General features: G+C 44.2%; 1 protein-coding gene across 1 annotated transcript; it reads left to right on the forward strand.

The window, feature by feature from the left end:
* Window positions 1-1,326: 1,326 nt before the first annotated feature.
* On the forward strand, window positions 1,327-52,410 carry gli1 (GLI family zinc finger 1). The gene is made up of 13 exons (XM_053445973.1): window positions 1,327-1,680; window positions 39,049-39,159; window positions 42,573-42,805; window positions 43,054-43,155; window positions 43,246-43,444; window positions 44,056-44,224; window positions 44,350-44,457; window positions 44,836-44,976; window positions 45,105-45,254; window positions 45,532-45,696; window positions 45,987-46,229; window positions 46,379-46,685; window positions 47,216-52,410. The coding sequence occupies exons 2-13, from the start codon at window positions 39,089-39,091 to the stop codon at window positions 49,771-49,773; spliced, it is 4,446 nt and encodes a 1,481-aa protein (XP_053301948.1). The 5' UTR covers window positions 1,327-1,680; window positions 39,049-39,088; the 3' UTR covers window positions 49,774-52,410.
* The last annotated feature ends 1,999 nt before the right edge of the window (window positions 52,411-54,409 follow it).

The following is a 54,409-nucleotide window of genomic DNA, read 5'->3' on the forward strand; positions in this document are numbered from 1 at the left end:
GGAGGCAACAACAGAGCGTGGCATGTGCCATCATTTGGACTGTGGCTCCAACACAACACACACAACAGCAAACAGCAGGAGGGAAAACAACATCAGAGCCGCGGCTGTTATTGATCACAGTAAATGAAAGAAGGCTTTTTTCAGAGCAGACATTTAGATTCTAAAACGTAGATGTTACTTATAGCATGAACGGCTGTCTCTTTTCAAATCATAACAATAGACCCATTTACACAAATGCCAATATTCTGATATGCAGCCCCTTAAGAGGATAGTCTGAATGATGCACTGATATGTCATCTGCACTTTTTGATCACCTTAACCTGAATAAGGTCATGCTTGGAATAAGTAATTTTTAGAATTAAAAACATTTGGAGTATAGTAGCATCATGTAGACATATAGACATCTTAGTCTTATTATAATGTCCTATAGTTTTCACAGCATTTTGTAGTATCGACACACAGCAGTTGCCTTGATGACCCATGCACTGGGTTAGTGTGTAAACAATAAAAAGCGGTTTTAACTTTGGCAAAATTAGAAAGGACACAATCAAAAGTGTACGTGGAAGCGTCGTGCATTAAACTTTTTCTATTTGTGTTTTTAAAATCCCTGTGGGAATGTCAGACATTTGACGCAAGTCCTCATCAGAAACAGAAAATCTGAAAATGTCAACAGGAATATGACTGAAATATTCTATTAATGAATGAAGAACACGCAGTACTGTTGTTGTGTGTACATTCTCTGGCCCGTGACATCCTAATGACGACCACACAGTTGTGTTGGACCCTCCTGAGACTGAGATCCGGTCCTGGTTTTGTGGAGGACCGAGGCGCAGCAATCCGCAGCATCCACACACACACACACGCACGCATACTCACGCACACACACACCGAGCTGCTGCTGCCGCCACACACACACTCCGAGCTGCTGCTGCCACACACGCTGTCCCACAGGCTGCTATGAAGTTACACCATTCAAGTAAACAAAAACATTTATAGATACATTATCCCAATGACTAGATAACGGCGATCTTTATATATAGTCACAGCCATGTCCCTACGAGTGTTTTATTCACACATGCATGTCTTTAAATAACTCATCCGCGGCGCAAGAAATGTTCTCACAATTACGCACAAAGAGAAACAAGTAAGAAACCTATCTATCCGAGGGGAGAACGTGAGGCGTGTTGGGTTTGAGGGGAAAATTGCAGCAGCGTGGAGCTTCTTCTTAAGAAAAACAAAAAGTGAACTTCCTGTTTCGGGGTGGTCCACAGACTGTGGAGAAAGGGAGGGAGGGGGAGGGAGGGAGGAGAAGGGGGTGCGCATTCCCGCATTGGCTGTGCAGCCAAACTCCAGGGCGCTTTGCGGGACTCCACGGCCGAACATGGGGTTCAGTTTTGTCACCGTCCGTCTGCGTGAAGTGAATGTGAGTGGAAACGCCATGGAGAAGCGATTCTGAAACAGGATAACAGCGCCTGCGAGGAAGAAGCCGGACCATCTCCATCCGAGTGCGTGTGCCAGAAAGAAAAGAGGGGAGAAAGAGGGGAGAGAGAGAGGGGAGGCTTTACTGGAAACCCAGTCTCTCCCAGTCCTGGGACCCGCTGAGCTCCTCCAGCCCGGGACTGTGCGTGTGTGGGACCACGTCTCAAAGTTTAATGCTGAATAACCCCGCGTCAACCTGAGGTAAGAAGCGCTGATGATGATTTGTGTTCGCTCCTGAAATCACGACCGATCCCCGAGAAAGTATCGAGTCTCCAGCCTGTCTGTGGAGCTGGGTGTCAATGCTCGGGTTTCTATGAATTACTTGTCTACTTTCTGAAGCAGAGAAAACTTTCTAATGTGTTCTTGAAGTGCTCCGTTGGCTGCATCTCCTCAGGTGATGGTGCGTAACTTTTTACGCATTGACTAATTGGGCTTTTCATTTCCTCCAAACACTCCAAAATCCACTCATTCTGTAGCGTAACCTTTCCACTAACTTCAGCCTTTCTGATTTCGTGGACTCATTTGATTCCTCCTCAGTGCAAATCGTCCACTTACTTCTGTCCACGTGGAAGTTAAGTTAATCAGACTTTACAGCTCATAAAATGCAAGTCTGTCCACCTCCACCTCCTCCATGTCTTCAGGTTTGAGTCTTTCATTTTTGGGGGTCTGACTCCCAGCACATTTTAAAAGCCTCTGGCACACATAATGGTGGCAAGGCCGCCCCAAGAACAGCTGTTTCTTGTAACCTGGAATGCCTGAGGTGCCAATATCTTTTCCTAATGTGAGTTTCTGTCAGGACACCCACCAAACAACAACAACAGCGCCACAGAGGACTGTGGGGTCGAGGCTCCAGGAGTGAAAAGCTCCTGTAAATAACCCACAAACTGCACAATCAATGTTTGACCCTATTGAAATGTTTTGGCTGATTATTTTTTGAAAGTCTTTCTTTCCGTAATCTGCCTCTAATCTGTGACAGATTATTGGGTCTAATTGTCTGAGTAAGAGGTGACTGTAGCTGTTAATGTGCAAAGATTAGGCTGCTGCAGGCTTCATGTAGTGGCCCTGGACTGAAGAGCGTCAACACTGGATTCAATGGAGAAGCCAAACACTTATTTATTCCAAAGTGACATTGAGAAGTGCTAAGCACACAGACCTACAACTTTCCTAAACAGTATTTGCACAGACGCGCACACACACACACACACACACACGTACACACACACACACACACACACACACACACACACACACACATGCACACATTGAAAGAGTGTAATTACAAGGGTCTTAAGTAGATCTCCAAAAAACATGAAGGAGGGAAAGACAACAATGTAATTAAACTATCACATTATATTTATCTTTGAAATTTTAATGCATCGGAAATTGAAGAAATAAATAAAGTCTGAGGTGATGCTATTTTCTGAAAGTTGGTTATAGCTCGTTTATGTCACTTAACTTGGTGAGTTATGCATAAAGAATGACTTTATGTGGATGTGAAAACCAGTTTGCAACGTTTTGTCCCGTTATATAATCAAGCTGCAATTTAAAGTGCTTAATAGATTTGGCTTCTTGAATGTAATCAATTGCAGAGAGACTCCTCTCAAGGTGAAAACATGTGGGGCAGAGCGAGGAGCGTGCACTTGTCCTCTGGCCACACGTGAAAGGCTCTGCAGGGGAGCTTCCTCGCCCTCCCTGCTCTTTATCAAGTGTGTTAAGGCCAAAAGGCTCCTTAATGGGAATGCCCTTAAACAAATAGACCATACAGGAAGCAACTGTCCCTCCTAACAGCCAGTCACAACAGAGGACTGATCTGCCTTATCACGGCCATATCAGAGCAGTGATAAGTCCCTATCAGGCCGAATACAGTTCAATCCGGTGTGATGGATTCCTCCGTCTTTGAGGTCGGTAAAAACAGGGACAATTTGGATTGTGTGTTTAATTGGTGCTCTTCTGTTAATCTGATGAGAGCCGTTAGCTGAATGCATGAATGTGGGAACATCTGAACACGGACTCCTCCTCTGGCATTAATTATCTGGACGGCGTGTTTAATTTCTGTGCTGGCACCGCAGCCCGCCGGTCACGTGACGCACACGTCCTCAGAGGCAGGCAGCAACAAGTGGTGTGTTTTTGTCCAGATTCCATTTTGGTCTGCTCAGCAAGAAACACGCGTCACGTGATGCCTGCAACCCCCCCCCCCCCCACCCCACAAAACACTCCTCCCCCTCCTCCTAAACACCCTCCTCCCACCTTCCAGAAAGAGGGAGGCTAGGGGGGAGGGAGAAAGGGAGGGGGGGGGGGAGAGAAAGACCACCCTCACTGGGATCACAGCCCCTCAATCAGGCCCTTTCACACCCTGTGAACCTGAAACAATCAGGGTTTAATAGCAGCTGTCTGTCTGTGCCGGCCCCGGCTAAAACCACGTAGGCTCCCAGCGCCGGGCCGATCGGCAGCTCCGGCCGCAGAGAAGAGGCCTGGGGATGCTCCAAAGGACACATGAGCGAAGACACACACACACACACAGACACACTCACTCCTTCTCCGTCTTTATCCCCTGCTAGTCTTCTCTCCCTTTATCTCCCAGTTCCCCCCCCGTACTTCAAGGCACACGGAGAGACCTCATCTTGCTCATGTCAGGGTCTCTGGTATTTGAAGGTTATTTTGGTTCAGCGAGTGAGTTTGCGTCGCCACAAAGCTTTATTCACTTTGTGTGTGTGTGTGTGTGTGTTGTCGTTCATTGAACTGGTGATTGTTCCCGGAGACCAGAGTGAATTGATTTTGGTCACGGTTGTTTTGGTTATTACTGGGCCAAACTTCATCCCATTGGAGTCGTCTGAATGTCCCCACGAGAAGCCACAATCAACATGTATGCAAAATAGTCTTTATTCAGTGCTCAGTCACACCACACCGATGATTTCACGCGATCCCATGTGGAGGAACCCCATCTCCATTGAACAACATTTCAAACATGAAATGATGCTGAAACGAAGCGGAGGAATTGAGGAAGGGGGCGTTATTAAGAAGTGCGCTGACACAAGAGGGCAAAGGCATTAGACACTTGAATTGCATTAGCCAAAGGGCACACATAATAGAAAAGGCTAATGTTGTAGTCAGGGGAAATATGATTGTTCGTGGTCACTTGGCGTTTTCCCACCAGTTGTATCGGACAACAGGTTTCTATTTCCACCGTTACACTTTTTTTCCATCAGAGCAAAACGCTGGATCGATGAATCAATTTGCAAGTTGCAGCTGTTATCTAATTTTGGAAATGCACGTGTCTCAGTAAGTTGTATTTTCATTGTGCCGCAGGGTCTCTCAGCTGTTCCCTCATTAGAACGTGTAAAGTTTATTAGGTCGGCTCTCAACTTGAAGTTTCTCCATCCGAGGACGTCTCACTTTACCTCAGTGTACGTCTGGCTTTGATGCGATGAGACGGAGGGTTGACTTCAGTCAGGACATCGCACCTTACCACTGTACTGGAAAATGCATGCAAATGGAAATGCGTGGTGTGGTTTGGTGGAATTCAGGAGGAACCACTCTCCCCACTTCTCTGCACCAAGACTCCACAAAGTCCCTGAGTTCTTTTCTTAATTTTTCAACTATATTGTCTCATCTGTTTGGGCTAGGTGCCGGAGGGAGGGGGGTGGGGGGTTGGTGTCTGTTCTGTGTTATGTTAAAATTACATCTGTAATTTTTACTGTATGGAACACTATTGTTTGTTTGTTAATTATGTAAAATTCAATAAAGAGATTGTAAAAAAAAAAAGAAAAGCTCCTGAGTTCATGGCTGGGGCTGCATCCACACTTCTACAATTTAGATTTGAAACCCATCAGTGTTGCTGCGTGGACACCTGGAGTCCACACTCATCTGGGCTTTTTGAACGGCGAAAACTGAGAAGTTTGGCAAACTTGGAAAACTCCAGGGCTGCGTTGAAGTATGGACTGGAAAAAGCCTTCTCTGCTATCTGACTGGTTCACCAGCGGCAAATGCAACATGTCTCTAACAATAAGTTTACACCAGTAACAGTTCCAGCTCGTCGTCAGTCCCTAACGTACGGATGGAGATAATTTCAGACATGGACTTAAAACACCCGTCTGGATGGAGATATATTTTTACTATGTTAATATGCCGTTTAAACCTAAAACATACACAGGCTACTGTATGGATGCATGGGTGTAAAGCCTGAGCCCACAGTGGTTCAACCCCCTGCAATAACACCAGATGAGAAGGTCGTGTGTGGCACAACAGGCAGCACAAAGGGAGCTGGAGGTTGTACTTGACAGTAAATGCAGTGTTTCAGTGTTAGCCGCTGCCTGAGGGAACATATGTGTGTGTGTGTGTGTGATGTAGGTTTAAGCACGTCGCTGACAGTGAGAGGCATAAAAGGCCGAGCTGATCCGTTACCCATTGTCCCTCCTCCTTCTTTGAATGAGGGTGGCAGTTTTTGATACATTTGCGCGCGTGTGTGTATGTGTCTGTGTGTGTGTGTGTGTGTGTGTCTTTGTGTGTGTGTCTTTGTGTGTGTAGCAGTAAGGCATGCTTACTGTTAGCGATCGTTTCATGTGGTTGACATTAGAAATCAGACTGGTGCTAATAGGAACCAGGTGAGACTGTGAGCAGTGTTCTTATTCACAAACAACCCACACTGTTACTTTTTTATATTTCCCACTGTTACACGACAACGTAGCAACAGCCTGTCTCATATATTGTGGCAGTTTGGTGTTTATCTTCGGCTTAATCCTTCTTTAATGGGACTCAAAACTTATCTACATTTTGTATTAGAGATGTTGTGGATCAGGGCGAAACATTAGTAGCAGAAAACAGATGAACGTGGTTCTGGAAACTCAGATATCAAGTTGAAAAGATGACTGCTGCACTACTGCAGTTCTAATATGGGCGTGAATGATGACTGGATCAATTTGTTGTACAGGATTGAAATCCCCTGCTGACTGAATAGTTGATTTATTTGCAAGTGTGCGTTTGTGTGTGTTTATGCCTGCAGGTTAATTCACTGAATGTTTATATTCTTGCAAGATTCTTTCAGCTGTCTCTATGGAGGTACATGTGTGCAGGAGTGAGTGTGTGTGTGTGTGTGTGTGTGTGTGTGTGTGTGTGTGTGTGTTTGGCCGTGTGTTTGTTTCAATGTGTGTGTTCTCAGCCACCGGTGAGTCACGGCGTGCCGTCCTGGCGGGCAGAAAGCGAAGAGGAGGCGGTGTTTATTATTTCACCAGGTTGCCATAGGCACGGTGCGTTCGGGTGCTGCCATCCTCGGTGTAGTTGAAACACGGTGTCTGGACGTCTCCCTCCTCCTGTGACGTCTCCCTGGTGGACGTCACAGGAGGGAGACAACTCAAAGCTGTCGGCCTGAGGGTTCTCTGATGCTGAGCAGGGGAGAGATCTCCGTGACAGGTGATCTAATGTGGCTGTGATGCAATGAGGTTTTGCAACACACCGAAGGGAATGAAACATCTGGGTGAAACGTTGCTCCGGATTAAATAACTCCTTCTTCTCTCTTCCCTCTCCAGCAGCACCGCAATCTCTTATTTTAATATCCGCCTGTGAAGAAGCGGGTGTGCGCCTGTTTAGCAGTGTGCACGTCAGTCACACAATTTCCGGCGCCATTTTATGTAATAAGCCGTTACATCTTCCTGCTGGAATGATGATTTCTGACGTCCATGGAGCGAGAGAGAGGGAGAGAGAGAGAGAGAGAGAGAGGGAGAGAGAGAGAGAGAGACAGAGGGAGAGTTGAGAGACATTTTCATGTTGCGTGTGTTTATGATGAGGCTTCTGGACAACAACGCTCTTATCTGAGATGAGATAGCAGCCTGAACATCTTGGCTTGGCAGATGTTCACTGGCTACTCTCAGCTTCACATACCACACTATCCTTAATACATACACAGGCAGTATAGATGTTTATCAGAATGACATTTATGAACCAATCATGCAGCAGTCATCAACATGTAACTGCACATGAAGGCTCATAGCAGGAGTTTTGGTATCGACTCAGGTTTACCAAAATCGGTTTTCAGACTTGTCTCCAGCAAATGTTTCTGGAGTTTATCTCTCACCTATTGGGAACTACTTTCTTCTCATCATCTTTCCAAGTTGACTTCTTTGCCTGCGTCTTCTAATCCTCTGAGTTAATGGCTCCTCTTTGTCATCCTGAGATATTTGAATTCCTCCAGTTGCGCATCTGTCGCGTTTCAGAAACATCATCAACCCGCCCACTTGCTTGTGTTCTCACATGCTGCTGGAAAATGTCAGGAGATTGTGCAGGGCTCTGTGCATGTCCGAAAGCAGCATTACTTTGTCCTATATTAACAAGTTTATCCCTTTTTTCTTCCTGCTTTAACGATAGACTGTTAAGAATAAATAACTATAGTTGAACAAAATATATTTTTAACAATATAAGTTCGATTTGGATCAGAAAATATCTGGTCAAAGAAAAGGTGACAGGACTTTGTCCGTGCATTTGAGAACAAGTTTGGATTTCTGAAAATGTTCACTATTCAAAAGGAACTCAAAAGGTATTGAGTTTTTAAACCCAGACTTAGAACATAACTGAATTAATGGTAACCATGTGACCATGTTGAGATCTAGTCAAGGTCAAAAAGAGTAAAAGAGCACAGGCAAATGATCACGATCATAAACTCTCTAAAAACTAATCAGGACTAGAAAAGGGAGTAAACGGAATCAAGCTCAGCTCAACCATAGATGTGTTGATGTCTGAGTGAGGACGTCAATGTGTTACAAAAACAACATTTTAAACAAAGGATGACCCAAACCACAGTTATATTGTTGCTTCATTCTGTATATTTATGAAAAAGGAGCTGTGTTTTCTTCTAGACCCACAAAGAAAGATGAAATTTATTTCTCTTTGTCTCCTTTTGTTACTTCTCTTCCAGGTCTCTATAAATATCCCTCCTTCGTTTTCTCTCAGCTCTGTCATTCTTTCTCCTCCCGCTCCTCCTCTTCGTCTTCCTTCTATTCTGGTTCCCCTGCTCTGTGAGGTAAGGGACAGTGGTGAGAAGCTGTCTTGCTGGCTTGCTGGTGCCACGTTAACCAGATCGGATGCCCCGACAGGAAGTTGGTCTGCATGCATGGACGTAGCAGCGTGGCATGACTTACTACGGTTGCAGGCCAAATGCAGGCCGAGCCGTCACCGATACACTGACATCAATCTGCTCTGGGTCAAAGGTCACGGCGCCCTCAGTCAAACAGACTCATATTTACTACAGCGGAACCGACATGACGTTCAGTCCACACGCCGCTTCCATCAGGCTCGTCACGGACTCGCTGGTGATTCAGAGAAAACTGCACCTTTGTCTGTTGAGTTTCTTTCCGAGCAGAAACAAACAAATAAATCCTCGACTCAAAAACCAAACTCTGCAGGACGTGATTAACAGAAGTGATGAGGTTTGCTTGTTTAGTCGGTTTTTGTGATCGCCCAAACTGAAGTGAACCAACTGGACGTTTTTCTTCTGCAGCATCAAATATTGTTTACAGCTGTTCTCCCGGTGGTCCGCTGCAATAAAACATACACGGAAACTAGCAAGTCGTCTTTGTATCGAAGTTGTTATCGAGAAAATAATTCCCCTCGGCAAACTATTGGAAGATGTAAGATATAATTAACTTTGCCTCGACAAAGCCCTGCTGCCTGATTTACGGTGGCGAGCACGGGGGAATCCTTTAGGAACAGTACTGTACAGTTACACAGAAAAAGTGCAGTTCCACTGCATTTGCTGCATATTTGCAAACTTAATTAAGCTGTTAGAAAAATAACATTGCTGGCAGAGTATGAGAAAGAACTTTCCATTTTCATTAACAGTGGAATTTGGTGGAAAGTCAAACAGAGCAAAAGAGAGTAAAAGGGTGAATGAGAGAAACATTTCATAGTGTATGTGGAGGAGTGAGTAAGAGAGAGAGAGAGAGAGAGAGAGAGAGAGAGAGAGGGAGGGAGGGAGAGAGAGATCCAGATTGTTTTAAATCCGCAGCGAGTCAGGCTCTCAAATTTATGCCCATGGGCTGCTTCTTGGGTGGGCTGCAGGGAGGGCGGTGCGCTAGCTGGAGCAGGGGAAAGTTGCCGACTCCAGACTGCTCGCCTCGCTGTGCAGCTTGGCTTTTCCTGCTGGAACACATTTACAACTCAAATCGACTGCCTGCCCCTGGCCTGGCCGACTGAACCTCGCCTGTTGAGCAACCCCGGCGCTCGTGTTAGATAGTGTTTCTCACTTTAATGACGCCTTTCTTGTTTTTTAGCACTGGAATGTGGCTGGAAGCTGCAACACACAGAAGTTCTCATAAGCAGAAATAAGCAGAAATTATCATGGTATTTTCCAGTTTTCTTTTTTTTTCTTTCTCCAAATATGACACTTTATATTAAGTTTGATGAAATTCCAGGGTTAAACTGATTTCCTCTCAGAAGTAGTTTGTACTTGAGGAGCGACAAAGCCAATTCACGTCTCAACCCAAGAAACTTGGATCAGATAAGACGTAATTCTGGCTCCTCTGTATTTCGTGCCAGCAATGACTGTTTGTTTTGCTCAGCATGAGAAAGATCCGGGCCCACATCTAGCCTTCGAATAGATTCCCTGATGTTTAGGATGAAGGAGAGCAGCTCACTCACCAGGCAGCCATCGAGACATGTTTTTTCCACGGCGGAGATTCAGGCCTCGATATATAAGCTGCTCAGGGTGGAGAGGCCCAGCTAATGTAAAAAATCCTTTTCAGGGTTTAGTATCGTTTGGGTTTTTACCGATATCAGTGCTAAATTGATGCTTTCATATGGTACCGGTGCCTAAATGGTGCCAGAACCTTTTCCTTAAAAAAAAGATGTTTGACGATAACAACGTCTTTTTTATCGATGCAAGTTGAAATTTAACAAACTAACAGTTTATAGTTGAAAGTATACATAACTATAAAAATATAAAACACACAAAACTCTGCAAACAAATTTACGCAACAAATATAATATAATTTTCGGACATATGCAGCCGGTCCCGGTGTCTGAATCCTTTCACTTGACACAGCCACATTGTCGAGGCATTTTGTTTGAGGTAGCTACTAACTTACTGCAGGCTAACATTACATGCTGCCTGAGCCATGTATGAATGTGTAAACTAGACACGTAGGGGATGTTTGTGTTGCCTGTAAGCAGGACAACTATTTCAGCACATAGCTCAGGAACTAAAATCACTGCGATTGAGTCCAGTAGATACCGGCTGTGTAGGAACCAGTGTTCGATTGGCAGCAGATTTTGGCAAATAAACTCCAATCTTCTTCCTTCCTCGACTGTTCTTAAATAAAGTCTGAATTAGCCTTGTTTAATTAAACAATTTACATCTGTTTGAGTTCTTCCCCCTGTCGCCTCCTGCTGCAGTGAAGGACCTGTGTAGTGTTGAGTTTCTCAAACTTCTGAAGACAGGGAGGTTTTTTCTGCCTCAGCAGCGGCAGCACAGGCCCGACTGCACAGAGAGCGATGACATCAGCAGCATGTAAATCAGCTTTCAGCAGAGCAGTAATCTTAACTTGAAATTTAGAGTTTGGTTCACCATGATTATGTGCTGACACATCCCCACACACACACACACACACTCACACACACACACACACACACACACACACACACACCACATACACTACAACAAGAAGAGGGAAGTAAACAAGTAATTGCATGAAAACGGCTTTAATCACAAGAAATGTGTATCTTTAAAAAAAAAACTCAGGACGAAAAAATCCTCTACTTATGTAAAGAAGAGAATTGCGTGTGGGTGTGTTTCTTCTTCCTCTTCTTCTTCCTCTTCCTCTTCCTCTTCTTCCCAGCAGCCTTGGTTCCTTCCAGCCCATGTGTCTGGCGGCTCTGCGAGCTAATTCCCTCTGAAGGTATTACGGTTATTGGAAGGCTTGTAAACCATTAAGTCTTTATTTACAAGAGAAAGAAAAGAGGGTCTGGGTAACAGCGCGGGGGCGAGTCGGGTCTTGGTACGGGCGCTGACCCCGCTGTAAGTGATCAGGACTACGGAGGTCCTCGACTGGCAGGCCTCGTGGGACATCTGGTCCTATTTGCAGCGAACTGCAGACCACTCGTCAATTACATAATTGTGCCCATTAATTACACGAGGAGGGGCGACATTTCCTGTTTGCCATTAACTAACAAAAAGAGAACCAGTAAAAGAAGGACTCTGAGACACGCATGATTACAGCGTGTGGAGTGAAACATGAAACATGGCCTCCTGTGTATAGGAGAGGACCAAGGTGAAAAAGCCACTTAGCGTTTTGTATTTCCACGAACGTGTGATTGTCCTTTGAGTAAATGTTCTTCTCGAAGTGACGGTGCAGAGCAGCTGTCAGTCAAACACTGAGGACAGTTTGTTGTCACGTCACTTGTCAGCATAGCCACTGTTTTGGGCCACACACAGAGCTCCCTGCAGGTCATTTCCCCTGGAGAGAGGAGCAGGAGTTGGGCTCACCTACGTGTTGTGACTGGACGGCTGCAGGTGCGATGGCCGTGGTGAGTTTCACACCACGCGGGCTCTGCTGAGGGGAGCTTCTGTTCCTGTGGAATGTGTGGTCACCACTGGGTCCCAGCACCATAGGAGAGAAAGTCAACACATTTAAAATGCCTATTAGCCAGACTGGATACACCAAATGATCGGATCGCAGTTTTTTTAGTCGTAGAGTTCAGATAGGTCCACGTTTACTGAAGTTGCTTCCAGACATGCACTGAACTCCTAATATTATGCTATTATTATCAAGAGGGGCTGTATGGTAGAAGGGAAATGTCTGAGTCAAGCGAGTTGGAGCTTATCTAACATGCGGAAAAAACAATAAAAATATTAAATATGAAAAAGACGTGAAGAAGTCAACTTGGAAAGGCAAGAGAATTCGGTGTTGAGAGCTGTCACTGGTGTAAACATATCAAACATGTGACTTCTGCAGCTGAGTACATATCATGTCCGGCCGCCTCCTGCTCTACCCAGTTGCCACCCCTCACCTCAACTCTCTGGAGATTTCTTCTTAAGTGAAGTCTAGAGAACATCAGGACCCAAATGTGTGGAACATTGTTGGAGATACTCCAAATCTAAAATCAAGTTGATGTGATTGTGATTGTTACCTCTCCTAAAATACAGTGACCCAAAAATAGTGAAATACATCATAATTTCCCACAGTGACACCTTCAATTCTCTTTCTGTCTAACCAAGAGTCCAAAGATATTCACTTTACAAACATTTAACTCATTTATCAATCATTAAATTTAAGAGGCTGAAAGGAGCTGGAAAAAAGTAAACCGTGATTCGATTATTGTAATGGCGGCTGCTTATCTTTCTGCACGCTGACTCTGTTGAATAATCTAATAATAGTGGCAGCGCTGCAAAATAAACACTCCTCTAAATAACATTTTACTCATGCTGAACGTTGTGGATGCAATATGGTGGAAGCGAGGATGCAGAACGGGATTAGTTCTGCGGTTCCCATGCCGTGAACTGACCTGCTGCTGCACTCAGCATGAAGCAAATGTTGGAATGACAATGCGTCTGTCGCAGCTGTTGTTTTTTCAGGTCCGGAGTTGTCCTCCTCCTCCTCCTCCTCCTCCTCCTGTACTTCTTTCTTCTGATGCTCCTCTTGTCCATGTCGCTGTCTTCATGAACTCGGGGGCTGTGGGACAGGAGCTCTGACAGTAGTGCACCTGCTCCCAGAAGTTTGGGCAGAGCGTGAGACAACGGAAGAGTAAGTGGCGGGGGAGAGACAGTGTGTTTCTGCGGGTGAGAGAGGCCAGGGTACAGTGAAAGGAGTGAGGCTGTGAGAGGGAGCCGCTCGCTCTCTGGACCACGGGGAGCATGGAGGTACCACGCTGGGCATTGATGCCAGGCTTATGGGACCAGACTGGGCTGAATACACAGAGGGTCAACAGGGATCCACGCTCACTCTTCTTTTCACACAGAGCCGCCAACGCTGTGTGTTCGCTCTGTGACGGACTGGCGACCTATGCAGGGTGGTTCCCTGCCTTTTGCCACAGTGCATCATGGGAAAAAGCCCCAGTTCCACCACAAGAAAAGGGAAACTGTAAGAATGAATGGATGAGAAACTCTGCCAGGGTGTATAGTACTTTCTTTACTACCTCCGCCAAAGAGGGTTAGTTTTTGTCTGCGTTTTTAATTGTCAGTTAGCAGTGTGACGCAAAAACTCCTCAGGGGCCAAAGGAAGAACCCATGAAGATCCTATATTGTTTTCTTTCCCTTGATTTCTCACAGATTATTTAGGGGACTGATATTTATGAGTGTTTGCAATTTGGTGCAGATACAAATTCATATTCAGATCTTGTGAATTTTCATGTGGTCTCATAAGGGGAGGTATGAACTCTACTGATTGTAGTTCATACTTGATTTATCACGATCTCTATACATCACACAAACTGGGTGATTATACTTTTATAAACCCCTTTAAAATGTACAATGATTAAAACACACATTAAAAGAGACTTTACAGTGGGTCCCTAGATAAAACTGCCGTAATTAAGTGATTAGGAAATTACACAAATGCACATTTCTTGTTGTAAAAGCACAAAAACCAATACAGACCATTACACGTACACTGCGGTATCTTACCTCTACTTTTTAAGGATATGATAATAATTTTATGATGACATTTGATGTGCTTTAAGGCAGAAGATGTGGAAATTACAATTACTAACTTCAAGAGTGTTTGCAGTACAGTTGATTTACATTGTTGTACAAATGATACATGAAACGTTCAATATATACCTTTGTACAAATATTGACAGCCACTCAGAATTTAAATTTTTCTCTTGCATATGGTCACATATTGGTTACAGTGGGCTAAGATTAGGTTATAATTTGTGTTTCATTTTATCAGTAGATTGATGTTTAAATTAGTGCTTGGCAAATATGTAACTCTGAGTTTATGGTCGGACCTTGTACTCTGTTCTCATGCATTGATCTAACCCCGATCCTCAATGTGATGGAGCCTTTCCATGAACACAAAACCACTCCGTCTCCCGATGTGACGACTCTGCAGCAGGTTGTGACTTTGTTGGACTTTTCCCGGCAACTGATTATTTCCCCAGCAGTTCCACCTTCTCTTGTCCATCACTCTGCTCTTGCAATTCCCATTCAGACCGGGACAGGCAGTTGCTCTGCACCTCTTTATTGGCCCTCGGTAGCTGGCACCTGTAGTCCATTAAGGAGCCCTGGTGTGCTGACAGGTGGACAGATTCGTACTGTCTCTGAGTCCTCAGTGTGGTCAGAGCAGCACTTCATTTTGGAAAAGAACGGACATTTTTTATGCTGTGGGAAACAATCGCTGGATGTTCAAAGTTTCAAACTCTGCAAACCCACAGGATCCCAGAGGAGTTATTTATCGACGCTTGTCTTCTCGAGCAGCTGTGGAGCAGAAATGTGGTGAGCACTTGTGCGTTTAGTGCATGTCAATGTGTCTGTGTGAATGTTAAGTGTTGTGTGCATGTGCTCGGGCTGACAGTGGGCGAACGGCCCCGGATGAGGGAAGCTGAGCAAGGAAGTAAGTTGTTGATGATAACCAAAAGTTTTAGGTCCCTTGTTATGCTGCATGTGTCAGAGTTCTGTGATGTGATTGGTGTAAATGTGAATTGTTGGGCTTGAAGAAGTTTGAGCGAGCAAGTTCATTGAGCCTTATTTTAACAGAAGCCCCTCCGGCCAAAAAGGACTAAGAAGGGACTCGGAGAGCGGAACAATCCTGCCAAAGTTCTGAATTCCTTTGTTTATACCTACAAAGAATTTCATGAAACTCGGTCAAGCAGTTTTTGAGTAATCCTGCTAACAGACAAACAAATAGCAATGGAAACATTACCTCATTGGTAAGTCTCTAAATGTCTATACATTTTAAGTATATATTGTTATTAGGCAAGGTTTCATTTTATTAACTCCATTACACTATGTTGCGAATCCGAAACAGGGGACGGTTCTTGATGACAAACGTCTTATTTAGAGAACCAATATATATATATGAGGATGTGCAATTTCGTGCTGATCCAAGTAAGAATGTGAATCCATTAGCTGCTTAATTTGCAACACCAAGAATTCATTCTTTCAATTGTTAAATGCACGTCTCAATGTGATTTGGCCCTTGGGGCAAACGTAAGGAATCCATTGGTTTTCAGATTATGTAAGATTCAAGATTCAAGATTTTCAGTGGAGAAAATTTAAAAAAAAGTCTAGATAGTGTGACCTACATGTCAGATGCCCGTCTCATGCATTTTTTGCACATCTATTTCTTATAATCAGTATTTAAGTAACTCGAAAACATGAGCATAACAGTTACAGCTGATGGCGATCCGAGGCCCACCCCTCCACCCCTCCACCCCTCCACCCCCCTCCCACCAGCCCCACCATGTCTTGTGTGTCCCAGCTCACACTCCAGCTTCCTGTGGGATAGAGCCAAGCCTCGGGGCACAGGGATGTCTGCTTCCACCCAATGAGCTCTGTCACACATGTTCCGGCTTGTCAGACTGAGTTTGTGCGAGGATGACTGGGTGTCAGAGTGAGTGCACGCATGTAAGGGCCCATGTGTCTATTGGTCGTCTTCCTGTGTGTGTGTGTGTGTGTGTGTGTGTGTGTGTGTGTGTGTGTGTGTGTTTAGATGTGCAGAGATACAAGTGCTTTCTCTCTGTGGGTGGAGGTAGCTGTCTAGGACGTGGTGAAAAATTCAATTAGCAGGAGTTCACCGCCGACCAGGTTCACCTCAGGATGCCTAAACACAACTTTGCCTCTGAGCTTTATCTCGGGGATGGCAGCGGAAAGTCTCCGAAATGTAAAAGGCTCTGCAAAACATTCACCATCTCGTGTTGCAAAGGACAAATAAACAGTACGTAAACGCGATACTTGCAAATCACCGGTGCTATTTATTAGTGTCAAACTGTTCATTCAGCTCGAGATAAACACAGGAAAAGTGTGCGTGTGTTCTCTCGAAAAAAGAAGACAACAGATCACAGATGGAGTTTTCTGGAGACGAAGAGGAAATGAAATTGGGGATTTTATATTTGCTAAGACTTAACATTCTGAAGAGGCAGTTTTCCCATCAGATAATATTTATTAGAGCTGTTTTCTCTCTGTGCAGTCACGTGCTCCTCGGAGGGTCCGATTCCCAGAGTTGTGAAGTCATTGTTCTGCCTTTGATGTGTTCATGTGCTTTGAAATCCTAATGTGGAAAAACATGGACCTTGTAAACACAATGTGTTAAATTCATGTGTTGAGATCGTTTAAACTACATCCTGACACGTCTTTGATCAAAATGAAGAGCAAAACAAAGGATCCGGTGTAACAGGCATAGAAATGATATAAAATAAATATGTAGATGAATCATAAAAATTTCTTTTGGCCCCAACATTTTTTTGTTAGAGGTTGACAAACAATATTTAGAGCTGATAGTAAAATGATGGTAGTTGGTTTCTAAGTGACGTTACACAACTTAATCTCCCAATTCCTGATGAACTAATAAATGTTAAAAATGTGCTCTGGCTTTTCACATGTTTGTTCCACAGTTTGTGGTATAAAAAAATGATCTATGTTTTTCCGTGTGTCTTCACTTTGAAGTGTTTACACATACAGCGGCTCAGTTTCACCTGAGCACGTCTTCCCCTGCTGGTCGGTCATCAGAGTAGACTGGTGGTGCGTCTGAGGTGTGTGGTTTACCACCATGTCGATGCCTGGAGGCCTCTCTGTGTCTGTTGTCACCATGTGCACACAGACACATGTTGTGTTTCCCCCCGATTGAACGTTTGCTGTATTTAACATTTATTTTACACCTGCTAGAAGCATTTTAACAGATATTCATGAGATTCATAAATTGATCCATGTGGTAAAGAGATATGGCAGAAGCTGATTTTGCTCAACATCTGAAAATAAAACATTTGTTTATAAAACTCATCCTATTTAGTTTTTAATAAATAAACGTTTACGACAAATTCATTTATTACAGCTCTTTTAATATGACATAAACATTCAATTTTCCCCTTTGTGCTAATCTGACAGCATTCTTGTGTTGTCTTAGTCCCTAGATATATTTTATGGTATTAGATAACTCGTTCACATGGACGACCTGATATGACGTAAGCGCAGTTGTTCACCTACTTGTTGTGTACTATGCGTGTGTGAGTATTCCACTAGAGAACTAAAACCATCTAGAAATGCCTCTACACTGCCCCTACTATCCATGTGTGTACTGCAACTTGCTAACATAAATGTTTTCATTTTTTCCTTAAGTGTTGTATTTTTATAATCTTATATCTGCATATGCCACACAACTATTCTGGTCCTGTTCCTGATTGACCGATCACACATGCAGTGAAAGTTTTAAGTTAGTGTGGAAACATTTTAGTCGGCTGTGTGGCTCACGAATCAAAGTCCGAGGTCTGAATCAAGTTGTGGATTGTTGAGCTGTTACGCCCTCAATACGAACACATGCATATACTTTCACACGCTCACCTTTCCTTACACAAACTGTAATACACCCTCAGGTCAACAAGAGAGTTGGTTTAACCTCAGCCAAGTGGAGTTTGGGAGCTGGGGGGGGGAAGTAAAACTAGCAAGTGGAAGATAATTCACTGGTTTCTCCTCTTCCTCTTCCTCTCCTCTCAGTAAACACGCTGAAGAGCAAACGTTTTTAACTTGGAGTGTTAGCGCCAGAGCTCTTCTGCTAACTGACCCGGGGCTCTGAAGAGCTGCACATAACAGGCGCCCACATCGGCTTTTGTGTGAAGGAGGGTCTTTACATAACCCGCGTAACCAAGCACATTGTCTAGCAACCGGCCGGCCACTGAAGGGCCTTGTAAATGGAGAGAGGGGGGGGGGGGGCGCTCGAGTCGAGGCCAGTAGCTGGGTTGAGAGGCTGGTGGAGCTAAGCTATAGGTGACTGAGGGTGAGTTGCTCTAAGGATACTGATGCCATGAGCTCCTCGGAAATTAAACTGCAAATGCTTTTGTACTAATAACTTTATTAGAAACAAAAATGTCAGTCAGAGAACGCAAGGCCCAACAGTCCCCGTATGAAACCACATATAAAACTCACTAGACCCAGATTTTAATGTGAGTCTGCACCATAAATATCTTTTTTATATATATATATAAATATCCCCTAAATGTGCCTGTTTTTTCATCAAGCCCCAATAATCATTCTCTGAAAATTCAATTAAAATCTAAATAAAACCTCTATCTAACAATGTCAAAGAAAATCTGTATTACAAGTTAAAGCTTTGCAGTAATCTGTCCAGTAGTTTTTGCAGAGTCCTGCTAATAACAGACAAACAAATTTAAACACAACCCAATTTGCAGGTGAAGTAAATGCCTTCCCATATAAAATTTGAATTCCTACGGTTTCCTGACGGCTTGATGTAAAAGAAAAACAGACTTTATTTACAAACTTGCCACATCTGCCAATGTAAACCATTTTTTTGGTTACCTAACACCCATCACTATGCACCGTACGCTATTGCTCCACAAAGTCCGGCCTTCTTCCACCGTTTCCTAGTTGTTGGTCCTGAGCCAGAATTCCCTCGGAGCTGCCCAGGATGTTGAGGTATATTTTCCCTCCCCTCTCCCAGTGATTCGTTTTTTTTTAAAGATGTTTTTTGGCAGAAGAGAAATGTTTGCATGTCTCTGTCATTGCACGGTCCAGATCACACCCAGAACACTCAAAGAACTCTAATAAGTACCGTCAGCAAGAATTTATTTTAATGTTTCAGTAGCAGATTTTATAATAGTAAGGAAATCACCCAAATTATGATTATTATTTTACAGTATTCACTACTTTCTAGATGGTTTAGCCTTGTAGAAGTTGAGCCTGAAGCTGTTTTTTTTTTGTATTTACTTCCATGATCCGGTTGGTTTGTCGTCAGAAACACCTTTAGCTCGGAGGCAGCTTCACTTTGACTAACACCAATTGTTCTCGGGCACTTGCAGAAGTCATTCGAGAGGCAGAACAACAGGCTGGCAACTGTGATTTTGACACAGAGACTCATTATCAGCTCCACACTTCACCTTAGATCAGATGATAATGACCCATTTATCACCGACACTTGATGCCCCTGTCATTCTTAGCAGCTCCCTGCCAGGACAGAGGAAGCTTTTACTACTGTTCCTGAAATGTTGCCATTGTCTTCCAATACACAAAGACAAGGTGTCCTGATGGCCCCTGATGGCCCCCGCGTGAGTCCCCGGATGGCCCCTGGTTGCACCACTGAGAGTTTTCTCGCTATTGTCACCCAGCTGCAATCACGCTGCACGGCCAGAGTATCGGGGCAGGGGGAGGAGGATGTGGCTTGTGTGGGTGCTTTGAAAAGATGTGTGAAATAGGAGTATGGGTATTAGGGGTCTTGGCTCAGCTGGAGGTCTATTGTGCTGAAGGCTGAGCCCCCTACTGGCATCCATGATCTCCTCCATTGACAGAGAGGTTCTGCTCCGCTCCCGTTTTTTTTAATTCTCTCTCCCTCTCTCTTTCTGTCGCTGTCTTGCACCCTGTGTCTCTTCATCTCCCCCTTTCAGCTCTATTTTCTGCTCTGAGGCCCCCGTTCATACCTGACATTAACATGCGTCCGGGGTGAGCCGATCACAAGCTCGGAGTATGTCACTTCACACCTGGCGGCAGAATGTGTCTCCACATGTGCTCAGAATGACCGGTGGAATCGGATCTCACGTCCCTGCTCCGTGTGCAAATAAACACGTACATCGTCTCTGCTGGCAAAGACCAAATGTGTTTTTAACCGGTGGGAGGCAGCACTGCACTTCCTGTGCCCGAGTCTGCTGGAAATTAAAACACAAAGAAGAGAAAATCGGAACCCGACAGACTATGTCTATACTTATTTGTTGCATAGCTCCTTCTGCAACTAACAACCAACTGCTGTTAACATCCTGTGTACACTGGCTTCAGCATATCCAGTGTACACAAGTGGTCCCGTGAATATCTGTGTTTTCAGGCATGTTAGTATGGGGGGGGGGGGGGGGGGCTCTAATGGAGCCAGAACGCTGCTGTGGTATGGAGATTGTTTTCATTTTCAAAAGAAAACATAGAAGTGTGGATGTAGCTTGTGATTCAGGCGTCATCGCCCAAAAGTCAGTGTTCAACCTCACAGATGCTCTCCTAGTTGAATGGTACAAAATCCCTGCAGTGCAATTCCAGTGCAACCAGAAACGTGCTGTCTTATGTGGCAGCCTAAAAACACCTATGGTTTTGTACTTTTTTGTTTTACTGTAGCTTTTCCATCTATTTGCATTGACACAAGGAGAATAATTCTCTTTTGTATCAATTCCCCCCCCCCACAGTGTGCACGGGGTGAATCGGACGCAGGTTGTGAGCGTGTTTCGGACAGACTGTGAATGTGTGTGTGTGTACATACACCTATTTGCACAGCGTTATCCAGCTTGTGTGAGGCCAACAGGAGTCGCGCAACTGTCAATAGTAGAAGTCTATAAAAACCCGTCATTGACAAAGAGAGAACAAACAGCTGCGGTTTGTTCAGGATTTCCTAACAAACACTCCACAAGGAGGGCTGCGGATAGTGAGGAGGGGAGAGAGGGAGGCAGTGAGGATTCGACTCTCACTGCGTTACAACAGAGGAAAGTGTGTGTGCGTGCGTGTGTGTGTGTCTGGTGCTTATCACTCTCCAGGTTATACCACACAGAGGTGAACAGATATCTGCGTCTGGATATCTTAGTGCACATAAACCCACACAACACACGGCGTGACAGAAGTATTTTCCAAGACTTGATTTGAGAATCAGCAGCAGTGAGTTGCCACAATGGAGTATTTATAAAGGATCTATAATTAAAAAAGTTCTATAAATAAAAGTTCAGCTTTTTAAATTCCAAGTGTATTATCAGCAAAATAGAAATAAAAGCACACATTATGTCGAATTGCCTTTCAAAATTTCCCCTTTATTGTGTTATAGTGATTGGTTTATCAGATTAGCGGTCGCAGAGTGCTTTAATCCTAAAAAATTCAATATATTAGGAGATGTTTTGTTTTTTAACTGATTTATTTACAGGCCTGCAAAACAAACTGTATCCTCACTTAACCTTAAAGAACAGACAGAGGTCAAATGGATATCTGGATGGCTTTAACACATACCACATGGGAACAAATGCCTGGAACAGCTTCTTCTTGTTTCCAGGCCTGGGCTGGTTGAGCCGTTCATCCCCCGACTCGCTGTGTTCCTGTCAAATTAAAAGCAGAGTTTACGAAAAGGTCCAGAAAGTAGACAAATATATCTGCTCCTCCTGAAGTGCTTTTTATGAGCAGAGAATGACAAACAGCCAAATATCGACTATTATATTAGGATAATTATTGATAAAGTAAAAAAAAAACATCCTTCTGAAATGTAATGGAGTAGAAGTATTAAAAAATGGAGGCAGAGGGAAATGGAACTCAGTGCCTCGTATTTGTAAAAGACTTAAGTTTCTTTTCCCCCACTGCAAACACACTGTACATGAGATCATGCCACAGGGGTCACGAGTCGACCGTGTGTGTGTGTTAATGAACTTGTTCCATAATTTATTGCGCCTCCATAGCCTGGCATCACCATAAAGACCTGAGGAGTTGTAGGAGACTCTCGTGTCTGTTGTAAATCTTTTCAGCTGGTGCGAGCAGTAAGCCCGGGACAAATGTTCCTGCTGACCGCTTGTGGTCTGCGGAGAGGAAATGAGGAAGGACTGTGGGACCTTGTAAAAAAATAAAAAATATCATTAAGTGTCCCCGTCTGGCTGCTCAGGACACCTTTGTGTCGGCTGCAGTGGCTTTTAGCTTCTGTGACTCTTCTTCTACCTGCTAATCTCAGTGGATATTAAACTCGCTCCTCTCGTGATCATTTCCATTTACTCTCACTTAGGGTTGTATTAATGCATTTCTCTCCTTGTTAAGGGCACTTGCTAATTAGTAAATGTGTGAAATGTGAATGACAACAGTGTCCCTGGCTCACACTGTCCCTCGGGATAAGTCGCCACAATAGGAGCACCACACTAGAGCCCTTGTGCAAACAAAGTGTTCTCCAATGAAGGAGGCATTTAAAAATGATCGCTCTCCACAAACAGAATGCAACCCTTCTCTCTTTGTCCTGCCACGTCCCCTCTCCCTCCCTGAAACTCCCTCTTTTTGTTATTCTCGCCATCTCTCTCCTCCTCTCTCTCTCGCCCGCCCCTGTCCCCGTTAAAAGACATTTGGCCCGTGCTAAACCTGGAGTGACAAATATCCCTTCCTCTCGTCATCAAAGGGCTATATCTGGTTTTCAGGGGCTGATCGGCGGAGGAGTGGTAAGGAGAGACGGAGGGATGTATACACGTTGGAGACAGGGAATGAGTGGCCAGACTGGGGGAAAGACTCAGGGGGGGAACTGGGATCGGAGGTAGAGAGCGGAGTGATTAAAATTCATCCCACGGTGCAAACAAAAGGGGGAATGAAAAAGGAGGAGAATGCAGGAGAGAAGCGAGGGCGAGTGCTGGTGGGGGTGGGAGGGGAGTGTAAGAAAGATTTGGGGTGAAAGGAAGAGTGTAAGCCTCCGCAGATCCCTGAACAGCCCCCCACCCGAAATGACTGCCTTTGACTCACGGCACAATTATCCCGAGAGACAGCGGAGAAGAAGGGAAGGTGAAGGGAGGGGTGTAAAGAGAAGTAGAAGATGGATAGATGAAAAGCGAGAGGGAGAGAAGGAGAGAGGACATTCATTATTCGGCCTGGCCTTTCCCTCCCCAAGTTTTGCCGAGGCCGACCGAACAGGGGTCAACAATTGACTCAATTACAAGACAAACTCTCCAAGGGCCCTACACCGCCACTCACCGTGGACCCTGCAGCTCTCCGGCCGGCTGTTGGTTTTTTTCCCCTCTCCCTCTCTTTTCTTTGCCTGTAAATGTTTGCCCCTCTTCAGGTGCCCCCGGCAGACGCAGGAGCTCCAGGCCCCGGCTAGACTTTAACCTTTTCAGCCACTGAATGATTCCCCCCTTCTCTGTTCTCTGTGAAGAGTCGAAGGGGAGAGAGGGAGCGAGGGAGTGAAGAGGCAGATGAAGGGCTAGAAGCCTTCTCTTTGTCAGGCTTTATAGCTGGTAATGAATAAAAAACGTCTGGTGACCCGAGAAGAGGGTTTTTCTTTCTCTCCGTCGCACAGGTGGACTTTTTTCTTTCTCACTCGAGTCGGCCTGGAGGATAAATCTTTTACAGTGTATGAAGGAATGATAACAGATTCAGGGATTTTACATGTGGGACGTGTTACTGTATGAACAGAGATTTGACTGTTTCTATTCTCATGATTAAATCCTCAAATTCCGGTGGTTATTCACCTGTGATGTCACTGCTTCATGACATTTTCATGATTTTCGGAAATTGGCAATACTTTCATTGTATTAATCACTAAACTGTACGAGGCTAAACTGCATCAATGATTTACATTCTGTTTGAAATAACAAAAGTTGGATAGTTTAATATCCAACAAAATATATAATATATAATATAATAATACAATACTCCATAATCAATCGATGAAGTGTTATTTGGAAAGCCCATATTCAAAACTCACAATTAATCTCATGGGCCTTAACCAGGTGGATTATCCTCTGTTCTTAACCTTCAACCAGAGGGCCCCAAATCCAATAGATATAAGAAAAGAACGATTTTAATGAACCCCATGAAAAAAGTGGTCAAAAGTTTTGCCAAAGTGGGAACTAAGCAATAAATTACAGTTTATTTTTTACCATTAACACACGAGTGCAGAGGTTATCGTACTTCTTCATGACCCCTGTGTTCACACCTGTGTTCTCTGTTTGCCCCACCGGCCTCATCACTGAACGAGCGAGAACTTAAGGGAGCGTCCAGCATTGTTCCGGATGACCCTGAATTGATAAGGTCGGCCGGTACAGTGAGGAATGGGATCTCAACAATGGCTCCCCAATCCTTCTCTTGTCAGTCAAAAGGACTGCTCAAGCATAGTACCGCTCAGCTCTCTCTCTCTCTCTCTCTCTCTCTCTCTCTCTCTCTCTCTCTCTCTCTCTCTCCCACCTCTCTCTCTCTCTCTCTCTCTCTCTCTCTCTCCCACCCTCTCTCTCTCCCTCTCTCACTCTCTCTCCTCTTTTTTCTGGTCCTCCTCTTCCATCAACTCTCTTCTTGTTCTTCCGTTGTTCCTCTTTGTCAGCCTCATTTTCTCCACCTCTCCGTCCCCGTCTTTCTCTCTTTCTTTCTATCCCGTCTCATTCCCCCCACTCCTCCTTTGTAAAAGAGAAAGGAGGGCATGAATACCACACACAGACTCTGAGTCACTCGCTGCACAGCAACATTACTGCCGCCAGATTTTTTCCATCTCAACTGAATCACTTTACCTCTTTTCTCTCTCTCTCTCTCTCTCTCTCTCTCTCTCTCTCTCTCTCAACAGGAAACGCTGGTAAACGTGTGTTCTCTACTTTTTTTTGTCTTTAATTTCCCCGACGTCAGGTCCAAAAGTTCAGAGTTTATAAACTTTATAAAGGGTTCTCATTAATTGAGAGAGACAGGGTCTATGTGTGTGTATTTCGTCAAAATAACATATTAGGTGCATCCACCTGAGAACAGTGTAATAACCTATTTTTATTTTATAATAATTATCAAAGGTAAAGGTGTATTCTAAATGTGAAACAAGTAATTCTGAATGAGAAGAAAGCATAGGACATTTAAAATGGCATATTGTCTCTTATATTTAACTAAACACATCATTTGGTACAGGAGTCTACTTCTGAGGAAGCTTCTGTTTGCCATGACACATTTACTCAAACATCAACTTTTTCATTTTGAGATGAAAAGTAATTTAAATCCGATTATAAGCGTTTCATTCAGTCTCCTGGAAGATAGTTGAATGTCAGATGGTCTCACTGTTGGAGAAATGTTCAGGCTCAGTGCAACACATCCCACGTCAGGAATATAGGGACGGAGAGGGATTCTGAATGGAATCATCAATCAAAAGCATATTTGCAGCTACTTTTTTGATTGTGAGGATTTGGATATTAAAGTGACCAGTATTTACAACTTGGAAAGTAGTGATGTAGGTAACTCAAACATGGAATGAATGCAGAGTTATGTAATCATATATGCTGTTGTCATTAAAGTCGGTGGAGAATGTAACGCTCGAACCAGAGTGGCCACTGTTCACTTTAAGTCCTTAGTAGTTGTAGATCCAAAACTGTTACAGCCGTCTAAAGGAAGAATCCTCCACCAAACACAAGGCTTGTGTGTGAATGTGTGTGTGTGTGTGTGTGTGTGTGTCTTTAGTGAGCCATTCACTAGCTGGTGACGTAAACTGTGCCTTTTCTTTTTGTGTTTGTCAGATCAGGTCCTCTGGGTCATCAGGGCCGTCGTCCGCACTCTCTTTTCCCTGTGTGTCTGTTTTTGCTTGTGTGTGTGTGTGTGTGTGTGTGTGTGTGTGTGTGTGTGTGTTTGTCTTTTCATATGTTGGCTACATCTCTGGTCAGTGCATATATGACAGATCACATGTAAATAGGTGAGAACTGTGTACAACATCCCTTTATATGCTTGAGTCTGTTTTATAGAGAGAGTAAGTGTTTATTTGTGAGTGTGTGGGTGTGGGTGTGTTTGTGTGTGTGTGTGTGTGTGTGTGTGTGTGTGTGTGTGCTCTCTGCGCATCACTGAGCTCTGCATGGAGATACCGAGTGGAATTCGGGGCTGAGACGCAGTGAAAGGGAGCCCCTTCCTCATGCATGAGATAGGATCAGTGTTTACATGCACACATGGCAGAAAACCTCTGTGGTTGCAAAACAACTTGTGCACTGGAACAACGTTATCAGACTGTGACTGAAAGTAAACCAAAATCAGTGATATCGATTAAGACTGATTGTGTGTGGACATTACTATTGAGTAGGAAGAGTTGGTGGTTTCTGCTTGTTTGTTTATTTTTCTTTAAACAAAGAAATTAATGCATTTTCAGAATACAAATAGGATGTGATTCCATTTCCTCAGGATTATAATATGGTTTTCTGTCAGAGGACAAGATGGGAATAAAGTTTAAAGGCCTGTTTATCAGTTGTCATCATCGGTGGCACCAAACTTATTTAGTCAGTGCTTTTCGTGTGTTATAAACATGTTATACACACCAACATGAAGACGTAGGGATATCCTTCAGTTCGCTCTCTCATTTCTCTGTGCTACATTTTTTGGTGTTGCTTTTGGTGTTTATTAAGATTTTCTATCGATGTGCTTTGTGTGGGAAGTGTTTAACTGGAACTCTTTGCTTTTATCTGTTACTTCCCCTCCAATTACATCACTTATTCCAGAGCTGTGACCAGCAGGTTTATGATGCACAGAAGAAGAAAAAAAAAAGTCTGAAGTCGGAACCATTTCTGGATCCAGCTGAAAAGCTCATTATTACACGTAGATAACTCTGACCTCTGATTCTCACTTTAAACGTCACATAGGATAAACGTGTCCTGTGCAGTTTTCATTGTAAACCAAAACACAATTATGTTTACATTACTGCACATATCCGTAAGACCTACAAAAACACATCAAATCCATTTAAGAAACATTTGCCACAGGTTGTCAATGTGTCTCTAATATCAGAAACGTAGCAAACCGCCTCTCCTAAGAATTATGTTTGTGCAGTTGCGCCAAATGGCAAATACAACCGGACTAGGTTTTCTGTCAAAGTGATGAGGAATCTGGCAAAAACCGGCTGAACGATTTAGCAAAACAACCCATTTGTTTACAGTCTCACAGTAGAGCGTCCACATGCGACTGCAGATTATTAAACATTCGAACGGTTAGGGTTTGGGAACTCACAGCTCTTGTGGTCTGATTTTATACAGAAAAAGAATTCAGTCACAACATGTACAAACCAAAGCCAACATCGGTTAACCACATTTATGGTCTTTCCCTAATTTAAAGCAAATTGCTTTTGTTGTCTAAACTTCGGAATCGCAGATGTCCTCGGGTTGAAACTTTGGATCATACTTGATAAAAATGACATGTATTATGAATACACAGCACATGGATGTATTTACTGGAGGCTCATCGGTGGTTCTGGTGTTCGTTCTCATGTGGACTCAAGTTGAACACATGGCTATGTTGCCCTCTCAGTTGTGAAACTCATTAAACCGTTATTTCCCTCATTTTCATATCGCGTGAGTTTTGACATCTTTGATCAGGAAACAGGCCCATTTAGAAAAACACATGTTTCATCTAACATGTGTCCAGGAGCGTGTGGGAGTGCCAGATATGCTGCGATGACCAAATTCAGAAAGCAGTTTGCATCGTTCATAACATTTACTTTCACGCAAACTTTTCACATTTTTTCCCGATGCACACTCTAGTGACAAACACGAGCCAGTAAAAAGCTGAAGTATTGCAAAGACTGAGAAAGAAATATGGCAGCCAAAAAAAACATGTTCTCCCTCCTTTTGTTTTTCTGGCGAGTTGTGTGTTCCAAACAAGTGGTGGAGGACTCGCGTGCATTCAACAAGTGGCTGCTCCTAAGAGGAGTCTGAGGCTCTGCTCCAGGTCAGACTGAAGTCTTGTTATTGGGCCTAATGTGCGGCGCTCACACTTCAGTGACTTACAATAAGTGACAAAACTGGAGGAGAAAGTCTTTGTGTGTGTGTGTGTGTGTGTGTGTGTGTGGTCTCGAGGCTTGGAATGAGAAAATCTGGTGAAATGCCCAAATTAAGGATTTTCACAATCAATTTAAATGAGCCGCAGTTTAGATTGTTGACATTCCTCATGTGTTTTTGATCTCACTGCTTTGTGCGTCTGTTTATTTGAGAGCAAAACTGTAGACAATTATAAGCCTTAGTGTGTGTGTGTGTGCGTGTGTGTGTGTGTTTGTGTTTTCAGATCCTCACCCCTCCAATTCACTGATGAGCTGATTTGTTGCCTTTTAGTTATGTTAATGCCACTTAATTACAGCCCCAGTGGGAAGATGCACTCTCTCTCTCTCTCTCTCTCTCTCTCTCTCTCTCTCTCTCTCTCTCTCTCTCTCTCTCTCTCTCACTCACACACACACAAACAATTACCCTGCTTTACTCTGTACTTTGTGTCCAAGAAATTTTATATAGCAGCTTATCATTGTGCGATTTGTCCTCTTTAGATCCAACCCTCCCTCCCTTTGTTTCACTCTGTCGTTCCCTAACGTGCTTCTCTTTATTCCATGCTATAACAATCTCCTCGGCAGATATCATGGCCGCTGCTTGTTGCAACCCTCCGCAGTGTGTGTCGTCAGTGAGTCCTTGGAGCTCTGTGTAGTGTATGTGCATGGGTGTGTGTTGCATTTGTTTAGTTTGTAGAGTCCTCAGGACAGCCATGACTCGCCTCTCCCTGAGACTGGTGCTCTGTCAGAGCTCGGCCAACCTTTTCATTAGTTTAGGGAAACTCTGTGTGTGTGTGTGTGTGTGTGTGTGTGTGTGTGTGTGTGTGTGTGTGTGTGTGTGTGTGTGTGTGTCCCTGACTCACATGGATCCCAGCCAATTAAAAGCTAACGCAGCCCGGATGCCTTGCCTCTACCAACATCTGGGTATTAAACTAAACGCCTGCGATATATTAGTTATGAAGTCAGCAGCTCCGAGGCGGACCACACAGGAGAAGTGCAAATTTCACAGTGTGTCTGAGTGTGTATGATCCAAACACACTCTGTAATTTGTTTCGCGGTGCAAATTGATGAGGTTTGTGTAACTGAATGGCATCAGAATGAAAAGGGAGCACATCATTTTTCCGTCCCGGCTGCGTTGCATCATCAGATTTGTCGTCAGATCGCAGCCGTCATCAGTTCTGCTGTGGGTTCTAGTTTACTGCAGATCCCTCAGGTGCACAGGGGAGACGAGTTGTGGGCTGAGACAAATTCAAGCATGAACAAAGTCTTGATTTGCATGTTTAAGTTGTTGTAAATACTTCTGTATATACTCAGAAACAAATGTAAAGAAACGTTTATTGCTTGTGTCTGGGGAGAAGAAGAGAGCGAGAGGAAGAGAAAATGGGAACAGATTGAGAGAGAGAGAGAGAGAGAGAGAGAGAGAGAGAGAGAGAGAGAGAGAGAGGCTGGAAGAAAGAACGGGCATGGAAGTGATGATATAACACCGAGTAGTACAATGACCCTTATCGAGGAGGAACACACAAACACACACAGGTGTGCACGTTTAGTCCTCTAACAGTAAAGTGATGGAGACAAGTCTGCACATGTGTGTTCAGCTGCTCGGACAAATTTAAGTACAGTTTACATGCTGAGGAGAAGAAGAGATAAAACACACACAGAGACAGAGACCGGTTTGTTTGGCAGAAAAAACAGATTTGTATCAAACTAATGATTTCCACTTGAGTTTCATTTATCAGGATTTCAAAAGGACTCTGTGTCAGAGTATTGGAAACAGGCAAAAAGTAAACAGGAGTGTTGCGTCCTCTTCTTTCAGTGCTTCGGTCAGATTTACATTAGAAAAACAAAGACACACACACAGGTTGTCTTTGTTGCTTAAGCTCCAATTTCAGTTTAAGTAAGTCAACATTTAACTCTGACATAGAAAGAAAGTTGACATATTTTACATTTTTGTGTTCTTATTGGAGAAAAACAGAAACCCTGCCTTGCACCACAGTTTCAGGTTAAAGGAAATTGTACCAATCTGCCTTTCCAAACTAAAGATGACATACTTGACATTCGTGCATATAAAGTATATGCAAGCTGGATAATTCTCGGAGAACACAATAATTTATATTTTTTCCACTTTCTTTTTAAAACATTTGTAATGACACTTGTCTACCTTTCTGACCTTTGACCTTTCCTTTAAGTCTACACATCAGAACAATGCTTTACTTTCCATCCACATCCTTCTCCTCAGTGATCAGCTGCACAGGAAAGGACCCTGAAACAAAAGCCAAGTAATGAAATTAAATTCAACATGGCTGCTCTCTTGATGGATCCGACCGGTCTGTGCTCTCTGTGCTGTCTGAGTCATGCTTCTCCTGGCGTCCCCCCTGTGAGAGGCTCTCAGAGCTGTGGTCACTGCGCTCGTCTGGCGGCCTGCAGGACGTCTGCAGCTGTGTCGCCGAATACAAACACACGCACGCGCACAAACACAAATCCAGGCTCGCGTTGTGTACTCTCCATCCATGTCTCTCTCTCTCTCTCCCTCAGCCTTTCATTGTGTGTCTCACTCTCAGCCACACACGTGCATTGGATGTCCGCCCCCGCACACTCTCTCTCTCTCTCTCTCTCTCCCTCCATCCCTTGGAGCCCCTGTGTCTCTCTGTCCTCTGTCTCTCTTTCTTCATGAGTTTTCCACCTCCTCTCTCTCCTCCCTCGCTTCCAGCTGTGTTATACAGCTAAGGAATATAAGTAGCAGCCGGCCGGCTATAAATATCGCCTGCCCACCCAAGACTGTTAGGATTATTATTTTTCTTATAATCACTGTGGTCTTTCTATAAACCAAACAGATTATTATCTGGTTTTTGTTCACTGCTGCGGGTCCCTCGCTGTTTCAGTGTGGATCAGGACGCTGCAGCGAGTTCCTGCTCAGGACATTTTCTTTGTGCCTGTGTCAGGGAGTTGACTGACTGGAGAAGATTTACAAGACCTGGATTTGTACTGTAACTGCCTCGCTGACAGCCCGGCCTCAGAGCTGATGAGCAGAGTGGACAAAAGCCAGGAGAGAAAATGATGTAAAGCTGCAGAGAGGATGGGGAGGGACAGAGCAACAAGCGGCTGGGTGGCGTTCAGGAGCACCGGTGAAGGTCTAGAGGAGTGCTGGGCTGGATTTACGATGACAAAGCTCTGTTCGTTCTTTCTTGAAAATGGGGGTTGGGCTCCTTGTTGTTTATAGATGGCGCTGTGCTACATGCTACCTCGACCCACAGCTGGGAGCCAGCTGTGTGAATCAACCTCTCCTCATCTGCTTTATCCATCCATCCCTCTCTCCCTCCCTTTCCTCCCCTCCCCCTTGTTTCCTCCGGCTCTCCTCCTTAAAAGGAGTTCAAAGAAATATTTGTGGTCGGGGCGTTGCGTACATGATACGCTGACATGCAGGAGAAGTCGAAGAAGCAGGAGACAGGACAAGAGTTTGATGTTACATGCAAGACAGAGGAGAGAGTAAGGTGTGTGGAGGGGTGGGTGGGAGGGGGGAGAGAAGAGAGTTGAGGTAAAGAAAAGAGGAGGGGGGAGAGGAGGGGAGCAGGGTACAGGAAACCACAGGTATGTGCAGGATGGCGGGTGGGTGGCCTGGAGAGAGGACGGAGCAAACGTGGGCGTGTGGAGGAGCGAGGGAACAGCAGGTTCGGCTGAAGGCAAAGACACTCACATCATGGGCTGCGAACACACACGTCTGTCCGCCTGAGAGACACATCGGTGAGGCTCCTGAAACCTGACAAATGTTAAAACGTCCAACTGCCTCGGAGGAAAGCCGCTCGGTGGCTGGCGGCACAACACGGCGCTTGTACAGGCAAATGAAAACACGGAGAGGTGAACCACTCCTAATCCTAAAACAAACACTATCAACTCACCGACGGATCAAGCCAACAGTTAAAAAGGAGCTAAAACAGTAATCAGGTCTGCACAGCCAACACGTAACAAAAGCAGCATGAGTAAATGAGAGTGGTTTTCATTGAATTTTTTTGTTTTTTTGTTACTGCACTTGCTGTCTGCCTCTTAATGGTTGCACAGCTCCTCTCCCTGTCACTTTCAGCGTAAAGTTTCATCAAGCTGAATAAGATTCTGAGATTCCGATATCCCTCAAATGTACAAATCCAAAACGTCACATAAGCTTTAAACTTTTGTGTAGCGCGCTCGGTTGAGCTCGACTCCCGGCTCAGTGGAAGCTCGAGCCCTCCGGTGCCCCGCTGTCTGTCATCAGTCACTCCGTCCGTGTAGCAACAAGGGATCAACGTTTCATTCTGCCATTTCGACAAGGTGAGAACCCCAGCAGTGAGACATCAGCACCACGGCTTCCTCAGCCCACAGTTTACAGAACGAGATATGTGAGGTGTGAACCAGCGGGTTGAAACCAGGGCTGCAGTGTTGACTGTATTAAACCACAGCACCAGGCTAGTAAACATTAGTTTAGGGCTTCAGGGATTCTCCTCTCTCAACACGACTACTGGATTAAGCAAGTTTGTAGTTTTCACTCTTGAACCCAAGATCATTAGCGTCATTGTCATATGAGCGTGGCCCTTATTGTCTAGAAATCACATTTCCTTTTAATTATCTGCTACATTGATCAACTTGAATTACCGGGAGATTTCGATTTTTAAATTTATTAAAGATAGAATGTTTATCCAAAATGTTTCCAACAACAGACCCAGAGAAATCCCCCATTTTATTCAGTAGTGTAGTAGGAGGTTTCATTTTAGTCTTTTAATTGCATCATATCTGCTTCACCCATCTCTGCTATAACTTCCGGCACAAATGACATATCATGAAGGAAAAACAAGCGGCTAGACAGTTAGCCCTCCCTCCTCTGTTTGTATTGGTCACTTGGATCATGATTATATATTCATGAAATGTTTGTTGATGTAGTCAGTAAGAATTCTGAATCCTTTCTACATATATGAGACAATATGAAGCAGGGAACTGTATTGATATTGTAAAAACTCATACAATAATGCAAAGTCTACATTTAAAATAGCCAAAGTGATGCTCCATGCCAGAAACTGTAAACCTCTGTCTGGCTGTAAACCAGGCAGAACTCTTTAAATAAAAAATCACAGTTTTAGTCATTGTAAAAATAATTAATCTTTTCTTTTGCATGTTTTAATAATCCAACATATTGTTTTTTTGAGCGAACAAGAAGAAGTGATATCCAGGAAAAGAAAATCTGGGTTTTATTTGGGAGAAATTAATATAATTGTGAAATCAGAGATTTCTTCAGTATCGGAGGTTTTTCCAAAGCCGGTATCAGAACATGAATCTCAGGTGCATTAAACACAACATTAAATTCCAGTTTATACAATACAACATCACTAAATAGCTGCTGTCTGAGAGTTAAAGTATTAAACAACAGATTTTCTTCACTTGTTGTACTTATTCCTGTTCGATACCTCTTGAATATGTCAGTTTTAGACTTAAGAGAGATTAAAGCGGCTCCGATCAAACTCAAAATGGCTGCTCATAAGTAGATATGACATTAATCTCCGCTGCAGCAGGTCAGTGAATAGGGCTTATTGTACATTACAGTGATGTCTCCGGCCCTGTGGCCTTTCAGTGGTCACACCACTGGCCCCCATCACATTACAGCAGCTGTAAGGAATTCACCCAGTGTGGGTAAAAAGGGGTAAAAAACACAGGGGAGGGAGGGAGGGTGGGGGAGAAAAGCAGGGGAGGAGGGGGAGAGAAGTCTGTGTTGGGTGGGGGGCTGGGGGGGTTACAAAAGCAAAGGCAGAATTTGAAAACAAAGTTTACCACTGAACGAAAACAACTGGGCTCGAAAAAAGTCAGTGGGTGAGGAGAGAAAGACAGAAGAGAGTTGGGTGGGGGGGGGACGAAAAAGAAAATGAAGTAGAATCTGGACGGTGGTTGGCTGAGGGCCTGAGCCCCGCCTTCGTCTCCCCCCCCTCCCTCCCTCCCTCCCTCACCGAGTCTCCAGCCCTAACACAACAGAATCTCCCACAAGCCCAGCCACATCAGGAACGGCTGGCTACATTATAGCTGCCATTATCGTCTCTCAAGTCATAACAGCCAGAGAACACCCACCTCGACTGCAGCTCCGCCAGCAGGGGGAGGGGCGAGGGAGAGGTCGCAAGAGATGGAATGAGCTGAGGGAGAGAGGGAGAGGGGGGGAGGGGGAAGGAGAAGAGCGAGCAGAAGATAGTCAGAGATAGTGATAAAGGCAGAGAGACTGGAAGAGGAGGAACGAGAGGATGAAAGAAAAGGAACGACGGAGAGGCTGGAGGGGAGAGACACTTTACACAATACTTCCAGATGTGTGTTTACACTACACAAAGTACCCCAAAGCATGTCTGGTTTTGCGTTGAGTGTGTAAAGTTATAAAGGGGGGGGGGCACAGACATGTGTGAGTCTCAGTTTAATATTACACCCAAGAGTGAAGCAGTGCAGAGGCCGAGTGGAGCCGGGGCCGGATCAGATCAGGCGCTTTTGTCTGTCGAGACCGGTGACCTGTGGAAAAGTCTTCTCCTCTCTGGCGGGAGGGAGGAGAAGGAGGAGGAGGAGGAGGCCCCAGACTTCATGGGAACGTCACAAAATGGCCAAAAGGATGTAAAAACCAAACAATGCGTCTCTTTGTGTATCACACACACAAACTATCACCTGAGATGTGAACTTAGTTCACAGCAAAGGCCATCAGGGGGAATGATGCCGTCTGATCAAAGCCAGGCGTCAAAGAAGAGATGAGATGTATTCAGCAGAAAGCACTGATATACTTATTATACCACTTATTGTCGCTTTGGATAAAAGCGTCAGCTAAATGAAATGTAATGTAATGTAATATTCTCACTGAGGCATCCCAGGTCAATGTTGATATTATAGAGGAATAGCATGTGCTCAAATTAACACACTCATGAGTTCGGAGAATTGGGTCCGGACTTTACCCACAATTTGCTCTTCACACATGCACAACACAACAGGAAGTTCTCTGAACAGACGCGTTCACAACAGCATCAAATCCTCCGCATTATTCGGGCGAGAGGTGGAGCAGCCGGGTGCATCAGGGAGAGGCAGGAAGTGACGTATTAACTCTGTCCAGTGCATGTCTAAAAGCAGCTACTTGGTGCAGTATGAATATTGCAGCTAACGTTAGCTTGAGTCCAAAAACGTCGGTATATTTGATGGATTTTTTGTGTAACATGAAGGAGGCAGTTCACTGACTTTGAGACTCTGTTCTACTTGAGCTACGACCTATTTACAATTACGCATCTACAATCATAAATGATATCGTAGCGATGTAGTGAAACAGTCGCAAGAGTAGAAAAAAGAGTTGCACAGTCAGCAAAATGTCCGTTGTTGACCCTGATCTACTTTAAGTTTGCTAGCATTAGCTACCATAAGCTACCAATGAGGTTAACCATTTGTACTGTCCCAGACTTTCTGCTGTCCAACCCCTCTGGAAATTGTCAGGACACTTCACGTGTGAAAGTCCTACAGTCGGTACAATGTCAGCTCAGTCATTATCTACTTTAAGCCACCAGGAGCTCCTGCTCATGCCAGAGCATGTTCGACTGCTCCAGACTGTCTGAGTCTATTAAACTGAGTCAATGTGAGTTTTATTGTTTATGGATTAAACCTTTTTCTTCGAAAGAGGAATGTGATCCATCTTCTTTTAGAGGTTACTTACATCTGTACATGATTGACCTCCTCGGAGAAAAGCCTGAGTATTTTGGTTGTATTTAGTTTTAGCTTTTGCTGAACGGTGTTTTTTTTTTTTACAGTGTCAGTAGTTGGCTCTTGACAGGGAATGTGTAACAGTCCATCAGGGATATAAAAAACACATTTAATTTTTTGGTGGAGAGCTGTGTTGGTTTGGTAACTAGATAAGTATAAACTGGAATGGAAATGTTCGATGATAAAACCACAGTCAGGACTTAAGCTCGTTTAAAAGTATCCAGTAACTGAGCTCAGCTAATTTCACAATCCAGAAACATAAAAAAACTTTCATGAGTTTGTCTCACTTTGGAAAAATAGTACACTTACAGTATATTTAGAAAATCTGAAGTTATTTTAAATTCCTTTTTAAAAAGTATTTTAACCTTTTTTATTCTTCAAGTAATCCATAATACATATCAAGCTTAGAAATTACTTAAATTTGATTATTTAATTAATTAGATAAATTAGGTAAATTAATTAATTTGGAAATTGTTTGTTAGTTTATGCATACAATGTCAAATTAGTCTTCATGTTGTGTGGATCCTGTTCAGCCTGTTCACTCTTTATTCCTGAGTTTTTCCCACTGGATTCCTGTGGATGGTGTCCAGCCTGTGTAACATTAGATTTGTTTAGGTGTGTCTTATTTGTACGGGCTGGTGATGATGTTGTGGGGTTAGTGAAGCTGGAGGTTTTGGTCATAGAAGGTGGCTGCACTTCCTGTCCTCGTCCTTGGCTCCCCGGCTCCTGCCCGGCTCGCTGTGCAGCAGCGGAGCAGCCTTGTTTAGTTAGCCGTGGGATTTTATGGCCTTGGGGCTTTTTAATTTTTATGCTGCCCCATCCCTCTCGAACCCAGCACCACAAATTACACCAGGGACCAGACTCCCTTCGAGTTTCTCACAAAATATTAACCTAAAATAACCTGATGCCACAACACCTGTGTCAGCACCATGGATGTATGAAATCATGGTGAAGTCATTTTTCCAAACATATATAACATGTACAAATTCACAGGCAGTTTTTTTAACTATAGACTTTATACGCATTTGACACATTCACACATTTGTTTCATTCGTGTGTGCATTAATATGTGTGCAACCTTTATTGGAAAGTTCAAATGGTAAATATGTACATGTGGATGATATCTCCACTTTGTGCTCATGAAATATTCAATATACACATTTTCAATCAAATATATTCAATTCGATGAAACAGTTAAAAATCGGACAACAAGAAACTACTAAGACAACGAAAAGATTGGGAAATACCATCAATTATATAATAATTCTTATTATTGTCCTATGTTCTGTTAACTATTTCTGGTATTTTAAGATTAAGTTGTGTCCTTTTCAAACGTTACTTGTTGTATTAGTAAAAGAAGTAGGACTTAATGTTGTGTATGTTTATATCTTGACAGGTGGTATTATGTTTCTCTCTACAAGTATATTTGCTTGAGAATGAATTTCAAGATGGCAGAGCAGCTCAGGTTTACTGTTGTTGACTTACTCAAGATTGTAAACTGATTACACAACACAGTTGAGTGAGTGTGGACATAGACCTACAACCGTAAGAGCACACAAAAACACACAAACACACTCTTGCTGCATCGCTCCCAGGAGACACGTGCACATGTACGCACAAACATATTTTTCCAAAAATATGCTGCTGACATTATTCACTTCTAATCTGAGACACACAACCATTTATCACAACACACACACACACACACACACACACACACAGTAGCAGATACACTTGTTTCCAAATCTCTTTTCTCATACACACCTGCCGCGGGGCTTACACAGTACTAACTGCTTCTTGTATTTTCACCACACACGCACACACAAACACATTCTCTGTCGACTTGGTGGCCACTGGAATATAATGGTACCCCCTGGTGAGACTGACAGGTGTGTATGCGTGTATGTGTGTGTGTGGTGTGTGTGTGTGTCAGGCTGTCTGGAGTCCTCTCTCTTGGTATTTATTGGTTCTGGACAGCTGAGGTGCTCGTCGAGATCTCTATTTAGCACTTCCGGCTAATTATCATACACACATCTGAAGCTGGTGCTGAATATGTGCCATTAACCCCAGACCGCCCACGTCATTAAGGCACTGGCTAACTTTGCATGCCAAATCCCTCTGGTGGCTTGTGGGCTTAAATAGGTCCCTACTGCCCTTTTAACACTTGTGTGCTACTACATAACAGGCCTGGCAACCTGTCACCCTGCGACCACGGAGCTTTCATCCGCAGTGGGACGGCGGCTTTCCCAGACAGGGTTCGAACACTTGTCACATGAACAACAGCAATGTGATATTTTGATTCCTCATGCATGACAAGGACTAAAGGGCAGAGCTAAAGAATGTGGCATCAAAGGGGAAGATCTGAAACCATTTTTTTGTTTTCTACCTTTAGCAATAAAGATTTTTAAGCGTCTCCTTCTGTGCTTGCTATGACATCATCTTAATTAGCTCTGTTAACACGTACACGCCTCAGCTCCGACAGCAGTTAGTACCTGCACTGATGTGGTTGGATGTAATGACCAGGTGCTTGTTAGTGGGATCCCTCAGCTGGAGTCACCTGACACAAGAAGCTGCTCTGTTCTACTCTCAGGTTGAATATTGTTGGTTCAAGCATCCCCTCAGCGCTCGCCCTGTAAGCTTCAAGGCGACAGCCAGCTTTTTGTGTGCCTGGTCCGTCCAGGATGAGCAGCTGTGGCAGGTTTTTAGTGTCTGTCAGCAGCGTTTGAGCCACTTTGAGAGGACTCAGTTTAAAAGAGAGATTAGAGGGTTTAACCTAAGTATTTTAAAACATGAAACACTCAACTTAAAGAAGAGAGTGCAAAGAAATGACCCATTTGATGTTTTGTCCAAAGGCTCATTTATGCTCAAAATCAGATTCTTATACAGAAACAAATCCGTACTTTGACTTCTAGTCTTTTGTTTTTTACTCTAAGTAAAACTGAATGAATTCAGGTCTTTTAAAAAACTATTTGCAATGATTTTAATAAATTACTTCTATTTATTTTGTGTTACTACAGTTTCCTCTTTTTATTACATAATAGATTAAATCGTTTATATCAACAAAATGACTCCGAAGTTTATTTTTCCCTTGAACTGATGTGCTTGGTTGGGTTTGTTGTTAACATTCAATATTTTCTTATTTCTTCCCCAACCACAATTGTTTTTGTCTACTCGGCCGTTCTTCTCTCTGATGGTGTTTGGTTCTGTGTGGTCGGGTTTGTTTGGGTCTGACCGCGTCCTCGTCTCTGTGTCCCAGGTCCAGGGAGTAAGGGGGAGCAGCAGGTCTCGGAGCTCCAATGCCAGTGGACATGCAGCCACACCAGGGGCTGTATCACTACGAGACCTCACCCAGCCAGCCCTCCAGAGGGTAAGACTTACTGTCCTCACTCATTACTCTGCACTTTAACCACCTTATGTCTCAGTGAAACTATCTTATAAGAGAAAAACGTGTGATTTAAGAGATAAATGAGAGGGTTAATAAGGACGGGATTATTCTAGTTAAGCATAATAACTTGAAACAGGGGGAAACAGCCTGGCCCATTCCTGAGCTAGAAAATATGGATCCCTAAACTTGTTGATCAAGAATTGAGATGAAGATACAAATAGTGTGTTCCTTTTTATTTTATTTTCTTCATACCTCCGACAGGGCCCAACAGTCTCTTTATGAACCACATTTAAATCAACTATATCTGGATTTTTATTTGGATCTGCAACAAATTTCACATGGCAAGAAATATTAGTCGCCCAAACACGCCTGATTTTTACATCAAGATCCATGAGGTATTCTCTGAGAAATCAACAAAAGAAAAATCAAGCAACAACAACCTATCTTGCAGTGTTAAGGAAATAAATCCTGGATCTACCCCCCCCCCCCCTTTTATAATCCACATTCAAATTGAATGGGTTCTTCTTTTTGGTTATGTCCCATCGTTCCACCGACCTCTGTTGATCCGAGTTGTTTTTGTTTGATCTTGCTTAAAATCCAGCCAACAAACAGACAGACAGGGCTGATGACATGAGATGTTGCCTAGTTATCTCTAGCTTAGTATTTTTAACTAACTGTTTATTACTTGTATCAGCCGATGTGCAGTATATAAAATACAGACATGTCTGTGAAAGGTCAAACTGAAGGCGTCTGCAGATTTTAGAGTTGGAGTTATATGTCTTGAGATTGGACGGTATATTCATCCTGCAGCACTTTGCTGTGCAGCATCTCCAGCAATAGCTCAGGTTGCCATGTAGGGTCGGTGAGCCCGTGCAGGTTTTGGTCTGTGCACAGGAATGAAGGACTCAAACCTGGCAACCACACATATTTACTGAGTTCCATTTAATAATTACGTTTCAGTTCATGCACAAGTGAAGGTGTTTGAAGGTGTTCTTTTTTGGAAACTCAGGACAAAGCCAGTCGGGCCGTTCATGCTTGTTTCCCGTCTTAAACCTAAGAAGGATGCTGATCTCCTTAATGCACCTTTCGAAAAGAAAGTATTTTCTAAATGACTGAACTCTCTGATCATGCCACTTCTCATCTCAATCTTTCGGCCCACATCAGAGCAGCCCGTCTCGAGGAAGCACAAATTATATCCACCTTCAGAAACTGTTCCTATTTTAACACCAGGGGATATTACGAGGGTGCAGGAGCAATTGTTGTGGACACAGGCCTGTAGCTCAGCCCCTCACTCCTCCCCCCCACCCTCCCTTCCCTCATGCCACCCAGGTTGCGGGTGGACTCGGCCTCTCTGACAGCTGCTAATTACAGGCTGACCAGGCCCTGTTGCGCTCTGCATGACTGCCCCGCGCCCCACTCAGGTTACCCAGAGAGAGAGAGGGAGCGGTGGAGAGAGAAAGATGCCTGTGCAGGACAGAGAGAGGGACAGAAGAGCAGGAGGAGGAGGGAGAGAGAGGAGGAGGAGAGAGAGAGAGAGAGAGAGAGAGAGAGCCAGAGAGCGAGAGAGAGAGAGAAAGAGGGGAGAAGAACAGAGGGGATGATTGGGAAAAGAGAAAGGAGGGAGGTAAATTCGGCGGGGGGAACCGGCACAGTGGATTAGAGAGGGCAGATTAAGCTCCTGTGTGGAATACACGTCGTGGTGACAGAATTAGAGAAGTGAAAGGAGGAGGATGGATGAAGTCTGTCGCTTTTAAAAAAGAGGAGCAGAGAGAGAAAGAGGAGGGGAACAGGGGAGAGCCATTCTGAAACTAAGCAGTGGGAATGAGGAGAGGTCAGAGAATACATTGAGATTCATGAGGAGACTGGAAAGTTCCAATGAGGCTTCACTTCTACTTTGGAGGGGAAAAACCCAGATGAGCAAGTTTCCACAGTGTAGAGCAAGATAAGGGCTATACTCCCTCTACTGGTGAGGAGGAGACATCACAACAAAGTATTCCCCCCCCCCCCCCCCCCCCCGGGCTGTGCTGTTTTCCCAGGTGGTAAACTGCTTCCAAAACCTGTTCCTGCTCCTACAAATACTTAATAGTAATTAAACTGCATTTACAGAAGCTGGTATTGTGTCGTATTTACACATTTCTGCCCTTCACAGTTGTGTGTTAGTTGTTGGGCAATGCTGTGAAAAAGAATTTCCACAGGGGACAAGTAAAGTTGTAAAACACAGCTTCACCCTACATCTCTCTAAAGTGATATCCACAATGCATTGCAATCAAATCAAACATTCATTCAAAATGTCCTTGGTTTTTTCATATAAAAGTATATTTCTCTAACACATATCACATATTCCCTTTGTATTTCACGCGTCAGCACCATCACTGAATATGTCCTTAACTTATATTTTCTGCCTTTAAGTCACTTTTAACTACTTTATTTAAACTTTCTTCCCTTTTTACGTTTAAGTACGAGTACAAGGTTTTGATCCCGAGGGAGAGAGGAATATACAGAGTCAATATTCAGCTACAGGACACAGTGCTGCACCAAACCACCTCATAACTGCAACCTGCTGACTACTGCAGCAACACCACTAAATTTTCCAACACTGAGTGCACAAAGTTGACCCACAGTACAGGCTCCAAACACCCAGGCCAACCACCTAGATGTGACAAAGACATTGCAACCTATACACATATTTCAACCCCTTAAAAAGGCTCAACCAAAGAGGTCAGACATGACAAAAAAGTCAGAGTTAGCAGCCAGAAAAAGATACATTTATTTCAAATTCCAAATAAAAGGAATTAACAAACACAACCAAATTCAACAAAAGGGCTGATGGGCCAGCCACCATGAACAAAAGAAAGGAAAACCCCACAGACCCACCCACAAAGGGTCGTAGGATCTGGGGATCGTCCTCTACCCTAAACCAACATACAAGACTAAAGCTAACAGAAAGAAAGCCTGAACCACCGGACACATCAGAAAAGGAAAATTAAAGAAACAGATCAATAGGTCTGCTGCTGCTGCAACCCTGGAGAGAAAAAGAGCGAGAATTTATAGAATTATTGAAACATATATATCTATATATATCTATATATTCAAAAGCATATATACACCACAATCCCAATATATATCGATATACTCCTCATGGATTAACAGTGAGGGGTTCTAACACATAATTCCTCAGATTTGTAAAATGTTTAGCTGTTTATCAAGTGTTTCTCATTCTCTGCACATAAAGAAGAGTTTGAAACCAAAACTTTAAGTCAGGGTCAAAAATATGTTAATTTTTAAAGGAATTTCACTTAAAATTAATAATAATATGACGTTTACCACATTGATTTAAGTTTCTTTTTTCAATATGAATACATTTCTAATGTAAGTGTTTTCCTATGTATTTGCAGCCTAGTCCCCTCCGACCAGTCTCCCTACAGCGATGTGTCTCCGCTGCGCGCTCCGCTCCACAACGGCCCTGCCCAGGACTGTCGAGCTATGTATAATCCCATGACTCCCAGTATGACTCATGGATCGGGACCAGCACAGGGGATCGGCCACTGCATGGATCAATACATGAGGCCCCCCCAGGCCCCACCGCCCCACAGCGTGATGGGCCACAGGGGCATGCCGCCCACGGAGGGTGAGTCACACTCAGAGTATCTTTTACACCTCGTGAACCTCACAGCTGCTACTGATCTGGACATAAAGATACCAAACAGATCCAGTGGGGGGGGAGAGAGGAAACTAACTAGTTCTTCTTTCCTGCTCCACCAATCGTCACATGACTGCATGTCAATATAGAGATTTTGAACATGTGCACACTGGCTCTGTGTCTAAGCAACCATTTGTCTTGATGTCTGTTTCTCTCTTGTCCTTAATGCCATACAGGTGGCAATAGCTCCCCCTACTGTACCCAGAACAACATGATGTCCTCTCACCATAACTTCTGCCAGGTTCAGCCGGGCTCTGATCACATTGGGTCTGTTGACGGTAAGGAAACGTTCTCTTTGAATCTAAATCAAAAAAGACCTTTTGCATCATCTCAAACTAACGAGGCGTCCTGCTCTTGTCGTCCTGTAGGGTCGAGGTTCTCCACACCTCGCTCCATTCTGAAGCTGAGCAAAAAGAGAGCCCTGTCCATCTCTCCCCTGTCCGACGCCAGTGTGGACCTGCAGACGGTGATCCGGACATCACCCAACTCCTTAGTGGCCTTTGTCAACTCGCGCTGCAACCCCAACGGAGCCAGCTCCTACGGTCATCTCTCTGTGAGCGCCATGAGGTCAGACACTTCAGTCATTAAGATATCACTCTCTCTTATCCTCTCAATCAACAACTGCACTTCAGAAGCTCCAGTATGAATGTTAATTGATGCAAAAGGAAATCCATGATTTTATTATAACCACACATTATTCGTTTTTCGTTACCTCCTTTCGCCTCATTCAGCCACAATCACACTCTAATATTATCTGATGAGAAGTAAATATAAGTTAAGCCACAGCAGATGGAGAAAAGACTGATTGCAAATGCAGGTTAACTGCAATTAGATAAAATAAAGAAGAAATCTAAATGTCTGTCATTCACCACTTCAAACGTGCTTGTCCCAGTCTGAAAGCTGGTGGCTAACTGGCTAAATGCTAAGCAACTATGGTGATGAAGGTATTTACACACATAAACACATGTACAAAGGTAAACTGATTAAATACTAAAAGGCAAACAATGTAAACAGTTGGTTAAAAGTTAAATATTAGTTTTAGAAAACAAGAGTTCATCATCATCCTCATCCACCTACGTGCAGGAAACTGGTCACTGGTTTTTACGTTTTAGATTCGTTTGAATACCTCCATGGTTCCTTCAGCTTTTGTTAATCTTGTCTTCTCTGTTCCTCCACAGTCCGTCTCTGGGTTATTCCAGCAACATAAACTGCCAATCCAGGCAACACGGAGGCATGTACGGTGGAGGCGGGGGGACGCATCTGGGGGGACACACACCAGGTCCCTGCCAGGCTTCACGCTTACCTCCGCACAATCCTCGGCTGCACGTCACGCCCAAGCATGGACACGTAAGACAGCTCTCAATCATTCCCTGCACAAAGCAGCCACAGCAGTTCATTGAGTGAGTGAGTTTAACAAACAGAAACAATTTGTGCATAATGTTAAACCAAATGATGCGTTTGTTGTTGTGTAGCTGAAAACGGAGCCAGGGCTGGGCAGTTTGATGGATGGCATCAATATGAAGACCCTGGAGGAGAGATCAGAGGGAGATGTGGCCAGTCCGTCTTCCACTGGAACTCAGGTACAGACACAGTTTCACTCTCATGAAAGAGTTTTTCCTCATTCACATCTTAGCTTTTGTCCTTAGATCAGTCAAATAAGCTGTTTTCAGACATGAACCGAGGAAAATGTGCAGCAAATTGAATCTGGACATTTCCCAGAGTTTACTTTGTCACTTTGTAAAACACAGCAGGAGGTCAAGTCAGACGCGTTTGTTTTTTAAGAGGCTGTAGTTTGAAAATTACTTCTGATGACATCACATCAGCAGGGGATAACAAGACTGGCTGATATGAATTATATAAAATATGACGCAAATATGGCCCTGTGTAGACATTGTTAAACTTGTTATATGCTTGCACAGTACTGTTTTTAACCCTTGTTTTCTGTTTGTGTCCATCAGGACCCGCTCATGGGTCTCCTGGACGGCAGAGATGACTTGGACAAAGACGACGGGAAACCGGAGCCAGAGGCCGTCTATGAAACTAACTGTCACTGGGAAAGCTGCATCAAGGAATATGACACACAAGACCAGCTAGTACATGTAAGAAAGACGGAGCTATAGACCCTGCAGGTTGGGGAAATAACAAAGGGAAAAACTTTGAGGTCAAGGTTACATGTATATCGCTATGATAAATAATGTGTCTCCCTGCGTATCTTTTTACTCTGCAGCACATCAACAATGAGCACATTCATGGCGAGAAGAAGGAGTTTGTGTGTCACTGGCAGGAGTGCAGCCGAGAACAGAGGCCGTTCAAAGCCCAGTACATGCTGGTGGTTCACATGCGCAGACACACGGGAGAGAAGCCACACAAGTGCACTGTGAGTCAGTCTCCTAGCTTCCATCGGAATACACATTGTATTTGCATGTTCATGATAAAGATGAGAAGCAAGAGGGGGAAATAATAATCCTTACATAAAACCCTTGCACTATGAGTGTACTGTAGTTTAAACACAATATGGCTGTAGAGTTTCAGGCCTTTTGGTGAAACTGTCATAGGTAGTTTACGGTTTATATTTGTATTAGTTGTGTTATTGTTCTTTTTGGTTATTGCATGTTGTCTTACAAAACCACCTTTTTGTCATATCTATGTTTTAGTTTGAAGGCTGTAACAAGGCCTACTCTCGCCTGGAAAATCTGAAGACCCACCTGCGCTCTCACACCGGGGAGAAACCATACGTGTGTGAGCATGAAGGCTGCAACAAGGCCTTCTCCAACGCTTCGGACCGCGCCAAGCACCAGAACCGGACTCACTCCAATGAGGTACAGTTATAGTCTAACCCACATCAATGTAAAGTAATCTGGAATCTTAATCTGATAGCTTGAATGCTCATATCCGTTTTTGCCCTGGCGAATAACAAACATGTTCTATGTGAGATTCATGCTGCAAACATATGCACAATGTGAGATGTAAATAAGCATCTATAGAACTAGTAGCCACAGTATATAGTTTGATGGGCCAATACTCTCAGATGCATTTATACAAATGTGTGCTACACTTTATTCACACAAGCAGATTTTTACGTATTGACTGACACTTTGATGTCTTGCAGAAACCGTACGTATGCAAGATCCCCGGCTGCACTAAGCGGTACACAGATCCGAGCTCTCTACGTAAACACGTGAAGACGGTGCATGGCCCCGAAGCCCACATCACCAAGAAGCATCGGGGAGACACGGGGCCTCGACCCCCTGGCTCAGCTATGACCCCTGGAGGCCAGAACTCTGAACTTCTGCTGGAGAAAGAGGAGACACGCAGGGAGGACTGCAAACTGCTGGCTCCTGAGAGTGCTCTGGTCAGTGTAATGTTTTATTAATGGCCTGCTGGTTTTTTTTCAGTATAATAAATAAATAAAAACTCAGGTCACATATACTTAATATTTCTGCCATTTTAACAGGATTGTTTACAGTGTAAATTTAATTATCCTTATGTTACTTATTTCAGAAATCCCAGCCGAGTCCTGGAGGTCAGTCATCATGCAGTAGTGAACGATCTCCACTGGGGAGCGCCAACAACAATGACAGCGGGGTGGAGATGAACCTGAATGCAGCCGGCAGCTTGGAGGATCTCACAGCACTGGAGGACGGAGTGGCAGGTGGAGGTGGGGAGGCAGGAGGTCTGGGAGGAGCGATGGGAATGTCATCGCAGGCTTTGAAGAGGCTGGAGAACCTGAAGATTGACAAACTGAAGCAGATCCGCAGGCCCACGCCTCCTAGTCGCTGTGCAGGCAACAAGCTACCAACACTTCCTGGTCAGTTTTGTAATATTACCATCATGGGTGTATTCTTTAGAATATATTCTTTGGGTTCATTCATGATGAAGTGCAAATTGCCCAGAAAAGATTTTCGTAAAATCGTTCCTCTGGGCAAAAGGTTGCTTTACACTATAATTGCTCTCAGTAGACACATAACTCCTCTAAGGCCCAGCAGTCTCCTGAAATAAAATAAGGCCACGTTATGTTTCTTAGCTACACATCAGTAGCTACAGGTTATTGAACTTGTTTGTTAACAGTAGTTGAAAACATTCTACAACCCTATAAAACTATATTACATCACGTTACACACATTGATTGCAACAACCTAAACATGTTCCAATTTTTTTTGAGATCTCATAATTCTGCTAGCAAACAAACAAACAAACAAACAAACAAACACAGATGAAAAAATAACCTCCTTGGTGGAGGTAATAACGGACTGATACAGTACAGTACATTAAATTAAAGAAATTGTTTGTATTGATGAACTGTCTCTAAGCTCTTTCCTCTTGGATTTCCATTTTCAGGTCCAGGTGAGAATATAGGGATGTGTGCACCTTCTCCGCTCCTTTCAAATCGACGTGTCATGGAGCTGTCTAACCACGAGTTGGGAGGTGGGACTTCGATCGGCTGCCCCACGAACGACAGGAGAGGAAGCGGCACCAGCAGTCTGAGCTCTGCCTACACTGTCAGCCGTCGCTCCTCCATGGTGTCCCCTTACCTGTCCAGCCGGCGCTCCAGTGAGGTCTCACAGATGGGAGGAACAGGAGGGGGACAGTGTCACCTCTTTGGCCAAGAGCAGAGTGGGGGAGATGCCCTCTCTCCTGAGACCAATCGCAGGGGAGCTCCGTGTCCTGGTGGAGGAGGGGGATTGCCAGGTCTTCCAAATTTAACACCCGCTCAGCAATACAGCCTAAAGGCCAAATACGCTGCAGCGACAGGTGGACCTCCACCCACTCCTTTACCCAACATGGAGCAACCAGTAACTGCGGGCAGAAGAGGAGGTGTTTTGAGCGAGTACCTGGGTCAGCCTCTGCCCCCGTTCATCCAACAAGCCGGTCCACGTAGGCACAGCGCCAACACAGAGTATGGCACCGGTGTTATCTACCCACACCAGGCTCCAGGAAACATCAACAGACGAGCCAGTGACCCGGTTCGATCAGTCGCGGATCCACTGGCTCTACCAAAACGCTACAATAGCCTTAATAACGTAGCCATGATGAGCAGAAGGAATGCACTGCAGCACCGTGGTTCTGACACCAGTCTCTCCCGCCACTTGTACTCCCCTCGGCCGCCAAGCATCACCGAGAATGTCATGATGGAGTCTATGGGTATGGAGCCCCACCTCTCCCCTGTTGATGCCAGAGATCGTTCTCTGATGATGCCCCCTGGAGAAAGAAACTTTATGGGATACCAGCAACAGCATCCAACTCTTGGAGGAGTTGGAGGTGGAGTTGCTCTTTCAAACCAGCTCTCCCCAAGCCATGACTCTCTGGGCTGCCCAGACCAGGCTTACATGCAGGGGCACTATCCGAATCCGGCAGGGGAAGTCGCTTCAAGGGCTGGCGGAAATCCAATGGGCCAAGCAAGGCCGATTCAGTCAGAGGGCATGTCCAATGCACTTCTCCAACAGGCCGAGTACAGTATGAGCACTTGCCAGCTCAGTCCCTCGGGTCCTCATTATCCCAGCATCGGCCAGGGTGGTGACGCTGGAGGCCCTTGGAGTGACGCCCACAGCCAAGTCCAAACTTCCAGCCATCCTCTGCAGAACCAGCGAGGAATACAGTATTCAGACCCCACCCTGCAGCCTCAACAGACACCGGCCCACTTCAACAATCAGACAGGCCTCTATAACAGCCCTGATGGAACCCACAAGCTCACCATCAAGCCCGAGCAGCAGTTCCACCCTGGGATGGGAGGCAGAGATGCGTGTCAAAGTGCAAAGCTTCAACAGCAGCAGATGCTCATCCAGCAGACTCAGGGTTACCCGCAACCGACAGCCCAGGTTATGATGAGGAACTCTAACAATCCAAGTTGTGACTTTCAAGGCCAGGCCCAAAACTCTTACCCCGCTAGAGGGGGCCTGAGTTTGGGCTGCACTGGAACTGCTCTTTCGGAAGGGCAGAGGCCAGAAACCCCCATGATGCAAGTGAAGGAAATGATGGTGAGGAACTACGTAGAGTCCCAGCAAGCACTCATGTGGGGGCAGCAGCAAGAGCAGCAGCAGCAGAGTGGAATAAAACCTCCTTCATTGTCCGAAAATATGGATATGAGTGGCCAGGCAGTGATGATGCAGCGCAGCCCTCAGCACCAAAACCAGAACCTTTATTCCAACCAGACGTATCCTTCCTACCCCAACCAGAACCTGGTCATGAGTCCTCCAGCCCACAGCCGAGGGCCCAGCTCTGTGACACCTAAAGAGCAGCAGCTGACAGGTCTCCCAGGCTCGTGCTATGGCCAGGAGATGGTGGTCCCCAGGCCGCCTCAGGTACGGAAATCCCTCAGCCGCCAGAACAGCGTGCCACAGGTAGGAGTGGGATACCTTGGCAGCCCACCCCACCTCAGCCCTGTCCACTCGACTCCCAGCCCCAGACGAGGGGTCAGACTTCCTCCAGTCCAGCATCCGCAGCATCCGCAAAATGAAATGTTCTCCCCTTCCAATAACAACAACATCTACTACACGGGTCAGATCAACATGGATATGGACAAACACATGGACCCCCAGAACGGGCCTTGTATCAACCAGCAGCATAGTATGGCATCCAACCTGGATCCAACAGGTGGCACTAAGTCTGGTCCTTATACTGAGTCCGGCCCCATCTCCAATGCCTTAGAAAACCTGGACCTGGACAATGCTCGCATAGACTTCACCTCCATCATCGATGATGCTGACTCTTCCTCGTTCAGCCCGGTCAACAATCCCCTTCTGGGATCCTCCTCTCAGGCCTCATCGCGCCTCACCACCCCTCAGACTTCTGTCAGCTTAGCCCCAGGCTCTGGATTGTCCAACATGGCCGTTGGTGACATGACATCCATGCTTACCTCGCTGGCTGGGGAGAATAAATACCTGAACACTCTGTCTTAGAAGACAACTCCTTGGCAGCTCAGCATATACTCTGACTAACAGTCAAACTGAGGCCTTGGCGAGGTCTTAAAGAACACGGCCTGGAGTGTCACACTCCGAAGTCCTGTTGCTTATAGTGACTTTCTCTTGTATGTTGCGAGAACGGTCAGTTGGGGTGAGACGGACAAACGTTTGAATGGAACATTTCATGTAATGACTCATTAGTCTGGGCTGTTTTATTCGTCCCCATAAGCCTTCATAAATGAACCCGACACGTTAACCCTTCTCCGATCCAGGGCCCTGAACTGTCAAGGGGTCTGTTGCTACTGGATACCAATGTAACAGGAATAACAATATGCTGTAATGCATGCTGGTCCCAAGTTGTGACCAAGCTAATAATGTGGTCCCATTACAGGTTTCAACATTTTTAAGAATCCCCACCCTAAACCTTAAAACCAAAGGTGCCTGGTCCATTTCGCTCTTTGCTGTATTCTTCCATCACTGCCTTGGTACTTGGTATTTTTCTTATGCCTGATATGAAACTGACGCTGAACTTTTTCCAAACAGGCATTCCAGTCACATAGGGCTGTGGCGAACAGTGGAGCAGAGAATGATACGTGTAAATAGGTTTTATATACATTTATATATGTTGTGTATATGACAATGAGACTTTGGATAAATCCTCCGCTGTGTCCTGATCGACTGCTTGGATTCTGAAGGCCAACGTTCAGATGGGAGTCGTTCAGGAAGCTGTTCGGACGGATGAGAGAGATACGCTTTTTAGTGATTGAGAAATTATTTCTCGGTGCTACTAAATATTAATCCGCATTGCTAGAGATTTCTTCCTCCTCCTGAACGTCACGCTCACACGCACCAGGGGCGTATCAGTATTCCCACACGTGCACAAATGCAGACACAGACACACGCAGGCCCCGTTCAGACCTGGTATTAACTTCCCTCCTGAGGGATCCGATCACAAGTGGACAGCGCAGGTCCCTGAATGCATCACGAGATTCACCTCTTTCAATCACCTCTTTCAATCTCGCTCGCTTAGACACACAGACACATCTGTAAACTCACACTGGGTAAAAAGTCATAATTTTGTCTTCATGGACACGAATAACGTACGTGATTATTTGCTTATAGACCGGGGGAGTGATCTCAAGTGGTCACAGGAGACACATTCAGGACTAAGTTATATACCAGTCGTGAACAGATGAACTTAATGTTATCCACTTGGGGTAAGAGCTCTCAGGGCGGATGTTAGTACCAAGTCTGAACAGGGCCATCGTATTCCCACACATGCACACATACAGACACACACAAATATATCCCTCACACAGACACTCAGGACTCTGAATCTTTAGTGTTCAGATTGTGTTGTAAATCGCCTTTTCCAGACAGAGAGTTTGCACTCCACATGTTTACTGTATGTGTTCCTTAAGCAGCTGTGTACATTTTTCAGTGGTGTTTATGTGACTGAAAAAACTGAGTGCCTTGCTCTTTCTAAGGTGTACACATAGGGGTTACTGAGTCAAGCTCAAATGTTATATGTGTGCCACAATCCCCACTGTGTTACAATATGTCTGATATACTCAAACAGAACTGCCTTCGCTCCACAATAACTAATCCTACGACTCGTACACGACTCAGCTGAGGATGACGGATTATTTTTTTGGGGAATGAAACCCGAGTCAGCTGGTGTTGTATTTGATAACAGATCACTAATCGATGCCTTTATCTGAGAGGTACAATCGTCGTACAGTGCTGCTGCACCTTGGCTCGAATCCCAAAGAGGAGTTTATCTGGAGAAAAAAAATCAGCGTCGCGAATTCAGGACAGTGGGATCAAGACGGAGGAATTTAATCAGTTGCTACCACTGTAGTGAAACACGTATTTTGATGGCTACGCCGAGGTACTTCTGTGGGACTGTTGAGCTGTATCACATGAATTAAAGGCTGCAGCTCTTGGCAGGAGGACTAATTTTACACTGTGGCTTTGCACTGACTACAGCACAGTGCGGGAAGGTCTCTGTCTCGCATAACTATTCACATGAACCCCATTTTGAGAAGAATAACAAATTGTCATTCGACATCCGAGCACAGGCAGACTCAATAAGGACACGTAAATACTCTCTCTATGCGACTTTATCAGAATGAAACAGTAGCGTCCCTTCAAAGTGTTAATGAGCATTAGCAGGAAATGAACATATATTCATGTTGGTACAGTGTACATTCTACCAAAGACACCTTAAAATGCCTGAGAAAACGATGCACAAAATAGTCGATGTTAACACAACACTAACACTAGCAATAAGCAACACTGACTGATAGTGCTGTTCTTTAGAATGTATGAGAAGTTTTGTATAAAATTATCTTTTATATTAATGAACTTGATGGATGTCGTCTTCTATGTGTGTGTGTGTGTGTGTTTGTGCGTGTGTTTTGTTTTTTTATAGCTGTCATCCTACACTCTGACTTTTTTGCTGGCAAAAGAAAATATCAACCTTTAGCGACAGAAAGATATAATAGTAGCATTAACTATAATAGACGAAAGCCAAGTGTTATATTTTGTGTACAATTTTCTACATTTTTATACAAATGTGCTATATTTTACCAGTCTATGAATAAACATGTTCAGTTTGGGATGGATGCAGAATGTTTGTCGATCTTTATTTTTTTTATGTTTTCCGTCACAAAGCAAGTTGATGTCTTTTGGTGTTATTACAGCAGTCACTGCAGCTACTGCTCGGTCATGAGCCATATCTGCAAATAGTGAATTTCAAAGTTTCTTTTCAATTCAGGTCAGTTTAGTTTTATTTGTATAGCCCCAAATCACAACACACATTCTCTCAAGGCACTTTAGGTCGAGAGCTTGCAAAATTACAGAGAATCCCAACAGTTCCCGTGAAAAAGCATTGGCAACTGTGGAGGATAAAAAAAAAATCCCATTTGACAGGATGAAACCTCGAGCATAAGACTCGGCCTCGACCGGTGGGGTGAGTTGAAAAAGATGGGGGAGAGATCGGTGTAAAAAGAGGAGAGAGAATAGAGAGAGACGAGGAGCAGTTAACTGGAAATGCCATATTTAAGCTTATTAATAATAATAACAATAATAATATTAATGATTGAGTATTGTCAGACCTGGATTCCTGTAGCTCTCAGTCTCAGATTATGTTATTGCAATTTCAGGAAGATGTTTATTTTTTAAACAGGTTTCCACATGACACAAAGCATTACGTCATGTGAGGTTCAATTGTTTTGTTATTGTGCTGTAATTGTGGCTGTTTCCATACGGACATGACGTTTTTTTTCATGAAAATACATATGGGTGACATTTGTTTCTGTGCCTGTTGGATTAATGCAGTGACTCCTTCCCTCCAATAGAGGGCAGCACTGTCTGAGAACAAGCACATGTTGCCCACTATTACTGCTTCATTCACTTCAAATGGAGGACCATGGCATAAATGCAGACCTTCCCAGATATAAACCCCTGTGCAGTGCATTTCAATATTATTCAAACTACATAACCTAAGAGAGGGTATTAATCCCAAATGATCACCCGATTTCCCACAGACTGATTGGAAAGCCCCTGGTTATGGGTATGATGTAGCGCCCGCCTGTTATGAATCTGCTGAGCTGCTGCAGTAAGTGAGTGGACGAGTGTTAAAAATGGCCGCTGATGGTGACGTCAGCGCCTGGACGGGCTCTCTGTGGTCAGCGGGCACTGGCACCGTGGGCTGCCCAATGCTGCAAGAAAGAAAAAAAACAAATCTCGCTTGTAAAATCATATCAACATCACTTGTACTCTTTTAAAAACACAATCGCAGAAGAGGCCGGTGGGAAAACGGGGAGAAGAACCAGGAGTGAAAAAGTTCATACCAATGATTTCTCTTTCATATGATACTTTACACCAGTAGTTCCCAATCGTTCGGACTTGTGACTCCTTCAAAATGAAGTCATGTCTATTTGTGACACCACATCAGGACATGGTGGTGTGGAAGCGAGTTATGAGTAATGTAACCGAAGAGTGATTTTCCTTCCGATTGAAGGCGAATAAGAGGAACAGCAGAAGAAACATAAACACAAATGGAATTCTGATCCCTGTCAGCATCGCTCAGATTTATCTTTGGATTAACTGATTAGTGGAAATGATTAGTAAACAAAGAGTAATTAGCACGAACAGCAGGAAACATTGTGTTCAAACGTGTCCGTCGCAAAAACAATATTCACGTGTCGTTATGAAGATCAAAACATTTTCAAGCTGTAATATTATTCCTGCGATTAAGACAGGCCATTAAAAGATTCCACATGTGGGGGAACAAAATGTTTCCTCCCTCCTTCCGCCATTCAAGTGCAATCAAGTGGGGATTTTCCAAAGTTAGAGTTATTATTAGGACACATTTATCTCTTTTAGAATGAATCTCGGCCTGTTTGACTGCTCATGTGAGTGAAACCACACAATAACTTCACATGAACTTCGGAATACACTTATTACATTAAAAGAGCATTAAGAGGAAACTTTGTGATATTCAGTAACAGTCGGAATTGTTGAATCAGGCAAAACTTCAGCTTCACATGTGTTTTTTTTTTTTTTAAAAGACAGACTTGATCATTGTCAGTGACCACACAGTTCACTTTAAACAGACACAACTAAG

Source organism: Pleuronectes platessa, chromosome 2 (genome assembly GCF_947347685.1).
Source record: "Pleuronectes platessa chromosome 2, fPlePla1.1, whole genome shotgun sequence".
NCBI lineage: Eukaryota > Metazoa > Chordata > Actinopteri > Pleuronectiformes > Pleuronectidae > Pleuronectes > Pleuronectes platessa.

Excerpts from the sequence above, each read along its gene's own strand:
- gli1 (XM_053445973.1), top strand. The coding sequence starts at position 39,089 with ATGCCAGTGGACATGCAGCCACACCAGGGGCTGTATCACTACGAGACC. Across the intron at positions 43,156-43,245 it reads TCACATTGGGTCTGTTGACG|GGTCGAGGTTCTCCACACCT; the intron begins GTAAGGAAACGT and ends GTCGTCCTGTAG. Across the intron at positions 44,458-44,835 it reads CGTCTTCCACTGGAACTCAG|GACCCGCTCATGGGTCTCCT; the intron begins GTACAGACACAG and ends TGTGTCCATCAG.